At 44.6% G+C, this 71547-nt stretch overlaps 2 protein-coding genes and 1 pseudogene across 3 annotated transcripts; all 3 read right to left on the bottom strand.

The window, feature by feature from the left end:
- Positions 1-34573: 34573 nt before the first annotated feature.
- On the bottom strand, positions 34574-35503 carry LOC129490530 (large ribosomal subunit protein uL10-like; annotated as a pseudogene).
- Positions 35504-41276: 5773 nt separating this feature from the next.
- On the bottom strand, positions 41277-54865 carry PRR9 (proline rich 9). Of its 2 annotated transcripts, none has more exons than XM_063628106.1 (2): positions 42954-42989; positions 41277-42453 (listed from the first exon to the last, which is right to left on the bottom strand). In XM_063628106.1, the coding sequence occupies exon 2, from the start codon at positions 42431-42433 to the stop codon at positions 42083-42085; it is 351 nt and encodes a 116-aa protein (XP_063484176.1). In that variant the 5' UTR covers positions 42434-42453; positions 42954-42989; the 3' UTR covers positions 41277-42082. The 2 variants fall into 2 exon arrangements, with proteins under 2 accessions (XP_063484176.1, XP_063484174.1); XM_063628104.1 differs by lacking the exon at positions 42954-42989 and adding an exon at positions 54789-54865 and having other exon boundaries at positions 42083-42453.
- A 114-nt stretch (positions 54866-54979) lies between these two features.
- Positions 54980-56728, bottom strand: LELP1 (late cornified envelope like proline rich 1). The gene is made up of 2 exons (XM_063628107.1): positions 56581-56728; positions 54980-55425 (listed from the first exon to the last, which is right to left on the bottom strand). The coding sequence occupies exon 2, from the start codon at positions 55402-55404 to the stop codon at positions 55096-55098; it is 309 nt and encodes a 102-aa protein (XP_063484177.1). The 5' UTR covers positions 55405-55425; positions 56581-56728; the 3' UTR covers positions 54980-55095.
- Between the last annotated feature and the right edge of the window lie 14819 nt (positions 56729-71547).

The following is a 71547-nucleotide window of genomic DNA, read 5'->3' as shown; positions in this document are numbered from 1 at the left end:
TACTCTCTTGAGAGTGGGCTCAGCCTCTCCTCCTGACAGGTTCACAAGGTCTGCTCAGCCTGTGCACAGGCTGCCTTGGACAGCCTCTTCAGAGTCCTTCTGTGCCCGGCACCAGGCCTGCCCCTATGCGGGTGCCAGAGAGGCAGGAGATAGTCTTGGCTTTGTGGAGTTTACATTCTGGCCAGAAGACCGGAAACACTATCTGCATGGCAGCAGCTTATCCCCTGCTCCTTTCCTGACCACACTCTAAATGTGAGTGCTTTTGGGAAGGCAGAGGTCCTATAGCTCCCAAAGGGGAAAGAGGCCCTGGTCCATCTAATCTAGTCAGGCCTGGGCAAGACCAGCTGGGAAGATGAGAGAGTCAGTAGAACCCACACTTACCCAAAGCACCAGGAAGGATGAGTGAGGAGAGAAGATGCTGGCAATGTGAGAAGCACTGATCTCCTGAGGTTATATATAGAGCCTCCCTGACTCATTGATTGATCCAGGCCAGCTTCTTGTGTTTAGCCTCAGTTACGTGACCCGTGGCTGTCGGCCCCACCTCCCTGTGATTGCAGGCACAGGATGGCCCATTCATGAAGGTTTTGGCATTCTTGAGATGGGCAGCCTGGTGTGTGACTGGCCCCTTCTCTGATGCAACAGTGTGGCAGGCTCATCAGTGGGGTCACCCAGTCAGAGTGGATGGCAGACATTGTTTCCAAAACCTCTGGCACAGGACGCATATCAGGTGACCACAGGGCTGTGCTTGAGGAATAGATTCCAGAGTCTCTTAGGTGCCCTAAGAGAGTCAAACTGAAGATCTCAGTGCTTTGTCCAAGGATTAGGACCTTCCAAATCCTACTGTTTGGCTTCTGGTCCTGCTACTCTAAAAATCCTCAAAACTTTAGAACCTGTTACTCCTTTGCAAAAGTTTATCTCCCAGGATTTCATGTGTTTTGCTGGGGTGTTTCTGTCCTGCCCACTGGAGGCATGAGTCCTCAGCACCCAGCTCTGGACTGCATACCATAGACAGTGCTGTAACTAATGTGATTGGGAAGCTGCTTTGATTCGTCCCCAGAGACAGCAGGCATTTGAGAAAGTCTGAGAAGGATAATCAATACTGACTTTCCTTGCAGCAGAGCAAACTAAAGAGATGGACCATGTGATCCCACAATGGCTCTTTGGCTCTGTTGTCCTGTGGTGTTGTGTGTGGCAAAACACTGACCTTAGCCTGAGGGGCAGTCATCGAATGGGATAGACTTGAGATAGACTTGAGATTAGGTGACAGGTTGAGTGCTCCCTTTGCTACTTGCCAGCTGTGTCACCTTGGGCAGAGTCATAGCTCTTAGTGCAGTGCCTGCACATGGGAGACACTCAGTAAGTACTTATTGACTGTGGGATGATGAAGCTTTTTGACCCTCAGTTACCTTGTCTATCAAATAAAAATAGTAGTACCTATTTCACAGGCATGTGAAGAGAGAATAGTTATGTTAAGTGTAGAAGGTGATGCTGTCTTTTTTGTTGTTTTCTTATATAACAGCACACCCTTACTTCCAACCTGGCCTTCCCTTGGACACCAAGGCCAGAAAGGAGTCCATGGAGGGATTGGGCAAGTCCAATTCTTCTCCTAGGAGAATAACTCAAAACTTTCCTGTTGACTCTGGACCAGTAGCATCACCTCTGCGCATGCAGAACAGCATGCTTCTTCTTTCATAACTGGAAGTCAATTGGTATTGTTTAAGATACCACAGTCAAACTTTGTTCTGCCCAGTTATATTTTGAAATGACAGCTCCAATAATAAATTCTTAATCATAGGGCACTTTTAGTGATCCAGATGATCCTGATTAGACTGTGGCCATCAGAAACTTGTGGCACTAGTTTCAGTTTGGACAGCATAAACCCAGGTGAACCCGAGAGGAACTCAGGTGCTCTCCTCCTTAGAGGAGACCCAGTAGGGAGAATACAGGATCTATTGGAGAAGGCAAGTTTCTCTGCTTGAAGTTGAGGCAGTGTGGAGAATTTGGAGAGAAACAGACCCCGATTAGTGATTGCTGTGGGTATAAGAAAGAACAGTTTTATTTAGTTGGGCCATATTGGAAAGAGGAGCACATGTGGACCATGGTTCCCAGCACTGGTATGTGGTCCCTCATTGGCCCATTGCTATGTGTTCACCAGTCCTTAGCAAAAGTGTAAGTAAAAGGACATCAGCAGGGCATTCTTGGGAAAGAAAGTCTTCAATTCTGAAATCATGGCCTTCCTACCTCTTCCTTTAAAAGATATGGTGACATGAGGCTGTAGTTGTTTCTTTTATGTCCTGCCATGTCAAAATGAAAATTTGGCAATGGTGTAATGATTACCACTTTTTTTCTGAGGGAGATATTACTTCTCCATGGAATTCTAAAATTTGGGAACTGGGCCAGGTGCGGTGGCTCATGCCTGTAATTCTAGCACTTTGGGAGGCCAAGGTGAGAGGATTGCTTGAGCCCAGGAGTTTGAGACCAGCCTGCACAACATAGCAAGACCCTGTCTCTACAAAAAAATACAAAAATTAACCAGGTGTGGTGCCATGCACCTGTAGTGCCAGCTACTCTGGAGGCTGAGGTGGGAGAATGGCTTGGGCCCAAAAGTTTGAGACCAGCCTGGGTAACATAGTGAGACCTCAGCTCTACAAAAAAATAAAATTAACTGGGCGTGGTGGCATGTGCCCGTAGTCCAGCTACTCAGGAGGCTGTGATGGGAGGATCACTTGTGCCTGGGAGGTCAAGGTTGCAGTGGGCCAAGATTGCACCACTGTCCTCCAGCCTGGGTGACAGAGTGAGACCCTGTCTCAAAAAATAAACAAAACGGGAACCTAAAGTACAGTTGACCCAAAACGACTAATCTTCAAATTGTCCATGTTGGCTTTGGGGGGTTCATTTTCTTCTAAGAAATATAGGTTTTTTTTTCTATTAAATATAAGATGCTAATTCTTTATTTGTTAATCCAGCCAAAACAAATGTACTGGGCACGATGTTAAGCATCGAAGAGCCAGAAAGCTTTCCAAAGCTATGTGTGGATCTTTTTGTTAGAGTCGCGGGTGAGGATGGTGCCCCATGCGTGCCTCTGCCACCCTATATAGCATTTAATAAGAAAGGATATACATATTTAACTACATATATATAGTTTTATATACATATTTAACTATATATATATAGTTTTATATGTATATATAACTATGTCACATCAACCTCTTCTGCATGTTAACTAAATATGTGTACTAGTTACAAGTTTTATATATATATATATGTCTCTCTCTATATAACTCTATATATAACTCTATATATAGAGTTACATATATATATATATATATATATATATATATATATATATATATATAACTTGTAACTAGTACACATATTTAGTTAACATGCAGAAGAGGTTGATGTGACATGATACTGAGTACCAGATCTTGTGGCTTTCAGCCCTGAGTTAACCTTGCCTGATACATGAATATATGAACCTGGTTTCCCATTTTATCTTTCTGGACCAGAAGCAGTAGTCCTAATGGGATATCTGTGTGGACAGCAACTGATTATCACCTTTTATCATATCAGTGAGGAAATAATGGGACTTTGTAGAATTGTAGAATGATATCTAGGTATTTGGGGTTTTGTAAGACTTGGCAGGTCAGATTTTTAAGGTTTATAGCCTTTAGACACCTAACCCTGCAAGGTGTGCTTGATAGCATATTTGACTTCTGCAGTTTGACAGATTAGGACATGGTTCTTGCCTATACTTGTATCCTTAGAGGGGATGGTCCTTAAAGCAAATGCTACACAGTGCCTGGCATGGTGCTGGGCATTAATAGGTACTCAGTAAATCCCAGTGGAATTGAAGGAACTCTTGAGACCTATTGACTGACTGCGGTTGAGAGATGATCTTGTCAGATGATAAGGAGTGGAGGGTTTCAGCATGGAACTACAGATTAAACCTAGCCACTGTGCAGAATGAACAAGCCTTGTGCAGGGAATCCAAGGCCAGCTATAGAAGTGACACTGGGCTAACACTGGGCTAGTGGAATTTTAGCCTGCTTCCCCGACCACCCTCACAATATCTATCTGATGGGAAGGCCCCGTATAGGAAGTGTGTGTGTGTGTGTGTGTGTGCGCATGTGTGTGAAGGGTGGTGATTCTTCAGAAAGACGTGGCAGTCTAGGGTGTTAAGGACACATTGGAGCTTATCCACAATCACAGATGCATCCTTTGGAGAAAACTCAGCTTCTGATTCATAAATCAAGAAAAAGTTGGAGATTCGTTCTTTCTGCTCCTCAGCTTAGCTTATCTTTGTGGGAAGCTCACAACTTCCTGCTACAGGCATCTTCAGAGCAAGAGAGAAGCAGGTAGAGGTGACAGTCCCGCATTGTGACGCATAGCTTGGCCATCTTAACAAGCTATGTTGGGGAGATTTAGGAAAGAGCAGCTGCAAACTACTCTGAGAAGGCCGCTTCTCTGAGTAGAGGCACCTGGCTCCTGGGCCCCAGTCTGAGATTTCAGTTCTTGAGCTTGGTGAGCCCCATTTGGATGGAAGCGTGCTCATCACAACCTTGAAGTATCCAGAGCTACACACATGCATTCTCATGACTGAGTGCTGACTACTTATCTAACATGTTAAAGGGGCAGCAGGTGGCTGTAAAGAATAAAATGGACACAGGACAGGGGCTTGGGAGCTTTGGCAGGACAGGAGTAGTGCTTGGAAGCCCTTTGCACTGTTGAATTGGAATGGGAACAGTTTTCTCTCACAGTCCTGGCCCGGGAAGTGTCACAGAGCTCCAGGTACCTCCTGGGCTGCCGTTTTCCTCCTTTCTACGGCCCTTCTGGGCCAACAGTTTGAAGGGGTGGCTGACCCTCAGTGTTACATGGGGAGTACTGCTTAGAGGTGGGTAGGAGAAGGAGAGCTCTGCAGTGGTTCGTGGCTACTGGTATTCCCTATCCAGGAAGCTTCCCTGCATTCATCACATCCACTGGTTCCATCTCCCTCACCACTTTCCCTTTCCAAGGCCTTAAGGAACAATTGTACTGGTTACGGTCTGCTAATGACACATCAATTTGACTTATTTCTTTTTTCAAGTTATAATTGTCCTCGAAGGAAGGCTCCCTATTAGTTCTTAACTCTGCATCTTAGGATTTAAAGAGCATTTATAGCCCCCTGGGGTGTTAACAGGCAGTGTTGACTCTTACTTGGTCCTCTTTTGGGTGCTCCTGGAGCCCATCATTTTGCTGAGGGTGGGGACCACAGATGAGTAGTTCAGACCTTTTCGAACAGCTTATAGATGCACACAGGGTTAGCAGTGCATCCAGGGATCATGTTTGCCTGGGCTTGGACACTTCCCCTGTGGACAGACCTTTCAGTTTATGGACCACTGTCACATAGGTTCAATCCTCTTAACAGTTTTGTGTGCCCAGTAATGTTATCTTCAGTTCAGGATGAGGAAGCAGCTTAGAGTGGTTAATGGATTTGCCCAAATTCTCACAGCCTTTAAGTAGAAAAGCCAGGATTCACAGTTCTTTTGATTCTAAATTGTGTGTTCTTTTCAAGCACCACATACCTCTCCTCTTTGGATCAATAGGAACCAAACGAAGGAATGACTCCCCAGCCAGGCTGGTTTGTGCCCTCTGGGAGGCAGGGAGCAGAGGATGCTTTCATGAATGCTCCCAGCTACTCAGGGAAAAATTTATGCATTGATAGAGTATGAGAGCTGGAAGGACACACAGAGATCTTCCAATCACTTCTCTCCTTTGTAGAGATAGGTAAAGAACCCAAGGCCCTGAGAGGCTAAACCATGTTCCAAGGCTACACAGCAGGGCCAAGACTAGAAGCTGGGCTTTTGGATGCCCAGCTCAGTACCCCTGCCACAGTAGATTTGAGTTGTGGTTTTTTACTTTCTTCTAACAAGAATACCTCTAGGTGCTGGCAGTGAGAGGAGGGAGTAGTTAAAATGACAGTAAAAATGTTTTGTAGCTGTGCCTGCTAAGCTCCAGTAGGCTGTTGGGCCAGGGCACACTAGCCTCTGGGCCTGAAAGTAAATTGCTGATATCAGGAGGCACAGCTTTCACAGGTGGGCAGCTGCTAGGTAGCCTGAAGGCTTAGGGCCTGCGTCCTAGCTCCTATGTAAACTTTATGAGCAGGGAGGAGCAGTGAGCAGCTCCAGTCCTGCTCTGAGAAAGGGAATGTCACCTGAGGCCCCTCAGGACTGTGGTGCATAATGGTAGTTGGTGGTCTAAGAATGTTGGATCCACTGATATCTGTTGGTTGAATTATCCATGTTGTTTTAACTGATTCCAAGTCAGACAACCTGGAAATCAATATGGCAGAAAGAAAAAAGTATAAGCATTTCAAACCTGTAGCCTTTTAGGCTGCTTGGCCTAAAAGCTTTCACTCATGCTTTTCAGCGGTGTGCTATCTCAGATAACCTGCACCAATGCACTTCTTCACTGGGCACCATTGAAAAGCAAAGCAAGGCAAATGCTCCTTCGCTTTTGGTTTTAAATCCGATTTTGATTCTTAAGCACTACTTTCAGGAATTCCCTGCAGCTGCAGTGGGCTTTGAGTGTGACATCTGTCTTACCCAGACTGTTAATAGGATTTACAACTGAAGGCCACAATCTGGATTCAATCTCTGTCTTGACCAGTAATCCTGTTCCTCAGACTTGCTGGTTATCCTTAATTTTTGCTCATTCTTCAAATTATATTCCTTATTTCAATAGCTGAACCTGTTGAAATCAGGTGGATGACTTGGGGCAAACTTTCCTAATGCTTAAAAAAGTGAGATCATGGCTTGGTGGGTGGGTCTCCGGTGACCTCTTTGTCTGGTTCCATCCATGTGTTCAGAGAATCCCAAGAGGTGGGACTGTGGAACCATGATTTACATTTGGCGTAGATTCCTTGGGCCTTCTCTTCTGGGCTAGGAGTATCCCTGGCAACATGGATCTCCCTAACTCTCCGTATCCCCATCTAACTCAGGGCTGGACCTCAGAGTAAATATTTGTAAATATGTTGATCAGTCAAGGAGATGATGAGAATTTAATCTCATAGAGGAGGGAAAATATAATCTGATTTTGTTTTCTATGAAAGTATCTTAAATAAATTTGCTATGGCAAGCTGCCGGGAGCTAGGAAGTTTGTTAGCTTCTGGTCTGTTCTGAAGGGTAGGGATCAAGATCTTTCCTCTGCTGAGGTCTTGGGGTCTTGTCAGGGGGGCAATGCTCTAAACCTGCCTGGCCACCAATACCCTGTGAGCTTGGGCAAGGTCTTGTCCCTCAGATCTCAGTTTCTCCATCTATGAAGTTAATGTAATCCACTCCCATCTTAGTGGGTTTTTTTATTTTGTTTATTTATTTATTTTTATTATTATACTTTAGGTTTTAGGGTACATGTGCACAATGTGCAGGTTTGTTACATATGTATCCATGTGCCATGTTGTTTTGCTGCACCCATTAACTCGTCATTTAGCATTAGGTATATCTCCTAATGCTGTCCCTTCCCCCTCCCCACACCCCATAACAGTCCCAGGAGTGTGATGTTCCCCTTCCTGTGTCCATGAGTTCTCGTTGTTCAATTCCCACCTATGAGTGAGAACATGTGGTGTTTGGTTTTTTGTCCTTGCGATAGTTTACTGAGAATGATGTTTTCCAGTTTCATCCATGTCCCTACAAAGGACATGAACTCATCATTTTTTATGGCTGCATAGTATTCCATGGTATATATGTGCCACATTTTCTTAATCCAGTCTATCGTTGTTGGACATTTGGGTTGGTTCCAACTCTTTGCTATTGTGAATAGTGCCACAATAAACATACGTGTGCATGTGTCTTTATAGCAGCATGATTTATAGTCCTTCGGGTATATACCCAGTAATGGGATGGCTGGGTCAAATGGTATTTCTAGTTCTAGATCCCTGAGGAATTGCCACACTGACTTCCACAATGGTTGAACTAGCTTACAGTCCCACCAACAGTGTAAAAGTGTTCCTATTTCTCCACATCCTCTCCAGCACCTGTTGTTTCCTGACTTTTTAATGATGGCCATTCTAACTGGTGTAAGATAGTATCTCACTGTGGTTTTGATTTGCATTTCTCTGATGGCCAGTGATGATGAGCATTTTTTCATGTGTTTTTTGGCTGCATAAATGTCTTCTTTTGAGAAATGTCTGTTCATGTCCTTCGCCCCTTAGTGGGTTTTTTTATGCCTCCTTCCCATGGCTCTTCTCTGGATAGAGAGGAAGGAGAGATGAGGATGGTCAGAGACAGTGACAGGGAAGAAGCTAGGTGGGTTGACAAGGATCACAGGCCAATGGGAAAAGGGCATAAAAATGTCATACCTCCCTGTATGCCAGCCTTGGGCTCAAATCAATGGAATTTCAGGAATTTTTCTCCCAGAGAGCATTTCCCACCTGAGCTGAGTATGCAGGAAAAGGGAGGGTGCAGCAGGAGGGCAGGGTGAGGAAAGTAAGCTTGCCTTAAGAATAACCTCTGCGAGTGTCATCAGCCAGGGTGGGTATAATTGCACAGGATTAAGAAAGGCATGTGGGCAGGCTGCGTTGCTTTAGATTCTCCTGCAATTAGTGTATGCCACTTTAGATCCCAGAGGAAGGGTTAATTTGTGTGACGTGTGTTCATATGTCTACAGGTTTGCATGTGTGCCTGCAGCAGGGAATCCCCTGGGGGTGGAGCTGGCCCCTTATCCTTAATAAATCATTCTGCTACAAAAATTAAAACCAAAAAAAGAAAAAAAAAAGAAATTTGCTACTAATTTGAAAAGCAAAGCCAAAAAAATAGTCACCTATAATTCCATCATCCAAATACAACTGGTAAGTTGTAGTATTTCAAATGTTGTTGAGTATTTTAATCTTGTTCTTGTGTTTTTTCTCTTAATTTATACTTCCTCTTTCTACAAACTCTCAATTTTGGCTGCTGACTCTCCGTGTGGTGGTGTCATCATGCACAGACCTGGACCCCCATGTCACGTCATGGACTCCATGACTACTAGCTTTAATGGCTCGTCTCTGTGGCCCACTCCCATTCTTACCATGTACACCTTCCAGCTGTCCTGTATCCTCTGTACCCTTGAGAACACTCTCTTGAATTTCTCCAGATCTTGGTTGTCCCCCTGGTAGGCTGCTGGAAGGGACCTTATCTTTCTTTGTATACACAGTGTTGGCTGCATAGTAGGTGAGGAGAAAGGTTTGTGTGAGTGAAATACCCTCTTTTATCTCAAACCTTTACTTCTGGCCCCCCGACTTCCTTGTGTATAAGCCTTGGTTCCCCCAGACTCTCTCTAGATCCACAGAATCATTGATTTTTCCCAAAATGTGGTTTCCACCTTGTCTTTTTAAAGCTCTCTTCTCTTCACAGACTTCTGAACCGGGATTCCCCTGGGCATGTGTGGTCTGAAGTGGCCCCTTTTGGTATGTGTGAGAGAGGGCATGAGGAAGGGGAAGAGGGAAGCAGACAGCTTAGTGATGGCATTTGGAAAATAAGTCATTTTGTAATAGAATGCTTGAGAGAAGTGCTAGCCCATTGCCGGGGGGATGAGGGCATGCAGAGAAGAGAAGCAACTGGAAAAGTCTTCTGGAAAGAGTGAGTTTTGAGATAGGATTGGAAAACAGTAAAAATTGTAGACAGAGGTTTTTCCAGATTCGGACTTTGACTTTCATGTTGCTTTCGTGTGTAGAGTGTAAATGTGTGCATATGGTGCAGTGTGTGCACGTCTCCATGCATATATGTGTAATGTGTACATATATCTATGGGTATGGGTGTAGACGTTTCTGTGTGTGGTGTGCGTACATGTCTGTCATATGTATGATCTCTGTACATGTCAATATGTGTATATGTGATGTACATGTACATGCCTATGTGATAAGCATACACATGTCTGTCTGCATGTGTTATGTGTGTACACATGCATTTGTATGTGGTATGTACATATATCTGTTATGTGTGCACATATGTCTGTCATATGTGTGATCTGCATACATGTCAATGTGTGTATATGTGATGCACATACATGTGCCTGTGTGTGATGAGTGTACACATGTCTGTGTGTGCATGTGTTGTGTGTACACATGTCTCTTGGTGTGGCATGCACATATAGCTGTATGTTATGTGTGTACATATGTGTGGTATGTGTACAAATGTCTACATACACATGTGTAATATGTATGCACTCTATGTGTGTGATGTGCGTACATATTCCTACGTGTGTCTGTGTTGTCTCAGACCTCCACTGTCTTTAATCTCTGTCCTCACACCCTACTCTTCCTCAAGAACCAGTTTCCTTTCTCCTGGAAATGTGAACAGGATTGCTGGCCCTCTTTCCTGGCCTGAGGATTGCTCTCTGATTCTCACTTGTCAGCCAGCCTTGGTGTCTATGGTAACTGCATTGTTACTGTGTATTTGCAGCAACTGTTGCTGGATTTGTCCCAGTTACTTCATTTTTCTACTAAAAATCCTCATTATTTACATATCAGGAGCAAGTCCGGATTTCTTAGCCCAAAGGGTCTTTTGTGGTTCAGTTCCTGTTCATCTCTGACTACTCCCCGATAGGAGCATTGTCCTCGAAACCCAACAAAACCCTCTCCCCCATTGAGTCAGGTTGTTTCCAATGCCTTCATATTTTTCCTGTGCCTTTCCCTCCATCTGTGAATGCCCCTTCCTTAATTTGTCTAATTTCTCTTTCAATACTCTATCAGACATCACCCTTCCAGGAAAGCTTCCCCAGCATCCCAGTTCGATTGAGAGCACTTCACCTTGCAGAAAGCACACTTGGCTTTATGCAGCTCAGTAACCCCATTTCTCCCTAGACTGAGGTCTCCTTGGAGGGGGAGTTACTAGGTTTTGTTCATTGTCTTGCATTTCAAGCAGCTAGTGCAATGCCTAGCCCAGCCCACAATGAATGCTGGTAGAATGAATGGATGAATGAATACACTCTTCCACATCTTCCCCCATCTAGAATTGTTACTGACCTGGGTAGTAGATGTTTTGGCCTGGGTGGGGACGATATTAAGTCTTTGCCCTATTTTCACCTCCCCAACAAGATTGTTTGCTCCTGGGAGGCAGGGATGGCATTGCAGCTCTTAGTAAACCTGGAGTCTGTGGACACACCAGGCAGTGAGTCAGTGTTTGTTTAAAGAAAAAGAAGGAAAGAAAGAATGATGGAGAGAATAGAAAGAGGGAGAGAGAAAAGGGAGGTAGGGAGGACAGAGGAATTGTTTCAAGATTTGTAACAGTGCTGGTTTGAGTCTAGTCAGAATAATATATCTCCCTACCCCACTCTGGGCTCTCCGATCAAATTTTGGCAACTCCAAGAAATTATAAGGCCTGTTTGGCTCCAAAAGGGAGAGATAATAGAGATTATAGCATACTAGAAGTTTTAAAGTGGATGTCAGCAGAGGTTTTTGGATTATTGGTATTATTGCATTATCAACATGACTGTGATGTTGATGCATGATTAAATTATTCATGGTGTATAACTGCTCTCCATGATTAATTAGTACATTTTACTCCACATAATCCCTGCTGGATCCTATATGGATTGCAGAAGAGTTACGTAAAGTGAAGTGGGCTTTCTGCTAGTGAGTTACAAATCCTCCTTATTCTAATAGCTATACATTAAAATAGAAAATATATTTCTTTTCATGTGTACAGAGTAAGCACTTCAGATTTATTTTATGGGTATCATTGCTTAGGATGAGGTAAAAGAAGGTAACACTGTGGTAGTATATCTTCAAAAATAAATCTGGTTAAGTAAAAATTGTGAGTTCATCCAGAGAAAAGTGTTGAATAAATAATCATACAAGTGGTTCATGAATATGGGAAAAACTACCAAGGAGGTATGTGAATCACTGAGGTTTAGGAAACACTAGGTTAAAAGCAGGGGCCCTGCTTCTTTCCTTTGGAGTGTTCCACATGTCCTCCTGAAAATGAACACCTGTGGTGCAGGAGTTCTGCCCCCACATTCAGCTAAGGGTAGGGGGAGGGTTCGCAAGTGTGAGAGTGGGTCTGTCTCCCTGCCACTCAAGACTCAGGAGCTGGCCCAGAGCATTGTCTTTGGATGCAGCCGGAGGCACCCTATGAAGTAGGCAGTGTGTCCTTGGAGCCGCTCATCCTAGGGGTTAATGTCCTCCCCACCTAGGCCAAAGCATCTAATATCTAGGTCAGTAACAATTCCAGAAGTAGGCAGATGTGGAAGAGTTTATTTATTCATCCGTTCATTCTACCAGCATTTGCTGTGGGCTGGGCTAGGCATTGCACTGGCTGCTTGAGATGCAAGCAGCTGAGACATCTCAGCTATCCCAGGCTGAGATCTCGGAGGAACCCAGGAAATTAAAGACCCTAAGAAACTGAAATTCAAGCTGATTTATTTAGCTTTCATGATAGAAGGGGGAGGCTGTTGTGACTTCCTTCAGCAGGGGATGCCTGAGCCTCTGTCATTCTGCTACTAGCTCATTATTGAAATTGTTCCTGGGTCGTGGTGAGACTTTGGTGACTGAATTGATGTCAGAGGATCTGAGGCGGAATCTTGGTTATATCATTTGCCAGCTGTGACACTGCAAGTGTGCCGCTTAGCCTTTCTGATCCTATGTCTTTATGTGTAAAATATCTTTGATTTGGCTATGTTTGGAGGATGCTGTGCAGATTAAACAAGATCTATTATATGGGAAAGCCGTTGGAAAAGAGTCAGTATTTGATTAAACACTACTAGTTGAACTCAAAGAAAGATTGTACAATTCACTTAAATTAGAGTGTGGGCATCTGATTTAAAGTGGGTCTTCTCTATTAAGGGAGTGATAGGTTAAAAGAGTCAGAATTATGATGGAAAGGATGAAGCTCAGTGATGAAGTGTCAGGTGTCAATGAGGGAGAAGGGGTGGAGAGAGCATAAAGGAACTATTTCAGGGTCAGCTTTTCTCTGGTGGGTTTGTCTTCATGGTTGATGTTGGATTGGGGGTCTGGCTAGCTTTGCCCCTTTTGTCCATTTCTCTCCCAAGTTCTTCTCTGAGTCAGTCACTCGGTACTTAATACTATTACTAGCAGTGATAACTACAATTTATTGAGCACATCCTATGTTCCAGGTGCTATGTTGGGTGTTTCTCCATATTTAAACTTCACCACACGCTGTAGCACTGTTATCCACATATCATAGATAACAAAAGTGAGGTGTGAGGAGTACAAAGAACTTGCCAAGGTCACACGGTCAAAAGCAACTGAGCCAGGACTACAGTTGGATTTGTCTGACTCCAAAGCCCATGTTTTCCACAATCCTGCTCAGACCTCCACTGTCTTTAATCTCTGTCCTGGGCTAGGCATTGCACTAGCTGCTTGAAATGCAAGACAATGAACAAAACCATCCGGATTCCACACCACAATCCGGTGTGATACAATTCTATGTCAACATCAGCGTCAGCAAATATTTTCTGAGAGTTGTCTAGTTGTCACACATTGCTCTAGACAGAGACAAAACAGACAAAAAATTCCCTGCCTTTGTGGAACACACATTCTAGCTCAATGGGACAAGGACTGGGTTTTGTGCAATGTTGGGCAGCTCCGTTTCCTCAGCTTTACAGTGAGTGGACTGGGCTAGCTGATCTCCATGTTTCTTCTAGCTTTGATAGGACTGTAACCTTCATGAGGAAAGGACTGGATGTTTCTAAGTGCTCACAGTTCCTTGCACAAAAATACTGGCAGCCTGATTTGCTCCTTGAATGGTGATGTTCTCCCTTTTACGCTGCTGGCAGTGGGTTGAGGGGACATGTGGAGAGTTCAGCCCCAGAAGATTTTGGGTCAGAAGGTTGTTGGGTTTGGTCCCTTAGTCCTGGACCCCTTCCAGGAAGAGATTGCTGAGGAATCCAGAACCTTAAAGACCCTAAGAAACTGGGATTCAAGCTGATTTATTAAGCTTCCATGAGAGAATGGGGGTGGGGGCTACCGTGGTTCCCTTCAGCAGGGGAAACTCAGGTTTTGTCTTCAACTCAACCTTAATTTGGGCTGGATGAAAAGGAGGCTCTCGGCCAAGTGAGTGGAGAGCTTTCAAGAAGCCTTGTCCAACACTAGGTTATGTGCCCTCTTATTGTGCTCCTGTAAGATTCTGAGCTTACCTTAAAAGAAACCAAATAAAACCACTTTCCATATTGTGTTTACATTACATATTACATGTCCATCTCCCTTGCTGGACTAAGAACTCCTTGAGTTCTATGAATTAAAATTGTTGATAATTGAAGGTTGTTCATCACTGAGAATCCAGTACTTTGCCAAGTGTCTGCTACACAGTGGTGCCCTGTAAGCGTGGGTTAAACAAAACTAAAGGTGAACATCCTAACCAAGGCAATTGTGCCCAGTAGGGAGCAGGTAATGAGGCTTTTGAGAGAAGAAGATAGAACAGGAAAGAGTGTGATTTGAGAGGATGCTTGGCATTTGTGGCCTTAGGAGGATGTTATTTCATTGGAGGATGAGCTTGCTCTGGTAAATAGATAATGTAGCCCAATTTGGGAGTCCTTGTTGGTGCCACCACCATCACCATAATTATCATCATCACTTAAGAGCTGGCTATAAACAGGACATATGGACAGGACATATGGATGCCACACTTAACTGCCAGCCTTGCTCAGCATAGTTTCATATCTGGGAAACCTAGTACAATCTAGGGGAAGATTTCAGGAAGGGGCAAAAGTGTGACATTAATTGCTGCTCTCATTGTGCCTAATCCCTCAGAGAATCAAATATGAGGCAGTGGAGGTGCTTTAGCCAAACCCTTGGCAGACAGAGATGGAGTTAGCCTGGTTCAACTCCAAATTGCTTATTGTGTTTTCTGGAATGAGTTTCAGAAATGCTACTGGCTTCCAGGGATGCCATGGCTATTGTGATTACTGTGTTTGGACAGGCTGCTGTAGGCACAGTGATTTGTTTTTCTTTAAAGTAGATTGTTTTCTGATTCCTGAACCTAATTGCTCACCTTGCTGTCCATGGTAGAACAGGCCAAGTGTCCTTCAGCAGGCTCAGTGTCTGTGGGAGTGCTGGGCAGGTGTGGCTGGTGGGGCCTTCTACCACCACTGGAATGCAGCCTCACACTCCCACTTGGTGACCTCCGGACATGGGAAGTAGCAATTAGTAGGGCCAGCTCTGACGGGTCTGGCCACGGCTTATCCAGGGTGGGCTAAGAGAGACTCCAGGATGCTGCCTTGGTACACTTGTCTTACTCTCTTTCCACTTTTCTTGCTTTCCAATGCACACAGGAAATTGTCATCACGGCAAACCCCAAATGGAGTAGACATGGAGGGCTGAGATCCAGAAAAAGCTGCTGTGGCTGGAAAGGAGCACGTGAGGTCCTATAGGCCCCGTAGCTTGGGTAGTGACATTCTATTTACTGTCCTCATCTTAGTCTACTTTCGATGTAACTTTTCTCCACTTCTTCTGACAAATGGTGGCAACAAAAATGGGGAAGAAGCTTTGGTCTCAGTATGCAGGTATCAGACCTAGATCTAGAGCTGCTTTTGTCTTTTTACCTGCTTGAACTAAACACCTCTGTTTCCATCATCACCAACCTCTGTTTTCATCATCACCATGGTCACCGTGTCTATCTTGCCATTACTTTCAGTTCTATGCCAAATGCCTAACACTTTATTGTTATCATCTGCCCCATAATCATCACCACCATCCCCACCACTACCACTGTTGCCTCTGCTCATTCTTACCACCATCACCACCACCACCTCCACCAGCTGCACCAACTTCATCACCTTCACCAGTACCGCCATCACCATCACAATCACAAGGACTGCCACTTTGATCTTCACTTATTCCCACCATCACTGCCACTTTCACCACCTCCCCCATCTCCATTGCCACCACCACTATCACATCCACTACCTTTTGCACCATCACTACTATTGTCATCACTGCCATGTCAACATGCTGCACTGTGTTGTAGGTACAGTGATTTGTTTTTCTTTAAAATAGATTGTTTTCTTATTCCTTTGTGACCTCCACCACCATCACCACTACCAGTGTCATCGTCACCATCACCACAACTACTGTCATGGCACTGACACTCATTCTGATTGTCACTAATACCACCACCTTTACCACCATCACCCACCACCACCTTCACCAACACCGCTGTCACCCACCATCACCATCACCTCTACCACCTCCACCACCATCACCTTCACTACCACCACCATCACCCACCTCCACCACCACTAGCCTCACCTCTACCACCACCACCATCGTGTACCACCAGCACCACCACTGCCACCATCTCTACCACCACCACCATCACCGATCACCGTGATCATAACTTCCACTATCAACTATCACCCACATCTACCCCACCATCTCCACCACCACCACTACCACCACCTCTACCTTCATAACCTCCACCACCACGACCCCCATCTCCACCACCATCACCTCCACTACCACCACCGTCACCCACCATCACCACCATCACCCACCACCACCCACCACCACCACTACCACCACCACTATCCTCACCTCTCACCACCTTCACCATTATGTACTACCAGCACTACCACTGCCATCCATCACCTCCACCACCTCCGTCATCACCACTACCACCTCTATTACCTGCATCACCACTACCTCCACCACCTCCACTTCTACCACCATCACCACCACCACCAACATCTCTACCACCTCCACCACCATTATCACCACCACCACCATCATCCATCACCTTCACCACCACCACTTCTACCACCATCACCACCACCATCATCAGCACCAATATATCACATTGCTACCTTGATTCATTCTCATCATCACCACCACTACTACAGCCACTATCATCACCATTACCACTAATTCTTATCACCACCACCACAACTAGCATGATGGTGGTGGTGGTGATGGTGGTGGTGGAAATGATGGTAGTGGAGGTGGCAGAGGCAGTGGTGGTCGTGGTGATGGTGGTAGAAGTGGAACTAGGAGAAGAGAAGACAGGGATAAATAGCCATCTTCACATTATTAAAGGCTTTCAGAAGAATAGTGAAAGTTATTTTATGTGAGTGAAGAAGTTAGAGTTAGAATAACAGACAGAATTCATACAGAATTATAATTACATTGGGTAAATGTAAGCAATGTCTTATGGAACTAGGAGAGACCAGAGGACTAAGAAGTTTGAGGGTAAAAGATACTGAGTTTAATTGGGAGCATGTTGAGTTTCTCTGGTAACCAACCAGCTGGGGTGGTCTTCCTGTCCAATCCCTCACTAATGCTTGAATCCCTCCCTGGAGAGTTCCTTAACAGTAGAAATCTAAGCTAATCCTTTTTATATTAGGGAACTCACTTAATCCTGAAGTAGGTGATTCCTTCTGACTATTTTTATTTTATAAATTTTAAGTCGTTCTATAATATTGGAACACATTTTGTTTTAAAATTTAAGATGTTATATGTCAGGGTGAAATTATTCCTGGTCATCATTGCCAATCCTTGTTCCTTTAGCACCTTCACGTGGGCAACCAATGCTGTAAATTGGTTTGATTGTTAAAATAGATCGTTTTCTCACCTTTATGTACATATTTAGAAACAACAATGTACTGTGTTGTGTGTATATTTTACTTGAATAGTATTATATATTTTGTGTGTCCTTCTGCTGCTTGCTTTTTTCCCCACTCAGCAATAAATTAGCATGAAGGGTAAGAGGATGGAGTGTGGGGCCACACTGCCTGGACTCAGATCGTAGCTTTGTCACTTGCTAGTTGCATGATACTAATTATTTAAATCCTTCAGCCTCAATTTCTCTCCTTTATAAATTGGGATTGTGGTGTACCTATAGCCACAGGGTCTTGTGAGGATTAGATGAGTAAATTTAGGTAAGAACTTAGAACCCTGCCTTGCACACACTGTTGACAGGCATAAAGCAACATTATTCCTTATCACAATTCTTTAGTAATTTATAGGTTGGATCTGCCACAGTTTAGCCACTCCTAAATCGATGGGCATGTAGGTTGCTCTGATTTTCATTATTACAAACAAAGCTTCAAGCATATTTTTTTAATATATGCTTTGTTATACACATGAATGATAGTTTCTTAAGATAGATAGGCCAGGCACGGTGGCCCATGCCTGTAATCCCAGTACTTTGGGAGGCCGAGGTGGGTGGATCACGAGGTCAGGAGATCGAAACCGTCCTGGCTAACGTGGTGAAATCCCGTCTCTACTAAAAAAAATACAAAAATTAGCAGGGCGTGGTGGCAGGCACCTGTAGTCCCAGCTACTCAGGAGGCTGAGGCAGGAGAATGGTGTGAACCTGGGAGGCGGAGCTTGCAGTGAGCCGAGATCGCACCATTGCACTCCAGCCTGGGCGACAGAGCGAGACTCCGTTTCAAGAAAAAAAAAAGATAGATAAGGAGTAAAATTGCTGAATTCTGTCACATTAAAGGCTTTATTAGAAAGATACAATTATAATGAGTAGATAGCTGCCTTCTGTTTCTTCCACCCGTTGGTTTTAGTTCTACTGCCTTGGCAGCCTGAGCCACACAGCAAACTCTGAGGTAGAAGACCCTAGGACCAAATAATTCAGATTCAGATTAACTTTGGGGGTGGAGAGGGATCACATTTTTGGGAAGCTTGCTATGTGTTAGGCCCTCCTCTAAACATTTATATATAACAACTCATTTAATCATTATGAGGCTTAGGTACGGTAACTATACTTATTTTACTCATGAGGAAATGGAGGCAAAAAAAGCAAAGTAATTACTCAAGGTCACACAGCCATAAGCGATAGATCCTTTAGACAGTTGTGAGTGTTGTCAGTAAAGCTCTTAGTATTCTGTTCACCACACAGGAAACAATCAGTGAATGTTAGTATCAGTATTATTGTAGTGCTGATTGACAATTATTACAGCTATAGAATTATTATCACTTTACCCTTTTTACTGTCAGACTGTGATAGAGCTCATCTCTGGGACATCCATTTAGTTTGTTTTAACATAGCAACAACAAAACCGGTTTCAAGCCCCAGTTGACCAATCTGCTTTATTTACTCTACAGCCACGGAATACATTCTTAAACTTTGGGGGATCTGCTGATAAAGTTGGCATAAGTAGCACCCCTGGTGTTTGCAACACACATGAGATAAATGCAAATATAGTTAAATGCAAAATGTAGATACATATAAATACTTATTTGTGATGGAGCAGAAACTGGTGGATGGGGGAGTTGAATCATGCTGGATACTAGGGAAAGAGACTGGGAGGGGGCCGAAGATGGGGGAGACCTTGGACCTGAGACTTGAGAAGGAGAGATCAGCTGGTATGAGATGGTGAAGTGGAGAGGCAGACTGGAAAGCAATTTCCTTCTTATCCAGAAAATTGTGCTGGAGCAAGAAAGAAATGACATTCATTCATTCACTGAGTATTTACTTTGCGATAGAACTGGAGATACAAAGACAAACAAGACACAGTCCCTACCCCCAAGAAGTTCATACTGTAGTATGGAGGACAGAATGTGAATGAACGATTGCAAGACAGGGGACACATGTGGACACACTCTAGGGGTGCACACAGACTGTGGTGGGGGCACCAATAGGGTCTTCCTAGAGAAGAATATGCTTGAGCTAGAATCCATCAGGATATGTAGGGGACAAAAATGGGTGGGGAAGGAATGGAGCCAGATGGAAGAGCATGTCCAGTGGTGTGGAGTGGCCCAGTGGGCATGTGCAGGCCATTGCAAGGGTTAGGAAGGACAGAGGGGAGTCGGGAGACAGGCCGCATCACTCGGGAGCCTGAAAGCCACATCAAGGAGTTTTGACTTTTAGCTTAAAAGATATGGGCAGCTACCAAAGGTTATTTAGATTGGAAAGAAGCATGATTATGACTTGATTTTCCCAAGATAAGTTATTTCTTCAAACACTGGCATCCTGAGGAAAAGCTGGGCTGCCTGGGGTTTTTGCAAGCATGTTGGAGTAAGAGCATGGCAGGGATCAATCAATTGGAATTGGGCAGGTGTTGGCAGTAGTTTTGGAAAATATTAGAAGGTGGATCTTAGTCACAGTGATTGAGCTTGACTAGCTACATTGGTCTGTGTGACAATGTCATGTGCAACAAACAAATAAATCATTGCAAACAAATAAATGCCATTGCTCTGGCCAGGAGTCACAGAGTTGTTTCATTTAATTCCTAAAATAATTTGTGGATTTGGCATTGTTGTTACTCCCATCTTGCAGTTGAGTAGATGAAGGCTCAGAAGAGCTGAGGAAGTTGCCGCACACCACATAGCATGTAAGTGCTCAAGTGTCCGTGTGGGCTCCTGCACAGTCCAGGACTCTTTTGCTGCATGCAGCTGTCTTCAGAAGGCAGGGAGAAGTGAGGTGCAGAGTGCGTTATGCTGTGATGGAGCCTCACTCTGTGAAGCAACGGAAAGTAAGGACTCCTTTTGTGGCCCTGTAGGGTCCCATTGGGTGCCTGAGGTGATGATCGGATGTTCTTCTGAGCAGGAGGGATGTGGCTGCTTCTCTTTCCCCCAGGGTGGAGGCATGGGTGAGACTGCAGGGTTTGCAGAGGCATGAGGGCCCTTTGGCTTTCATCACAAGGGAAAGGCCAGACCAGCACAAATCCAACACTCCTTCTGGAAAAACTACTCCTAGGCCATGCCTGACTCAGCCTGCAAAGCTCAGCAGGGCAGTTTGGCAACCTGGCCCCTGAAGTGCTGCCTTTCTTCTGCACAGTTTCGGCGATAAGAAAAAGGGGATTTCTTCACTGCTCCTTGTAAGAATAAATGGGTGGAGGGGGCTATGGTGAAATGGGGTACAACCCCACCCCACCCTGCAAGGCTTCCCACCACATCAAGACCTTGAGTCTCAAGAACTCTTCAGCAGCCACAGCCTGCAAGTTCAGGAAGGTGGGATGCCCTCTAGGTTCCTGAGCGCCACACTTCAGTCCTTTGGTTCTTCAGATACTTTTGTTTATCCCTTACAATGAGTCAGTGGCTTTCCAAGAGTTTTACAACTAGGGCTTGATTTTATCTCCACAATGTCCCTCAGAAGTAGGTACTAATATCTCCATTTTACAGATAAAAATCTGTGATGTCCACTACCATTGGTGCCCATTTGATGCCATGGCCATTGCCACTCAGTGCACACAGACAGGCACTGTCCTGCATGCTGGGGAGACAGCAGGGAGTACGGCGACGGCCCGTTACAGCAGCAGTGAATCTTTCAAATGAGATAATGAGCATGAATGTGTTTGATAGACCATAAAGTGCCGAGTGCCTCTAGGAACAAACATTCCAGCAGGAATAAAGGCTCAGCATACTGCAAAAGTTGGGTAACACTGCCCCATGTGGACCAGAAAGCTTTGGACATCTGTCACATGTGACTGCTCTGCCACAACACTTCAACTCGGAGACTGGGTATCTTAGCCTTCAACGTCCTAGGGATCAGATAGACCACAACACTGATGCCCAATTTTAACCAACCACCACTCACCTATTCCAGCTCCCTCCACAGGGCCTGACCTAGGACTGGCAGGGTGCTCAGCAGAGAAAGGTCAGGTCCTTGGTAGTCCCCTCATCCTGGGGTGAGCAGAGGAGCCCCTCTCCAACCCCTGTCCTCTTGATCCTGAATGCTTGTTTGCCTGGACTTGTGCTCAAAAGTCTGAGAAGCACAAGAACATGAAGAAAGTTGGAGGGTCTTCATTAATTAGCTCTTAATTCATTAATTTTTATTTTCAATGAACTGTCATCTCCTGCTCCTTCAAATGCCTAAGTCAAGAATCTTTCATTGGATTATATTATTTGTTTATTAATATACTGTTTGTTTTATATATATTATTTGTTTATTAATATACCCATAGCAAAGGGTACATATGTTACAAGGCTTATGAGATAGAAAGAAAATCAGGACTAAGGAAAGGAGGACAAGTCAGGTATTGGAATCAAAAGGATGAGGGTTTTGCTTATGTTAATTAGCTTCATTTAGCCGTTCCACAATGTATGTATACATATGTTAAAATATCATGTTATATACTATAAATGTATAGATTTGTATTTGTTAATTAAAAAATAAAAAAGAAATAAATTAATACAGAAAAAAACCCCAAAACCCAAAGGACAAATTTTTTTTTTAAAAGTGAACAAAGTATCTAATTTGCTATTATAAAAGCTATACATGCTTACTGAGAATATTGGTAAAATATAGAAAACATAAATTTATTTAATTTCTTCTCTACTGGTGATAATTTAGATTGTTGCCTACCCCCTGCTTTTGTAAAATCATTACAATAAGTGTCTTCGTACACCTAAGTTTGTAAACATTGCCAACTGTTTTCTTTTGCTAAATTCCTAGCATGACAGTACACCTATCATGTTTTATGCACATGTAAGACACAGACTCAGACCACTTAGGATTGGATCCCAAGTCTGCCACCTGCTAGCTGAATGGCCTTGAGGGGTTTCTGAGGACAATGGTTTCATCTGGTGAATGTGGCTAACAGTACCTCTTTTATTGAATTGCTATGAGGTGCGTGTGCCTTAATACATGGTAAGTACTTGGATCATCACCTGGCCCACAGTGAACTCAAAACTCTTAGCTATTAATGTTATTATTATTTTTGTTATTGTTGCCAACTTGTTGTCCTGAAAGAGTGTCCCAATTTAAACTCCCACAAACATTGTATGTGTTGGTTTCCACACATCTTTGTCAACACTGGGGATTATCATTCCTTTTACTATTTCATTATTTGCCAACACGATAAGCAAAATTGTTGCTTTAATTGTACTTCCTTGATTACTAGTGATGATTTTTTTGATGTCTTTATTGGTATTTATTTACTCATTTGTGAATTTCCTGTTCTTGATCTTTCCATTTCTGGTAGATTGTTCATCTTTTTCTTATGGATTTCTTCGCTAGTATATTAAGAATATAAGTCTTGCTAGTTGTGTATGTTGAAATGTGTTTTTTTTCCAAGTTTTTCTTGTTCTGTGTAATTTTGTTTGTATTTGTAGACATAGAAATTGTATTAATATTTTTTCTTGTTGTTCTTGCCTGTGTTTGAATACTTAGAAGCCTAAAATGAGATCAAGTTATCTATGTATTTCCAATTTTTAATTTTTACAGGTTTTTTTTACATTTAACTTTTGAATTCAAATGACATCAGTTTAGAGTGTACATAGTTTATTCCTCCACTTTTTATTTAATTATTTATCAATTAATTGTTATATATGAAATAATATATTCTTGATTTGTTTCTCGGCTGTCTCCTTGTTCCATTAATCTCTCTATTTTTTCCTATGCTCATATTTTCCTTTTTAAAAATCTTTATAAAATAGTTTAATATCTGGTGATACAAGTCCACTTTTGCTATTTTTTTTAGAAATATTTTCTTGGCTTGGTACTTTATTATCTGATTATGCCTATAAATAAACTCAAGAATAATTTTGTCATTTCTAAGAATACTGATTTTGATTAGAATTGTATTCATTTTACAAATTAATTTAGGGCAAATTGATATTTTTACCACCTTTACACTTTCCTGTCTAGAAACGTAGAAACATTAATCAAGACATTTAGAAGAGCTGTAGATTTTTAAAAAGTTGAAAAGATGGTATAGTGTTCCTGTGTACCCCATATTTTTCCCTATTGTTAATATCTTACACTATTTTTTCCCTATTGTTTTCCCTATTGTTAATATCTTAACAGTTTTCCCTATTGCTAATATCTTACACTATTGTAGTACATTTGTCACAACCAATGAATCTATCAATATACAGTTGACCCTTGAACAACATCAGTTTGAACTGCATGGGTCCACTTTTACGTGGATATTTTTCAATAAATATATTGGAAAAATTTTGGAGATCTTTGAGAATTTGAAAAACTTCTCAGGCATACTGTGTAACATAGAAATAGCTAAACAATTAAGAAAATGTTAGGTATGACATGAATGCATAAAATATGGGTAGATACTAGTTTACGTATGTGTTAATCACCTATTTATGTTATGTGTAAGGCTTCTGAACAACAGTAGGCTATTAGTGGTTAAGTTTTTGGGCAGTCAAAGTTGTATGTGAATTTTCAACTGTGAGAAGGGGGGATGGGGGCTGGTGCCCCTACTCCCCTTGTTGTTGAAGGGCCAACTGTTATTAACTAATGCCCATAATTTATTCATATTCATTAATTTTCTCCTGATGTCCTTTATTGATCCCAGCATTCCACTGAGAATACCATGTTTGTTGTCACGTTTCCTGAGGCTCTTCTAGACTGTGGCAGTTTGTCAGACTTTCCTTATTTTCAATAACCTTGACTGTTTTGAAGAGTGCTGGTCAAGTATTTTAAATGTCCCTCAATTTGAGTTTGTCTTATTTTTTTCTTACGAGTGGATGAGACATTGATTTTAGGTCATGGTAGTGTGAACCCTGAATATCTGAGATGGTCCCAGTCAATTTAGAAAATTTGTTTGCCAGGGATATGTGCCCCTGAGACAGCCTCAGAAAGTCCCAACAACATGTGTCCAAGGTGGTTGGGGCACAGCTTGGTTTTATACATTTTAGGGAGACATGCGACATCAATCAACATATGTAAGAAGTACATTGGTTAGATCCAGAAAGGCAGGGACACCTCAAAGCAGGGAGGGGGCTTTCAGGTCACAGTTAGGCAAGCGACAAATGGCTGCATTCTTTTGAGTTTCTGATAAGCCTTTCAAAGGAGGTGATCAGATACACATCTGTCTCAGTGAGCAGAGGGATGACTTTGAATAGAATGGGAGACAGGTTTGCCCTGAGCAGTTCTCAGCTTTACTTTTTCCTTTAGCTTAGTAATTTTGAGGCCCCAGGATTTTCCTTTCACAGCAGCTAGGGAAAATGTTATTTTTTTCTCCCTAAGAAATATCTACCAGTAGGACCTTACAGAGGAGACACTGAGTGCCACGGAATACCAAGTATCCATCAAGAGTGTGGTAACATGTGGAAATAGTTTTTCATGGCCAATTTTCATTAATACTAGCATAAAATCTCAGGTCAACACATGAAGTTTCAGTCCAAGGAAGGCCATTTTCTGAGCAACTAGGCTAATGCAGTTGACTATTTAGTCTTACAGTTGTCTAACTTGTCTCACAGATAGAACTTAGAGGAAAGAATTAGTATATAGATAGTGACTTCCTTAGACTACTGTTCCCAGTGTTTAGGAGTAAAGGCTTGGAGTCAAACTGCTGGGTTCAAATCCTGTCTACACCTCTTCTCTAATTCTCTGACACTGACATCGCTTCAGGGCGGTGTCCTAATCGCATGATGGAGGAGATGATTGTACCTGCTGAAGAGAGCTGTTGTATGAATTAGATGAGATGGCACATCATAAATAATCAACACTGTTAGTTAAAGTAGTCATTATTCTTTCAGTTGAGCCTTCTAATGAGCTCTGGACCCATGAGGATTAGGAGTTACACTCTCAGATACATGCCTGAAGCTCTTGAAGATGCTGTTGAATGTATTTACATATGCTTTGGAAACCAAATGAATAGGTAGCACGGTTGATAATCTAGTATGAAAATTGAGAAGTCAAACCAATGCGCTCATCTAGACGGACAGCTACCTGCATCTGAATGGAGCCAGGCCTTTGCGCCACCCACAGGTAGGGTTGGGCTTTCTGTAGGAAGCAGCTTAGGGTCAGCTGTGTCCCCTACAGAGGTCCTTGGCTGAATCCCCAATCTCCTGCTTCACAGCACAAACAGATTATTTTGTCCTGAAAGCAAAACATTTGCTTGGTTTCAGAAAATTCTGTACAAGGCTCCCCTGATCATGAGCTGAGGGTTTCTCTCAGGACTCCTTTGTTTTGAATTAGCTGCAAATGGTTTCCCATTACAATCTCTATTGCCACCCTTTCCAGGACAATGTACAGGTTTGCTCCATGGAATCATTGAGTCAATTGAATTTTGGAGGAAATTACCCAAGGTAGCCAATTTCATGAATTATCAATTATTGTTGACCCATACTCTCTGACTAATTAAGTTCTAGGACCTAGTCCCTTGAGACCTTGAATCATGCTATAGAGCTACATCATCTATCTTTCAATTATGCATGGCGGGAAGGCACAAATCCATTTAATCTAACAGTGTTATTATGTTATTAGTATAATTATCAAGGAAATGCTAAGACATTTACTAACACTTAAATGCTTAAAATGTTGCAGTTGTATTGAGATTTGAATGTTGCCACTCATTAAGGATTGAGCTTACTTAGTGCTTGGGTCCATGGCTGATTTTGACCTGTAGAGACTGAATTATATTTTGTTTTTAGGTCCATGCTTAAGCTTGGAGCTACTATATTAATTTTTTTAGTATTCAGAACTCTGTGCTTTTTGGGTACATACTTCAGTACTTTCATTTTATAAGTCAGGAAACAGAGAGTACAAAGGTCATATATGTCATGAATTAGGGGCCAAGTTGATGGTGGGGGTTCCAAGTCCAGTTTCTTTTAAGTGTTAACAGCTCAACTATGTCTTCAATGAATTTGTTTCCTCACCTTGGCAATCCCTCTCCTGGCCCCCTTTAAGCTGGACATTTCTCCAACATTGTATTTCTTTCAGCATGTTGCTTTTTTTTTCCTTCCTGTTTCTGTCTCTGCCTCTCCTAGTTGACTTTGAGGCCCTTGAGGGGAGTGGCTTTGTCTATTATTTTCTGCATATCTAGTAGCTGGCTCCATAGCAGGCATAGAAGGCTCCCATTAAATGCTTATCGAATGAGTGAATAGATGAATGGACACAGCATGCCAGTTTGATGAACGATCCTCACATTTGTATTTGACTGCCAACATTCTTTGTGCCAGGGATTTGCCACTAGCCTGTAGTATGGAGCTGGAGACTGGGCCTTCCTTTCTTGGGACCTTGCACTTGGGTGCTCTGGGTGGGTTCCCCTCTTGTGTTACATATGTATGACATACTCCAGGGTCCCTGTTGAGACCTGCTTAGAACCACTGGATGTCATAGGTGGAAGAGGCCATAAAGAGCATCTAGTGCAATTCCATTCTTTCACAGATAAGGGGGCTGAAAAGACCTCATATCCCCAGCTCTTGTACCTAGCCAAGAGCTGCAATCCAGAGGGCAGTCAGATGGGACTGATGGTTTGATTTCATGTGAGCTGAAGCAGAGTGACTCTTTAATGCTCTTTGAGGCTGTGGGTGGAAGTGCTGCTTTGCTTTGCAACATCTAGGGCTATGGGCACTGAGGTAGATTTGTCACCTTGAGATTCTAGTAGAAGTAATGACAATTACCAACTGGTCCTTCTTGCTGCCTCATGTCCTGCCCCTCCTTATGGCCTGTCACAAACACCTTGCACAACTGTCCTTGTCCTCCAAATGCACATGGGGCAACTCTTTCCATGAGTCAGCTCCACTAAGCTGTGTCATTACTCAGGCTGTATGGCCTCAGGAATGTCACCTGGGGTCTGCAGGATTGGAGCGGGGCAGGGAGCTGGAGCATGGTTCCCTGGTGAGGCTTTGCCTGGGCCGTGTGAACAGGGACAGGCCACATTCTGAGGAACCTGGCTCTACGCCAGTTCTTGAGCCCTGCTCTGCCTCTGAATCTAAAATTCTTGTATTTGAAACTGGGTCAAGGTAAACGTGGGTGATGTGTTGGTGGTAGATATGATGATAAAACGACTGGAGTGTCAGAGTCGATGTTTTAACTCCAGCCTGGGTTAGACTTCAGGTGAGTACTCAACATATGACTGGAGAAACACACTTGTCATATTTTGACCAGGGCTCTTTAAAGGTGAATAAGTTGGATGTGATTTTCATTTTGTATTTTGTACTATATCTTTAAAAAATCCAAGTCTGGAGAGGGTGAGGACAGAGATGCGTAGGATGGAGACCCTCACACTTTGTGGGGACATTAGCATTGGGGATCTTCTGAGGCCAGGGACCTTTTCTTTCTCCTCAAACTGGTGATAACCTTAAGGCCAGGATTGTGTGTCTCCACTGCATTCCTGGGGCTGTCTTCTTCCTCATCCCGGGGTCTCCCTGAGGTTTGCTATGTCATGTCTTCACACTGGGGCTTCCCTGGCAGCAAGGGCTTCCTCCAACACCAGATGAAGTCTAGGAACACTCGGGACTCAAATTGAGGACCCTGTGATGGACAAAAATAGTAGCATGCATTACAAAAGGGCAGAATTGTCATTTTCCTTCTGCCTCTGTGGCCACCATGGCAGGCATTTGGCAAAGGGCAAGGGGAGGCATGGTTCCAGCATCTGGAATCATCACACTGGCTCTGTGTATGTATGTGTGTGTGTGCATGTGTGGTATATAGTGTGAGAGAGTGCAGTGTGTGAACCTCATGCAGGTGAGGCTCTGGGGGTGAAGGGAAAGAGGTGCTCCCTCTTCCAGGAGGACATGGTGGGGCAGAGAGGCAGGTGTGGGCTGAGTAACCCCATGCAAAGTCTGATTAGGGCTTAAAGTGTGTTTGCCATCTGGGCCTGACTCAGCCTCTGGTGTCAAAGGTTTGGGTGAGGTTGCTTTGTGAACAGGGTGGAGTAGTCCAGGTCTACTTGTGGAAACTCTATAAATGGAAGCCTGGGCTTCGGTGTTGGCTTCCCTCCTGGTTTGGGGAAGTGCTGCTCAGTCCTGCCTCCTCCCACTTGCCTTCCCACACCCGGACACCTGCAGCCAGGCATCTTTCAGGCAGGCCTCTTCTGTCCCAGAGTAGGTCTGAGCTGGGATTTTCTTTGAGCAGCAAACCAATCCAGCTGCATCCAGGAACCCCACAGGCTGCCCTGCTTGGTACTTCCCTTTGCTCCTCAGTCCACTCTGTTCTATTCTGGCCTCTGTTTTCACCCAGGGTGTCCTCATCAAGGTCACCAGCCACTCTGCATTTCTTGACCAGTTAGTATTGGTTGACTCCATTGATTCTCCTTCCTTTCTTGGACACCTGTCTTCTCTTGTCTTTCCACTCTCCACCCTCCTAGTTTCTCCTCCTTCACTGACCGCTGCTTGTCAGCTGGCTGTACAGGCTCCTTCTGCGCTGTCCAACCTTGAGATCTGGTGGTGTCCTCGGCTCGGTGGGGCCCTCTCTTCTTCTCCTTGGGTGATCTCAGCCACTCACATATCTTCAAATACCTTCTGTGTGATGACAGCTCTCAAATATGTACATTTTTGGCCCAGATATCTCTGAGCTTCAACCATGTACCCACATATCTCTTAGTCCTCACCTCTCTGCATCCACCTAATGGCTTAAGCCATAAACTTGGGAGTATTTCTGCCTTCTTTCTCCTCCTTTACCCCACACAATGAGTCCCCCTGCTAATCCTGTTAGTTATTCCTCCAGAACACTTAGTGTCACCCTCTTGTCTTTGTCTCCACTGCTGCCATCTACCACCTTTAGCCATAACTCCAGTAGCAGGTCCTTCCTCTCCCTCTTTCATGCTTCCTCCAACATCCAGCCTTTATCCATTTTGCAGATGGAATAATCTTTTGAAGCTTTGAATCAAATAAAAAGCCTCTGCTGAGACCCCTTCGGGGTCTTCCCGATGCATTTTGAATAACATCTGAACAGTATATACATGTTGTCTGAGGTTTGATGGGATACATGCTCAGGCAGGTGTGTGTTTATGCCTGTGAACAAACCTAAACAGATGCAGGTGCATATTCACCTTGGCCACGATGTGCCCACCCCAAGATAGCCCTATTGTTTAGGGTCTGGGACCCATCAGTGTCTGGCATCACACTTGGCATTAGGTGCTCAGCAGGAGCTCAGTGAATGAATAAATGAGCTTTTGGTGTCCTCTAAGTGTAAACTCCACAAAAGCAGCACTTTTGGTCTGTTTACTGCTACATCTCCAGCACCTACAGGAAAGCTTGGCATACAGTAGCTACTCAACAAAGATTTGTTGAATGAAAAAATAAATAAATGAATGAGAACACAATGAGTAATCTATAGATAGGCTTTGTCATTCTGGCTATTTAGAAATCAAAGGTAATGTGTTCAGTGACACTTTTGTCAGTCAATTCACATTCAAGAAAATTTTCCCTCAAAAAACCAAACACCGCATGTTCTCACTCATAGGTGGGAATTGAACAATGAGAACTCATGGACACAGGAAGGGGAACATCACACTCCGGGGACTGTTGTGGGGTGGGGGGAGGGGGGAGGGACAGCATTAGGAGATTACCTAATGCTAAATGACGAGTTAATGGGTGCAGCAAAACAACATGGCACATGGATACGTATGTAACAAACCTGCACATTGTGCACATGTACTCTAAAACCTAAAGTATAATAATAATAATAAAAAAGAAAATGTTCCCTCAGATTTCCTCTCATCTCCAGCACCCTGCCATCGCCACCATCATGTAACCCATCATCTCTGTTGCTCTCACCTCAGATTGGCCTTTCCACATTACCCGAGCTAAAAGCACCCCTCTTCCCTGGTCACTCTTCATCACTTTGTTTCGTTTTCTTCACTTTCTTATTTGTGCATTTGCTGAGTTGCTTTTTGTCTGTCTTCCTCCTCATGTGAGCTCTGGGAGGCAGGGATTCTGTGTATCTGGTTCGCTGCTGTAACTCCAGTGCTTGGCACATAGGAGATTCTGTGTCATACTCTCACATAGGAGAAATCTGTTTTAAGGGAACAATAGAAGTGGTGGAGTCTAGATTTGAATTCCAGAAGTCTGATTCCTGAGCCTATGTCCTGAACCAGTATTCGTGTTGCCCCCACCCTATAAGTAGTGTAACTCTGTCTTGCACATATAGACTTCCTCTGACTCTGTTAGATGCTGCATCTCTGTACTCTTGTCTTCTCCACACGGAGCATTGACGGCCCGAGTGTGTGCGGCCATCTCCAACTCAGGCCAGACTGGGTGTGATTAGCAGAAGGCCAAGTGCCTCTATGGCCAGCAGGTGGTGCTGTTGGGAAGAGAAAAGGGGTCCCCAGCGGCTTCTAAAGGAGGGAGGACTGGTTATGAGGGTGGCTTGGGAACCGGGTGATGAGGGAGGTTGAATTGAGAAGGCCCTGCCAGCTGACCACCTCTTTTCTTTCAATCATGAATGGCGGTGGTGGCCCCTGCGATACTACCGTCACCACCATCACCCCTGACCCACAACTCCAGAACACCAAGCTCCCCTCTGAGCTGGCCCTACAGGGCGAGTGGCCAGACTCTCACATGCTCGTCAGTTGAAACAGGGTCTCAAGGATGTAACCCAAACTATACATTCATTTGGTGTAAAGGTTATTTCCTCATGCATTATCCCCTGTATAGGCGACCTTAGGGGATGCCTCTCACTCCCTACCCCAGTTTTTGATGAACTCCTAAGCCATAGATTCAGTTTTAGAGATAAGTATAATAGTACTTAAAGTATGATATTAAACATGACAGAGAGTGTGTCATCAGAGGTATTTCTCCTGGGTTAAAGCTTGTATTTTTAAACCAAGAATATGGGCATTGGAATCAGAAGAGCTGGGTTTCAGCTCTGGCATTGATACTTACTGGCCGGATAATCTTGGTCAAACTGTTAAACCTTTTGGGTCCTCAGATCATTTATCATTAATTCACTCACTTATTCCCATGTACCAGGATCTGATGGCAAACCGCTGTGCCTTAGAAGAAGAGAAGTGGGTGGGAAGAGGTTCCTGTATTTGAGCAATCCCTGGGTGACTAGCCTGGCTGGACCCTCCCACCCCCATGCCTGCTCTCCATGTTGTCACTCAGTGTGGGCACTTCCTGATCCTCAGTGGCATTCAGCATTTTGCACACTCTCTCCTTCCTGACTCTTCTCTTAAATCATTGACTGCTTCTTAATCTTTTGTCAAGGGCTCTCTCTCTTCTCAACCTTTAGCTGTTGAAGTTTCTCAGGGCATGCTCTTAAGTTCCCTTCTTTTCTTAATCTATATTCTGTCACTGGATGATCTATCCACCCCAAAGCTAGCATGCTGCCCCTAGGATGACGGCTCCCAAGTGTAGATCTCCATTCCTGACTTTTTCCTGAGCTCCTGACTCATAGATGTAAGTGCTTACTTTGTATCTCTGCTGGGTTATTCTATATGCATCTCAAAATTAACAGGTTCAAAACTGAGCCCCTGGCCTTCTTACCTGGCTGCACCCAAACCTGTTCCTCCTTCAGTCTTTCCCAGCTGCTTCTAGAAATGGTGGCTGCTGCTGCACAGAGGTCATTCTAGAGACTTGGCTATAGCCATGGTGTCCCCAGTGGCTCCCGCTTCACTTCTTGCTTGCTTCCTCTAATCCATTCTCCACACTTTAACTAGAGCAGTATTTACAATCTGCAAATTGAATCTTGTCACTCTCTGCTTAAAAATCTTTAATGCTTCACTCTTAGGGCAAAAGTCAAAACTTGTCATGTGGTTTCAGAGGCTTGTGGGGTCTGCTCCTGCCCACACACCTCCTGTCCCTGTCTGGGGACACAGTCCCTCTCACTCCCTATCTTTTTTTTTTTTTTTTTTTTTGAGACGGAGTCTCGCTCTGTCGCCCAGGCTAGAGTGCAGTGGCGCGATCTCGGCTCACTGCAAGCTCCGCCTCCCGGGTTCACGCCATTCTCCTGCCTCAGCCTCTCCGAGTAGCTGGGACTACAGGCGCCCGCCACCGCGCCCGGCTAATTTTTTGTATTTTTAGTAGAGACGGGGTTTCACCGTGGTCTCGATCTCCTGACCTCGTGATCCGCCCGCCTCGGCCTCCCAAAGTGCTGGGATTACAAGCGTGAGCCACCGCGCCCGGCCCTCACTCCCTATCTTTGTGTCTGAGACAACAATCAGGCTTTTCCTATATCAGAACCATCTTTTGTTTTCACTATAATTTTTTTCGTCTTGTCACTTGGACAACTCCTGCTATCTCTCTAGTTTCAGATTAAATTTTATTTTCTCATGGAAGATTTTCCTGATCTCTAGTCTAAATTAGGTTCTCCAATTCATTATTTTATATAACCTAGAACTTTCTTTTGTTGAATGTAACAAAATTTAGAATTATGTATTTATTTTTGTGTATTTCTTATATTGATTGCTTCTTTTACTAGATCATATGCTCTGAGTGCAGGGACTGTGTTTGCTTGTTTACCATTGCATACCCAATACCCCAGCATAGAGCTTGGCATGTAATAGGGGCTCAAAAATACTTGCTGAATAATAGATTAATGAAAGGAAGTTTGCCTTGATATTAGACTGAGCTTTGCTGAATGGGAATAGATTTTGAATGCTCGCATCAGCTTTGGAGGGTAATGTGAAGAGCATCTAAACTAGGCTATCTCCATTTTTATCTCTGAGATCTTGTGTAGGTTAATTTCTTTGAGCCTTAGTTTCTTGTCTATAAAATAGTCATGTTAATATGACCTCCTTCTTTTGCTTGTTATAAGGGTTATAATAGCAGCTAATATACATAAAGTGCTTAGAAAATATCTGCCACATAGTATTCACCATTATTATCATTTTTAATATTATTATTTCCACTCTCTTCCTGGTGCAGGAATCACTCTATCCTAGTGATGGGGAACACTCTTCTTGAAATCTCTAGCTACTTTTAATGAAATCCAAACTATTTACTATAGAATTGGCTTCACTATAATGTAAATCTATGTTAATAGTAACTATCTGCTAATAGTAATAATCATACTAACCCTTCACATTTTATGAATTACTAAATACTTCCACAAATACCTCATTTGACCCTGAGGACAGCCATCTAGGATGGGTGGGTGATCATCAGTGCAATTTTACAGATGCAGAAACAGGCTGGGAGATTTGCCAAAGATCATGCAGCATTTAAGTAATCCAGGACTTCGTTACAAAAAATCTCCAGGGGGAGCTGAATGTTCACTGAGGGTGCATAAAACTATTCACTGGGAGCAGAAAGAAAAAATTTGAACTTTCTTCTTTATGTATTTTTATCTTTTCTTTTAAAATTGTCTGTATTTTGTGTTTGTTTTTTAACTTACATGATGTTAGAATGACAGTATGTATCCATTGCTTCTAAATAATATATATGTATTATATGATGAACCCAATAAAACTTCCAACTCTTTATTAAAATATGCATTCAGAATGCATATATCATAAATGTCCAGCTCAATGAATTTTCACAAGCTGAACACAACCATATAAGCAGCCCCCAGATTAAAAAAATAGAATGTTACCAGCAACACAGAAGCCTTCCTTCTCCTCCCATCCAATGACCATGCTACTACAACCAACACACACACAACCACATTGTTACTGTCTACAACAGAGATTTATTTGGCCAGCTTTTGTACTGTAATAAATGATATAAATGGAGCTATACAGCGTATTTTATGTTGAACCCTATGAACAGTTTTTGACCTCCATAAATGGCAATTTCATATGTTTCATCCTAATGCTTTTTTATGTGTCTTTTTGTTTGGCCACTTACTTTATGTTTGTGAGATTCATCCGTATTGCTGTGTGTAGCTGTAGATCATTTGTATACACTGCTGTATGGAATTCCATTGTGTGAATATACCACTGTTTATTTATTCATTGATGGGTATTTGTATTCTTTCTGATACTTGGATATTATGAATAACACTAGAATAAAATTTTTTTTTGAAAGAAGTAAGCTTTCATTTCTTTGTTTTGCAAATAAAGCTGGCTGAGTTGGTGATTAGTCAAATAGGCCAAATCCCATATTCTCATCCAACTCCTCCAACTCTTCTTGGCTTCAGCCTTGGCAGGAGCTGCAGCAGGAGCAGCAGTGGTGGCAGTGGCCCCAGGGGCAACAGCCACAAAGGCAGATGGATCAGCCAAGAAGGCCTCGACCTTTTCAGCAAGTAGGAAGGTGCAATCAGTTTCCACAGACAAAGCCAGGACTTGCTTGTACCCATTGATGGTAGAATGAGGTACTGATGCAACAGTTGGGTAAACAATCTGCAGGCAAACACTGGCAACATTGTGGACACCCTCCAGGAGGTGAGAATGCAGTTTCCTATGTGATGTCAAGCACTTCAGGGTTGTAAATACTGCTACTGTCTAACAGCTGCTGGATAATCAGCCCAAAGGAGAAGGGAGAGATGTTCATTCAGCATGTTCAGCAGTGTGGCTTCGCTGGCTCCCACTTTGTCACCAGTCTTGATCAGCTGCACATCACTCAGGATTTCAGTGGTGATGCTTAAAGCCTGGAAAAAGGAGGTCTTCTCAGGCTCCAGACCAGTGTTCTGGCCTGGGACAGTGACTTCACATGGGGCAATGGCACCAGCATGGGCGGCAGCTGGCACCTTACTAGCCAGCAGCATGTCCCTGATCTCAGTGAGGTCCGCCTTGGTGAACGCAAAGCCCACATTTCCCTGGATATGAGGCAACAATTTTTCCAGAGCTGGGTTGTTTTCTAGGTGCCCTTGGATGGCCTTGTGCATCATGGTGTTCTTGCCCATTGGCACCACGGCCTTCCCTCAGAGGGACATGTGGATCTGCTGCATCTACTTGGAGCCCACATTGCTGCTCCTACAATGAAACATTTCAGATAATCATTGAAAAATTGGATGATCTGAAGGAAGTAGTTGGTCTTCCAGGCTGCCCTGTCTTCCCTGGGCAGCATGGCAGTGTGTCAGGGGTTACCGCCCAGGGTTTAAAGGTGATGCCACTTTCACAAGGATGCCTGATGAGAGCTAGAATGAACATTCTAATATTTGACTTTTGGTGACCGTATGCAAGGCAGATGCCTAGGAGAGGAATTGTTCAGTCATTGGCTGTGTATACATTCTACTTTAGTAATGACCGTCAAAGAGTTTTCCAAAGTGGTTGCACCAATTTGCACTCCCACAACCTCACCCACACTGTGATTCTGTCTTCTTACTTTTATCCCCTCCAGTCGGTGTGTTGTAATATCTCTTTGAGGTTTTCATTTGCATTTCTCTGATGAATAATGACAGGTTGAACACTGTTTTTATATGTTTATTGGTGAGGCTGAAATATTTTTATTACCAGCGTGTGCAACATAAAAACTTTTAGGATTTGGGAAGAGTAGGATATGTTCTCTAATTGCTTAGACTAGTTTTTCTTAGACTATTGTAAGGAAAAGGAAGTTTCATCTTCTGGTGCTGGGGCAGAAAAGGGGAGCATATGAAAGGGAGGTGAGGACCTCCACTTTTCATCTTTGCCAGAGTCTGCTCTGGGTTTGACAAGAAGTGTGTTCTGTACCCAACAGCCAGTTTTCTCCTGCCCTGCTGTGATGTTCCCTAACCCTGGGGCAAACATCCCTTCAGTGACTGGCTGACAAAGGCTATTTTACTGTATTCAGAGAGAAGCAAAATCTTGTGGTAACCTATAAGCAATTCAAGTGCAAGAGTAGGTGATAATTAAAGATTAAAAACATTGCATCCACACTTCCTATAATCTCAGCTACTTATTTGCCTCTGCTTGCATATTTCGTGGATGGTGGGATCATTACTTCATGGGCAGCTCATTTCATTTGCTGGGCTATTTTATTCCTGATATGAGCAGAATCCGCTTTTCTGTGCCCAGAACTCACTGATCCATGCTATTCTCCTTGGGATCACAAAGAATATAACCACTGCCTCTCTCTTTGACATTTGACAGGCCTGAAGACAGCCACTCTGTGTCCCTAAGTCTCCTCATCTCTGAATGAAACGCCCCCTTCCTTCAGCCACAGCTCATGTGACAAGGTGCCCAGAGACCTCGCCCTTTTTCTCGCATTAATTTGGATGAACTAAAAGTTGGCCAGTGTCTACCTTCAAATGCAGCATGCGAGTTAAGGCTCCAGGGGCAGTCTGACCTGCAGTACTCCCTGTACCTGCTGTTCTCTCTGTGCTGATACTTACCCCTGATCCCACATGGATGGCTCCTCCTATTGTTCATGTCGCTACTCGGACATCCCCATCTCAGATCGGCCTTTCCATGCTACCCAAGCTAAAGAGCACCCCTCTTCCCTGGTCACTCTTCATCACTTTGTTTCGTTTTCTTCACTTTCTTATTTGTGCATTTGCTGAGTTGCTTTTTGTCTGTCTTCCTCCTCTTGTGAGCTCTGGGAGGCAGGGATTCTGTGTATCTGGTTCGCTGCTGTAACTCCAGTGCTTGGCACATAGGAGATTCTGTGTCATACTCTCACATAGGAGAAATCTGTTTTAAGGGAACAATAGAAGTGGTGGAGTCTAGATTTGAACTCCAGAAGTCTGATTCCTGAGCCTATGTCCTGAACCAGTATTCGTGTTGCCCCCACCCTATAAGTAGTGTAACTCTGTCTTGCACATGTAGCCTTCCTCTGACTCTGTTAGATGCTGCATCTCTGTACTCTTGTCTTCTCCACACGGAGCACTGACTGGGCCCGAGTGTGTGCCGCCATCTCCTACTCAGGCCAGACTGGGTGTGATTAGCAGAAGGCCAAGTGCCTCTATGGCCAGTAGGTGGTGCTGTTGGGAAGAGAAAAGGGGTCCCCAGCGACTTCTAAAGGAGGGGGGACTGGTTATGAGGCTGGCTTGAGAACTGGGTGGTGAGGGAGGTTGAATTGAGAAGGCCCTGCCAGCTGACCACCTCTTTTCTTTCAACCGTTTTCAGATGTGAGGCAGGTGTCCGTAGGAGAGAAGGAGAGCAGGAGTGGACAAGTCCAGATCTGCTGTCCATGGTGTTATTGACAGGAGCAGGAATGGGGTTGGTGGCCCCCACGATACCACTTCTCCTGGTCAAGACCTGCCAGTTCATGCTGAAACAGGCCTAGGCTGGGAACCTGCTCATTGATCTAGTATTTGATCACCCCTCACCAGCCCCTGCTGCCCCCACCCTTGCTCATGGAGAATGTGGCTATGGAGGGGGCAGGCAGTGGGAACTAGGCCTCCTGGGTTTACAGTTTTCCAGAAAAATCCCTTGAGCTATAAGTTCCTCCAGCATAGAGGGCCTCGTCTGCTTTCCCTCTGTGCTCCCCCACCCGGAACAAAGCATCATGTCTAATACACACAGGTGCTTAGGGCAACCAGCCATCCCAGTTTGTCGGGGACTGAGGGAGTTCCCAGGATTCAGAACTTTCAGTGCTAAAATTGGGACAGTTCCAGGCAAATCAAGATGAGCTGGCTACCCTATCAATAAAAGAGATTGTCCAGGTGGTCTGGAAGCCAGCACCCTCCTTTGTCTCTGCTCAGGGGGCATGCGGGTGGCTGGCTGTGCGGGTGTCTCAGACCTCAGTGTGATGGGCCCTGTGAAGTCAGGCAAGAACACAGCCAGCCCCAGGAGCTGTCATCTGGGCTCTCATGCCAACAGGAGACATGTGTCATTCACATACGGGCAGCTGGTAGAGGGCTGCAGAACCCCGGGGCCACTGCAGCACAGAGGCCAAGCTGCAGTACTTAGGAGCTAGGCTGAAACCATGGAGGGCTTCCTGGAGGTCAGGTTGAGACCCCTGGTTTGGCTGAGACAAACGGGAGAGCCCTGGGTGGGAGAGAGGAAGGTGCAGGTGGAAAGGAATCTGCGATGGGTTGTCAGGTGGAAGAACAGGCGGATCACTATGGTACAGAAGAGAAAGTGTATCTGGATGGTAAAGAAATGAGATGTAAAAGGGAGTGAGCACACTAAACCCAGCTGGGAAGAACGAGATTAGAAAGCAGTGAGGAATTACTGTAGGGTGCTTCTCAGGGCTGAAGCATTTGTGGGTCCAAAAACATTAAGAAAACCCCAAATCTGGAGGAGCCTCTTCCCATGACTTACCTGTCTTCCTCCTTTCCTTTAGTTTCAAGCCATGGTCACATATTCTGCTGGTCCCCAGAAGTTAGGGCCCCCTCGAAGAGCCTCCCAGCAGTGTTCTGGAAGCCAAGGAAACTTCCTGTCTCCTGAGCTTGCGGTCAGGTCTTCTGAATTCCCTTCGCGGGAAGCTCCCTGCCCCTGGGTTGCATTTCCACGTACAAGTTACAGTTAGAGGAGTCACAGTATTTGATGGATTGGGAGGAGCTGGTTGTCATCCACTGGCTTGCAAACCTCCAGTTCATGGGACACAACACATCCAAAGGCAGCTCCTGCCACAGTCCAATAGATCTCATTATAAGAAAGTTCTTAAACTGAGCCCAATTTCATGATTTCTACCCATGGGTCCTAATTTTGTTCTTTGGCACTTCACAAAAATCTCACTCCTCCCTCATAAAAGCACTTAAAATATTTGAGTTCAGCTGTCCCACTCCCTCGGGTATTTTCTTTTGTAAGCTAAAGATTTTTCAACACTTCCTGATGTGAAAGTCGTTCAGGCCACTGCTCTGCTTGCCCGCCTCCTGGCACCATCACAGGTTTCCAGAGTCTGGCTTGGAATAGTAGTTTCTCTATAAACATCTTGAATGACTGAGTGAATCCACAGCTCCTCCTGTGAGTTCCTGTCAGTTTGTATTTTTTCCTCTTGGCATGTGGGGCCCACAGATCCACTAATGTTGACTTAACTGTAGCTAAAACCCCTAACATCTGGGGCTGTCCTTGGTAAGGCCCCTCCCTACTTCCTGAAAGGCTCAGCACAGAAGTGGCAGCTGGGGAAGTCTGAATGTTGTGTCCTAGCTGTCCCTGTGGCCTCTGTGGCTGTGGACCTGGTCGGTGTCTTTAGAGACCACGCTGCAGCAGCAGTGGCCCAGGCAGTGGCTGGGGCAGACCTCTGTGAGCACGATGAGATATGGAGGTTCCTATGACAGAGCTAGATGAAGGCCTGCTGGCTACTTGGTGTTTGCTCACCTATCTGCAATCTGCAGACTTGTCCGCTTCCTAACCATAGAGGCCTCCCCTTAATCAGCAGATTTCTCCTCTCTCTGATAAGTTTGGACTCTCCCTGTTCATTAGCCCCGTGCTTCCTTTAATGCCTGGGTGTCTGATCTTGGACTCCAATCTGTGCATGCCTTTGATGCTGGAGAACAAAAATATTTCTTGGACTTGAGCCAAGCCGGAGAAGTATCTGTGTACAGAAGCTTCACTGATAGGAAGGCCTCTCTGGCCCATCTCCGCAGGATGGAGCTCCGGGAGCTGCTGGCCCTGGGGAGCAGCTGGTTTATTCCAAGGTTGGAAAATGGATGAGAAAACCTATTTCAACTAGGCAAGGAAGCAAGAGAACTGTGATTCAGACATCTGGAGATGTTCGGGGACTTGAGATATCCAGGAGATTTTCAGAAAGGTACCCTTGGTGCATGTGGCCTGCAGAAGAGACAGCTCGTAGCTCTGCACAGGGATACTGACTGCCTGGTTCACCACTGTCTCTCCAGTACCTGGCACGGTGCCTGACACCTGGTAGGTGTCAGGGAGCATGTTTTAGGTGGATAAATGAATGAATGAGAAGATGGTTTCTGGAAATCTTTTCTGTATGCCATAGCACTTTCATTACAAAAGTGAGAGCTCCATTTTGGAGTCAGAGGGACTTGGGTTAGCATCTGACTTCACCACTTACTGGCTTTAGGACAAGTTCCTAAGCAAATGGGCAGCACAGGAACTCCCCAAGGCTGCTGTTAGAATCCCCGTAGAGAATGTTCATGGAGTTCAGGGCCTGGTCCATGTCACCCACAGACTCAGTGACCCTCAGGTTAGCCAAACGACTTAGACATAGAGCTCTACACGCCCTATAAGGAGGGGCTGTCCTGGCCCTCCACCTCCTCCTCATGAGGATTGAGGAAGGAGGGGGACCTGTAGAATGGGTAAGAAGCTACATCCCTCCTAGGAAGCTGGTCCTTGGCGTAGCTTCCTTTGGGCTCAGGTCGGAACTTGGGGCACTGCTGAGGGAGCAGCCTGTGGCTATTTCATGTCAGTACAGTGCCCTCTCCACCCGTTCACAAAGCCCAGTGGCCACTGCCTGTGTTTCCTCCATGGGTGGGGGGCAGCAGGCCAGTTACCCAGGCCCCAGGCCTACCTGAAACCTAGCCAGATGGCAGGGCAGACAGTTTTGGTCCTCGAATCTGCATTCATCTCAGAGGCATGCTTCGCTCTCTCGTTTGACACAGATGCTATGTTTCTAGGTGTCATGAATTGATTTGGGATCCCTCTTCCACACATCTCCCCTCCTTTCCATTTCAGCCCTTCCCTTTGGAAAGCAAGGATCAGAGAGGAAAGATGCTGTAGTAGAAAGAACTTGGACCTGAGGTTTTGAGTGTGGGCAGGTCCTAGCCCCTTGCTGGATTTTCTCATGTGTGAAGTGCACAAGTGGGTGAACCTAGGATATGTTGTGGATGGGGTGGTCTCGGTGACCTTCAGGAGGCCTCTTCCAGAATTGCTGTTTTATGCACCGGTGAGGTCTGTATTTTATTCCTGTTTCAGATTACTCCCCTCCCCCACAAAAGGAGGAGACAGTTGTCACAAGGACAATGAGGGGTTTGATGGTGGAGAAAAGAGAGCACACGTCAAGTCAGATATCAGCCTTAGGATCAGCTTTATTATGTATTTTACCTTCACCAGGGAGAAGAAGGCAAGGAAGCTGGACAACAGACCAGCCCAGCCTGCATCAGACAGACACAAATCACATCTCTAAACAGTGTACATGGTGAGAACTAAGGGCCCACGTTAGACCAGCTATGAAGCACAGAGATTGACAGGGGCACCAAACATCCATCTCATCTTTCCCTTCTGGTTGTTTGGATTCAATCATTTACATACTTTCTGTTCATTTTAAAAAAGCACAACCAACATTTCAATGTTCAATAATTTGCTGTTCTTTTTAATGTACAGAGACAAAAATCACCCAATTTTTGATTTTTGAAACACCGCAAGCCGCTTTGTCTCAACACCTGTGGTGGTGGTGGTGGTGGTGATAAGTGGGAAGTCCATCAGAATTCAGTTTGTTTTGAGGCTCATTTGAGAGCCTGAAACTCTGAAAGATGAAGGAAGGCATCCTTGGCTGTTACACACCTAGAGCTGGGTGAATTTTTGCACCAAGGAAGCTGTGCTAGGCTTCTGTGGTCTCCTCTGACAACCACACCATTCCTACATTTGAGACCTTCCATCAGACTGCTAAGAACAACGCTTATTCACAGAGGATGATGAAATACAGAAAGAACCATCTTCAGAGACACAGACCAAGTCCTGGAATGCTAAGGAAGCCAGGAGGCAAGAAGGTACATTGCACACAGATATACCCACAGAAGAAGGTCACCAGAGCATGGGCTGGGGTCAGGGTTTCATCTGCTGGCCATCTTCTTGACCCCAGATGACACATGAGCAGCTACTTTCCCTTGCCAGGGGCTGAGCACTTCTCCTGGACTTTCTGTGGGAAAACCTCCACACATTTTGTCTGGAATAGCTCCTGGCATGGCTCTGCACACTGAGGTGGACATTGGTCTTGGCATGGAGGCAGGCATGGATCTTGGCCTTGCTGTGGGCATTTTTCTTGACTTAATTCCTGGCACTGAGAAAGACATACCTCCTGGGCCTGCACTAGACACTTATCTTGGCAGGGGTGCTGGCATGTGGGGAGGCACACCTCCTCAGCCTTTGCCTGGCACTGCTCCTGGGTCTTTGGGAGGCATGGAGGGGGCACACATGGCTCCTTGCACTGCTGCTCACTGAAGGACATCCTAGGGTGATTTGCAGAGCCTGAAAAAGACACAAGATTCGAAATTATCTGCATTAAAAATATCAGCATGGGAACTGGGGAATGAAGGGTTGAGAAAGAGGAATGAGGAGTGGATGGAAGAACTAATGGAGTGGAATGAGGAGTGGAAGTAAGAACTAATTTCTTGGCTGCTTTTTATCTCTTTCTCTTTTCTATCCTGGCCGCAGCTCCCTGTGGCACCTGTCTCCAAAGTGGGAGTATTCTCATGGCCTCTGTCTAGATATCCATAGCTCCAAACCCCAGTCCTACCACAGGTTTTTTTCCCTTCTCTTCTAGTCTATGAATCCTTTTGAAAATCAGGTGCAAGAGACTAGATAGACAAATTCTAGTCTGGATAGAATATACAGGATAGTTTGTGAGGCCCAAGAAGTGGCAAACCACTTAAAAAATCAGTAGAAAGTACAGTTCAGAGGAGGAAAAGAACAGTGGCCGCCTAAAGACAGAGTAACAGGAAGAGAGAGGGCACAGATGCCCCACTTACCTGATCTTCAACAAGACTCAACAAAGGCTGTGGACTGTGAAGCCCAGCAAGGCGGGACTTTTATATGGTGCTTAGTCCAGCCTCCCGCGGGATTGACTGGACACATGGGCTGTGGTACTAATTGTGGAGTCACCATAACAAGCTTCCTCTGAAATTGCCGATGGTTTGAGTCACTGCTTGGGATGCCTGTTAATCAGACTGCATTTTGGCCTGTGGGTCCTCACCAGACCTCAGCAGGGAGGGGCTTCCCTCAGATCCCTCTCATCAGAGGCAGTAGGAAAAGAATGTTCATAAAGTGTTATCTCAGTCTGTTCAACCAGGATTCCTTGTCTGCCCAAACTGCTGCAGGATGTGGTGAGAGATAAGATCCACCTTGCTCATCTCATCTTCACCAATGGGAAGACTTTATGCCTAAGGCCTGGGGCCTCTCTGGGTCAAGGGCTTGTATGGCCTGTTGCAGACAGTTCTTCATCAAGCCTTGAAAGTCACCCTTCAGATGCAAGAACGAAGACTTGTCCTGTGGTTCCAAGGGAACAAAAGGCTTTCAGCCTGCTGAAGAGAGTGATTTTCCTGCATGGTGGGCTTGAGGGAAATTGGGGTTCCTTTGTTACTCTTGGGTTGTGAAGTGGGGTGAAGGGGAAGAGAGAGGAAGGAGAAGGCAGACAATCTTTATTTTCTCAACCTTTATTTATGACACCCTTCTGAAAGTGGAGTTACTCACAGAGTTTTCATAGTGACCAGGAGAACAGGCTGGAACAAAGTTAACTTGTCTCTTTGCCTTCTGGAAAACGTTTTCTTAGAATTCAGGTCAATAAAAGTCAGGGGATGAAAGGAAAAGTTTCAAAGCAAACACACCCAGTTTCCTCTACCTCTACTTTCTAGTTTGGGCTGTTCTCCCTGGTGTGTTCTCCCTGTGCCTGTGGAAATCCTAAGCATTCTGCAAAGCTTTAGTCATGTCTACCACCCTCTGAGAGCCTTTCCTGATTACTCTAAATCAGAAATGAATCCACGTCTTTATGCATTCCCATGGTATCTATTGTCTATACTATTCATGAGACATTTACTATTGAAATTAGGACTTTCCAGATATTTATATATAGGTCTTATTTTTTCCTGGGTTATAAGTTCCTAGAGGATAGGTACTATGCCATTGGTATAGTAAGTGGAAGATGATGGAAGACAAATGATTATTGATGGGGTAAATGTATTAATGAAGGAATGAAGAAGGTGGATGTGGGAGAGCTGGGAGTAGAGGAAACTCTCATTTAATTGAAAATGGGAAAAGATTTACTTTGAAAGAAGCCCCCAATTCCTTAAAGTGGTGGTTCTGTGTTTGTTTGCTGAAGTTGACCAAATTCAAGCATCTTTAAATATGATGATGTTCCCTTCCTTTCTCCTTAATTTAAAGTTATGTTCAACCTCTTAACTTGAAGGGGTAGGTTTAAGTCATTTCCTAAGAAGAATATTTGGCTAAAATCAGAAATGTCTCAAATGTTTATATAGGTTTTGGATGCTTGATACCTGAAAAGTTTTTAAAAGGTAAGCTGGGGAGACCAGGAAGCATTTTTGACCTCTGAGACTGGTTCTCAGAGGTTAATGTGACATCACCATGAGCCCCATTGGTGTCCTGGCAGGAGACAGAGGCCTGAGTGTGGAAGGACTTGGAATACCCAGCTATATATCTGAAGAGACAAAGTCATTTGGGGCATCTGGGAAAATAAGTGTAGGGTGGGGAGACTCATCCTTCTGTTTCTCCATTTTTCATCTCCTCCTTTCAATTCTCTTTCTCTTTGTATTTTTTATCTTTTCTTAGAATGCTGTTGAAGAGACAAAGCAACACTCCTGTGTCCTCAAAAACAAGGAATTCTCCATCACTGAGTTTAATAATATGTTCTTTCAGTCACTCATGGCCCCTATGTGATGTCAATGCCTTTCCCTTCCAAAATGACTCACTGTTTCATGGAGAATATGGCCAGAGGTAAGCCCCTGTGCTCCAGAAGAAGGCCCCTTCCTTGGTTTTGGGTGGAAGGTCATGGAAGGCTCCTTGGGGGAGGGGATGCTGTGCTTTGTCTTACTGGACAGTAGGAATTATCCAGGCAAGCAGGGTGGACAAGGGCATTCCAGGTTGCCTCTAGGAAGGAATCCTTTTTGGGAGGCTGTTGAAGTACAGAGATAATGAAAGGAGAGACGGAGGCCAACTTAGGAAGGGAATGAGCAAGAGACTCTGGAAAGAGACCTTCTTAGCTGGGATTTCTGGAAGTTTCCTGTGACAGGATGCATGAGATGACCTTTCTCATGTCATGTATGTCTATGACTTTGGTTAAGCCCCAGGACAAGGAGACTAAACAGAAATGTGCAGAACAAGAGACTAGATCATGTTCTCATGGAGGGGAGGTGAGCCCAGTTAGGTAGAGCCCAGAGTTTGACTCCTCTCACTGGATGCCCTGCCTGCTGCCATCGAGTTGATTCATTACAGTGGAACAATCTTGAAATTGACCTGAAAGTCCTTCTGTGGTAGGCAGAATAATGGCCTCCTAAATATGTTCTCCACCTAATCGCTAGAATTTGTAAACACGTTAAGTTACTTGCCAAGAGAGACTGAAAGTAGTGAATAAAATCAAAGTTGCTAATCAGACGACTTTAAAATAGGGAGATTATCCTTGCTTATCCAGGTGGGGCCAACATAAGCGTAAGGCTCTTAAAAGCAAGAAGAGTCTGTCAGAGTGATGTGATCTGAGAAAGACTTAACCGGCCATTGCTGATTTTGAATATGGAAGGAGTCCAGGAGCCAGAAATGAGGGCGGCCTCTACAGTCTGGAAACAGATTCTCCAGTAGGACCTCCGGAAAGAGGTGCAGCTTCGCGGGCACTCTAATTTCAGTCCGGTGAGACTTCTGTCAGCCTCTGAGCTCCAGAACTGTCATAGGATTCACTTTTGTTGTTTTAAGCCACTAAATTTGTGGTAACTTGTCACAGAAGCAGTAGAAACGTAATAACCTTCCCAGTGCTAGAGGCTCTTGGGAGCTCTTGAGGAGGGAAGCCTCAGATGAAGAATAAAATCTCATTTACCATTCCCTCATTTAAATGTATTCCTACTTGTCATGTCAGCATCCTCAATCAAAGGCTAGCTTTTGATAAAGAGGCACTGAGCTGGGCACGGTGGCTCACGCATATAATCCCAGCACTTTGGGAGACTGAGGCAGGTGGATCACTTGAGGTCAGGAGTTTGAGACCAGCCTGACCAACATGGTGAAACCCCGTCTCTACTAAAAATACAAAATTAGCTGGGCGTGGTGGCGGGCGCCTGTAATCCCAGCTAATGGGGAGGCGGAGGCAGGAGAATCGCTTGAACCCAAGAGGTGGAGGTTGCAGGGAACTGAGATTTTGCCATTGCACTCCAGCCTGGGCAAAAAGAGTGAGACTCCATCTCAAAAAACAAAACAAAACAAAACAAAACAACAACAAAAAAGAGCCACTGAGATACATGGAGAAAGAACTCAGGATCCCATTCATCTGGGGTTGACTATCACATGGAGTATATGCAATATTGGATAAGTGATTTAACCTCTCATAATCTCAATTTCCTCTTGTTGAGAAAGGAAAATACTATTTCACAGATTTCTTGTGAGGAATAAATTAGAGAACGTATGCTCCAAAACTTAGGGCCATCAAGCTACTTATGAATATTAGTGCAATCTGAATCAGTTCAGGACTCACCTCCTCCATGAAGCCTTCCTTGATTCCCCTGGTTCTTCTTGTTCTATGTCCTTTGCTCTGTCCCTCCAATACTTGGTCTTTGACTTGATTTTTTTTTTTGAGATGGAGTCTTGCACTGTCGGCCAGGCTGGTGTGTAGTGGCAAGTGATCGCAGGGGACTGCAACCTCTGCCTTCCAGGTTCAAGCGATTCTCCTGCTTTAGCCTCCCAGGTAGCTGGGACTACAGGCACATGCCACCACACCCAGGCAATTTTTGTGTTTTTAGTAGAGACGGTGTTTCACCATGTTGTTCAGGCTGGTCTCGATCTCTTGATCTCGTGATCCACCCTCCTCGGCCTCCCAAAGTGCTGGGATTACAAGCGTGAGACACTGCACATTTTTCTTTAAAACAGGTTCAAATTGTGCCATATATTTATGTCTCCACGCATGTGTGTCATAGAACATATAATACATGCCCAAAGCCAAACTCCTGATCTTGCCTCAAAAACTCTTCCTACCACAGTCTTCCTCAGCTCAGTAAGTGGCCTGGCCTCATCGTCTTTAAAATACAAAAGTTAGACTTTCAGTCAGGTCCGTCCCATCTCTGACATTCTGTGATACTGTAAGTGTGATCATGAATGATTAGCCTGGGTAACTATGTAACTTTGTAGTGTGTGGACACATGTGTGTGGGCACTTTTTCCTTGGTCAGGTTGTAATATACCCACAGGAAGACCCAGTCTTCTGTCTTCGGCATGTGGCAGTGGCTCACCCAGTGGCTGATTGACCTTAGATGACCTGTCTTTTCCTAGGTGTGGAGTGGGAGTATTTGGGGTCTGAGTCCTCAGAAATCAATCTTGGTGGCCCAGTATCTGGTGTTGTGGATTAGAAAGCTTTGGAAAAATTGTCTCACCCCAAATCTTTTTTTTTTTTTTTTTTTTGAGATGGAGTCTTGCTCTGTCACCCAGGCTGGAGTGCAGTGGCGCGATCTCGGCTCACTGCAAGCTCCGCCTCCAGGGTTCACGCCATTCTCCTGCCTCAGCCTCTCCGAGTAGCTGGGACTACAGGTGCCCGCCACCACGCCTGGCTAATTTTTTGCATTTTTGGTAGAGACGGGGTTTCACCATAGTCTCGATCTCTTGACCTCATTATCCGCCCGCCTCGGCCTCCCAAAGTGCTGGGATTACAAGCGTGAGCCACCGCGCCCGGCCAAATCTTAAGATAAGGTGACTAAGTTGTTTCTGTGATCATCTCCAGCCCTCCAGCAAGATTGGAGTTAATCTGATTTAATGACATCTAAGATTTAAGATTTTAGACTTCTGGAGCTGTCATTATTGGGAGCTAGGGCATAATTAGACAGGATCAGCAGAAGAGTCTCAGGTGTGTGCAAGACAGTTTTTTTTTCTCCCATTCCCATCAAATAACTATCTCCTTTGTTCAGATCTTAAAAGTCCTCAGACTCCTCTGATCCATTCATCTGCATATTACAGGGCAATGTCTCTGATAGAGCTGAATGGTGCAGAATGTGGTTTCCTGCAGAGCGGGTACCCCTGGGCGGCTTGCGAATTCCTGGGGGGATGTCCACCACCCCTCTCCCTTCCTTTCCTCCTGTGTCACCCACACAGGGGGTCTGAAACAGAGGTGTGAATTCAGGAAAGAGCTGTAAATCACAAGCCCTCAGGGCCAGAAGGGACTTGAGAGGCCACCTGATTCTGTCTCCTAGTTTTAGCCCCAGCACGTGCTTTAAACAGGAGACACAGAACTATTTATTGACTGCGTTTTTTAGATGAGGAAATTGAGGCACAGAAGTGTCAAAGACCTTGTTCAAGATTACGTGGTCAGCTCAAGTCTGGTCTGGGCAATGGCCCACATAAAAAACCCTTAGCAGACCAGTGTATTGGGGATTCCTTATAAGCTTTGGGAAGACAACAAAGATGCAGACCAGCCAGTGGCTGTTCACAGTTTGGGATCACAGGAAATACTCGTATGTACATGCCGTCATCTGTAGGGTGTTCAGGGACTCCAGGTCAAAGACCACCAACACTGATGGTGGGGAGGAAGGATGTTCCCCAGTTACTTAAATTTCTTGTAGATCTTCAACTTTTTCCCTTTTGAGTTTGATTTCTGGAACACCTTGGCCTAAATCAGGATTAGAAATCCTGGATGCTTTCTACAACCGACACCCTGTGACTTTGGTTGTTCCCCTCTCTGGACCTTGCTTCCTCATGTAGACACTGAGGATATTTTAAATGCCACGTTCAGCTCTGATATTCAGCAATACAAGCATCTCCTTCCGGCTCCTACTGTGGGCCCAACCTGGGAATGGGGTGGCGAGGTGCCCCTAACTCTACTTGCCTTCAGAGATATTTGTCATCCATTTGTGGAACTCCCTGTTTCTCCCTCAAATGCACTGCTTCGCACAGCAGATAGCAGGAAGCTTTTGCTGCAGTAGGTGATGGGTTGTGACTCCAAGTGTGTACACAGAAACTAGAGTACTGTTGGCATCTTGGCTTCCAAAGTTCAGTTGCCCACACTAGGGGCTTGACATAAGTTATGTCACTTCATCGCCCCACCTTGCCCCTTGGTGAGACTTTTCTTCTCATTCTTCAGGTGAAGACCTCCCTTCTCCCACTGAGGCGAAGCATCTCGTCCGGCTCCACAGCTGGCTGGTGCAGTGCTTGCTTGGAGCCCATGTCTGTGGGATGCCAAGCCCTTTCTCTTTCCTTGCTGCTGCTCGAGGTGAGAGACCACATGGAGGTAGCCTGCATCTTCCTGGCAAGGCAGGAGGAGGGCTGGCAGGATCTGCATCTTGTGGCTGAAGGGGAAAGTGGCCAAGGACAGGACTGCAACAAGGGCCAGGGCTGCCTTTCAGCCCCAGGCCACTCATGCTGAGCCCCCTTCCCTTCTCCCCACTGTCGCATTCTGGGGATGACTCCATGCCACGAGGTTAAGGAGCACAGTGGACAGGGGCTCAGTCCAGAGCAATCCCCTCTTGTTTGGGAAAGTGTCTCTGCAGCCTCTGAGCATCCAATCATTGGTTATTACTGCATGTCTGCGATGTGTGCCTGGCTGCCCCTTCTCAAAGGGCAGGCTGGTGGGAGAGTCAGGTTATGAACACGTGGCCAGAATGTGGAGTGATAAGGAGAGGAAGGCATGGAAGCTCTCAGACCACAGAATGGGGCATCTAACCAGCTTGGGGGTGGGATGTGGGGAAGATTTTTGGAGCAAGTGACCCCTGAGTTGACTTAAAGGGTGAGGATTTGCCCAGGTAGATCATTCAGAGGAAGATTCAGTGGAGGCAGAGCAAAACGATAGAGAAGGGGGTGTAAAGTCACAAAGGCCAGAGACTCTGTGTTGTGTGCCAGGAAATGCCAGCAGTTACCGATTACTGGGCTGTAAAGTTCTAGAAGGAGATGGAGAAATGGCCCTATGGCTAGAGAAGGAGGCAGGGGCTTGATCCTGAAGGCTTTTGCATGGCAGAATGTTATTTGAGCTGCCCTCTAGGCAAAGGGGAGACTCAAGGATTTTAAGCAAGGACATCATGTATAAATGTGAATTTTAGCAAGACTGCCTTGGCTGGCTTCCACTGGAGTAAGAACTGGAGGAAGGTGAACTTCAAAAGCCAGTTAGGAGGGTTGAATGGTGTAGGTAAGAGATGATGAGCACATTTCTGGGAAAAAGCCATGACTCCTTAGTCTGAGAAGACTTTCCTTTGAGCCTGGGAGGGAGCATATAGCTCTGGAGATGAGACATATGAGATTTCCTGCACTTGGAAGACAGGTACAGCTGAAAATATCCTGGTATGCATTTTACGATCAGTTTGTACCTTAAAATCTTTACGTGTTTGGCAAATGGCTTAGTGTTTTTACTGATCTCTTTGCTGAGCATCAACCCCGTGACATGGAAGCAGTCATGACTTATCACTAATAAAGCTTCTAGAATTTGCCTGTGCTCGTGTGCTGAGCTGCAATCTTGGTCCTGTGGGAACAGGACAGGAAAAATAGGATGTTTGGTAACTGGTTACTTCCTCCCCTCTCCCCAGTTGCCATTCATGCGTGGAAGTGGAGGATGCAGGAAAATGGTCTCTAAGATTCCTTTCGGCTTCAAAGCCAGACATCCCTGAGGTTCTGTGCCCAGCCCTCACAGCACCAGCCCACCTCACAGCCAGTTGCCTGATTTGGGAGGGCTTAGAAGCCCTTTTAGAAGGCTAGCTGTACTCTGCCTGATTCTCAAGAAAGCACAAGGCAAAGGGGTCTGTGGTGCAGGCTCCTTTTGTGACCATCTTAATGGATCCTCAGCACTGCTTTGTCATGAAGGGAGAGGTCTTGGTCCTGCCTGTCTTGTTATCTGGGAGCCATCGAGCCTGGTGCTACACAGATTCTTGTGATGCCACTCTTCAGGCGTTGCTTATTTATACAGCCCTCTACTGTTTGGGGCAGAACCCTGGTGACTGCCGCTGGGGCTGGGAGTAATTATGGCATTCTGCAGGGAGGTGGCACCCTCATCATGTCCCAGCCATCTCCCCAGAATTGCCTTTGATCCAGCTTTTTGTTGGGAAAGTAGCCATTAAGAGATGTCTATCTTGGCCGGGCGCAGTGGCTCTTCTGTCCCTCCTCCTTTTTGACTTCCTGTGAAGTAGAAGGGTTTTCCACCTGTTACCCACAGTCCCCAATGCACTAAATGAGACTTTCCCAGCACTTTGGGAGGGCGGATCATGAGGTCAGGAGATTGAGACCATCCTGGCAAACATGGTGAAACCCCGTCTCTACTAAAAATACAAAAAATTAGCCAGGCGTGGTGGTGGGCACCTGTAGTCCCAGCTACTCCAGAGATTGAGGCAGGAGAATGGCGTGCACCCGGGAGGCGGAGCTTGCAGTGAGCCGAGGTCGCCCACTGCACTCCAGCCTGGGCGACAGAGCAAGACTCCATCTCAAAAAAAAAAAAAAAAAAAAAAAAAAAGAGATGTCTATCTTTGGTTCCATTTACATGGGAGAAACGAGACCTAAATTGGCAACGAATGGTTTCATGTTCCCAGAGCTGCCTCCTTTCAGGCTGTGAGTTCACAGAACCACCTGGGAGGGCACAGCCCCCTGACACATACTCCCTGGCCTGGGACTGAGATCCTGCCCCTGGAGGGAAGGCATCCACGGCGAGGTGCCTTCAATGTGATGCCTTCAATGTGGTGCATACTCCTTAAAACATTCTTCCTTCCCTGTTTTTGTACACTGAGTAAAATAAAGGACTTTGGGGGTCTCTGAAGTAGTCATGATTATTTCATAAATTGTTGATTATTTCATGATTATTTCTTTTTAAACTCATCACAAAAGCATGTGAAAATCCAGATGAAAATAGAAATAAACTACTAGTTACCCATAACCTCATTGTTTTAAAATAATGAAAATATCCACAAATTTCCTTTTGTTATTATTATTACCATTATTATCAAGGAAGGTTTTGGTTAAAGATAATGGCTTTACATTATATTTTCAATTGAGGCCTTACTTTATTTAATTCATTTTAATGTATTAAATTAATTTAATACATTGAATAGATTATTACATTAAAATTAAATAAATTAAAATTTATTTTAATGTTTTAAAATTATTAAATTTAATGTGATGAATTTATTAATGTATTATTAAATTTAATGTCTTAAAACAATGTTTCATCATATAATAGGTTCAAGTTTACTTAATCAAACCTTGTTAGATATTTAAATTGTTTCTAAGTTATGCTGTGACAATCACCTTTATTTATATAGCTCCGCTACCCACCATTTTGCAATTTTTTTTTTTTTGAATAGGTTCTATGAAGTGGACCCATTGGGCCAAAGAGTTGAATCATCTAATGCTTTTGATGATACATATTCCCACATTCCTTGAATTGTTTTCTAAAAGGATTTTTGTCTATTTATATTCCCACCAACTGTAGCACACTCTTTAGCACTGGGTTTGGGATTTATTATTTAAAAGTGACCATTTAATAGAGGATGGTCTGTTGAACATGGATGAAGATGCCACGTTATTGTTCTATTACCTCTCTCTCTCCCCCTTTCTTCTGTCCCTCCTCCTTTTTGACTTTCTGTGAGGTAGAAGGGTTTTCCACCTATCACCCACAGCTGAAGGGGTTTCCATCTGTTACCACAGTCCCCAGTGCTCTAAACTAGACTTTCAGAGACTTCTGGCATCCAGTGAGTGCCTCTCTGCAGAGATCTAGAGTATGGGAACCTCAGTGCCTCAGAAGACCCTGAGACCCCAAGGTCTTCTCATGTCACACCTGGAAAACTAGGGGGTGGTGCCTTAAATGCTCCGCCTACTTCACGTATTCTAAAAGCCTGCTCCGTCACCAGCTGACTGTACAGCCTCAGTCTGGTGGGGTCCCAGTCATTTTTTCTTTGACACATTTTGGACTCTCTATACTTGCCACACCCTTCGCTGTCTGAACCATCCTTCAGGCTCAGAAGGATGAGAGCTAGTTTTGTGTAATGGTTCCATAGGGAGCCATCCCAGATTTGGCTCTTTGGCTATCTATTACGATGATAGCAGGGAATCCTTAAATGCTGTTCACTGTGTCGCTGCTTATGTGCAGTGCACCGAAACAATTCACAACTGGTTTGTCTGTGCGTCAAAGCTCTCTCATCTGCTTGGCCACGGGGGCATGCTCGTGGCCTTCTAGGCAATCAGGTTCCTCTCTTGGTGAAAATGGGAATATCCTTGTGCGCAACCTGTCAACAAGCTGGGTATGCAACTGGCCCAGGACCTTACTGAATGGCGGGGTGGGGGGCACTAGGAGAGGATGGGTCATATTCTGTGGCATTGTAGAGGCTGGAGAGATGAGAGTGGCTGAGATGGTGGAGTGGGTCCCTTATCCTAGGCCTGAAAGTCTTGATTCCTACAGTTCTCCCTTTAATCCTATGCCCTGTTCCCAAACCCTTCTTAGCATGAGCTGATACATTCTGTTTTGTGAATTAAGCTAGTTTGACATGGACTTTCTCTAGCTACTTGTAAATAATCTCCACTAACACGTCAGCTATGAATGCTTTCGCTATTCATTCCTAATTGAGGTGCCAGATATGTACAATATCTAGTTTTTTGTACTTAAGTTTTTATTTTGAAATTTTATAGATTCACAGAGTGTTGCAAAAATAGAGGTTTCATGTACCCTTCACTGGGATTCTTCCACTAGTGGCATGTTATGTAACTATAGTTCAGTATTAGAGCCAGGTAACAGATAGTGGTATGATCCATAACTCCTTTTTGAATATTTTTAAAAGAATGTCTAACTGTATGATTACAGATGTCAAAGCCTAACTCCTGTGGTCAGGAGATTTACAGGCTAAGAAGAATTACACAAAGCAATGAGGTTCAGGTGTGTGAGTGTTACACTGCGGTGGGTGTGGGGTGCTCCTTCACCAACTCACTATGTCCCTGTAAACCAGGAACTTGGCATTTGTTAACTCTTTTTTTTTTTTTTTTGAGATGGAGTCTCACTCCTCTCATGCAGACTGGAGTGCAGTGGTGCGATCTCGGCTCACTGCAGCCTCCATCTCCTGGGTTCAAGTGATTCTCCTTCTTCAGCCTCCCGAGTAGCTGGGATTACAGGCGTGCGCCATGCCCAGCTAATTTTTGTATTTTTAGTAGAGACGGGGTTTTGCCATTTTGGCCAGGCTGGTCTCGAACTCCTGACCTCAGGCGATCCATCTGCCTCAGCCTCCCAAAGTGCCAGGATTACAGGCATGAGCCAGCACGCCTGGCCTGGCATTTGTTAATTCTTTAGCCTCACAACAACTCCATAACAGCAGTAGTGTTAGCATCATCATTCCTTTTGCAAAGAGAGGAAAACTGAGACACAAAGAAGTTAAGCAACTTGCTTAGGTTACAAGGTGTTAGGGAGCAGAGACAGAGTTTCATTAAACCCATGCAGCCTGTACTGAGAGCCCTTCTGCATAAGCATTATGCAATAGGACTAACAGAAAGGTAGTACAATGCCTTTTCCTGAGCCTTCCTGGACCTTTCACCAATGTTCTACTCCTCTTTCTCCCTCATACCATCTCTTTCCTGCTTCCTGGGGTTAGACACTTTCACAGCTGCAACCATATTTATGGATCTCTCAGGCTTTGCTCTAACACGGCCTGGCATTACCTGGGTACACCCTTTAGAGGTGGGCACCTGCCTCTAAGCAGCAGGTGGGGTCAGAGGGAAAGTCAGTTCTCAAAGGTTGTTGAGAGTGTAGGGTTCTAGCCTCACTTCTTAGGGATTGCTTGTTGGTAGTTTAGTGCTGTAAAACAACAAACAAAACAAATCAAAACCCACCAGAAACACCAGGAGAAGTCTTGCACAGCAGAGGAACACGTTTACTTGTCAGTTCATGGTTTCAGTCCCCAGCCCCACAGCATTGTACATGGCGGAGGTGGCAGTGGTGGTGGGGTTGGGTAGTGCCCACAGTGCCTCACTCTGGGGGAGGGCAGGGAGGTGGGCAGGGAGGTGGGCAAGCAGGTGGACAGGACGAAGGGCATTTAGGAGGACAGGGCTTGGTGCAGGGCTTGGGAGGGCAGGATGAAGGAGACTGCGAGGGGCAGGGTGGGCACTTGGGTGGTGCTGGACACTTTTCCTGTGGGTACTTTTCGGAGCAGCGTTGCAGCAGCTTCTTTAAACAGCTGGGCTGGCATTTGGACTCACACTTTTGTTCACACTTGGGATCACAGTTCTTGGGCTCAGTCTTGGGGTCACTTGATTTACTTTTATCATCACTCGACATTGTTCCTTGATTATCTGAGCCCTGCAAAGAAATATGAGATGGGTTGTAGGTGGGAGAGGCTACCTACAGGCTTCTTACAGCTTATCCTTGTACTTAAGAAAGTTTACCCTGAGATGCATTCAGGCTCTAGATCATCTTCTCATTTAGGGCTGCCCTCATCCTTGTATGAGTTTGAGATAGCATTTCTTAATCTCTCCACCCTTAACTCTGCTTTCTTTTCACTTATTCTTGCTTCTATGCCATAGACTCTAGTAGGAGTTCTTAACCTAGGGTTTTGGACCCCCCACCTCCCCCACCCCACTGAAACTGTATTTCAGTAGAGTTGGTGTCTCTGTAACCCCATATGTTGTATTTAATTCATTTAGAAACATGATTCCAAGGAGTCCCTAAGTTTGACTAGATTGCTCAAGGCATTCATGGCACAATAGAAGTTTCGCTCCTCTAAGGCCAATTCTCGTTCCTCTGAAGATAGATAGGAGGTATATTAGCTGACTTGGGGGCCTAGGACACTGCTTTTAATCTTGTGTCCCACCTAAGTCCCGCAAACCTTGAGAATTGCTTTCTTTACTTGAGGCCATGGGAGGGAAAGTAATTTAATCCCTGCCATGAGTGCGTTCCCACGGGCTACTCTAGAACTGCCCACTCCTTTGCCTCCATCCAGGTTCTGATAAATAATAGGGTAAGGGAAGAAATCAGGAGATGAACCATGAAATTCCAATTTTTCTGAAAATCTGAATGATAGAGCCACAAAATGTGATTTTCAGAAGGGAATTCCTTTTCTCCCCTGTTGAGTTTTGCCCTGAGCTAGGCATTTCTATACAGACAGTTTAAGTCCTAGATATGGACAAGGATTTTCAGTCCCTCACAATACTTCAAGTTGGATCTAATCAGTTATATTTCTTTGATTTCTTTTAATAATATAAGAATAACATTTTAAATTTTGTTTTAAAATCAGTATAGCTCTCTGGGGAGGCATATTATTAAGTTGAACTCTAAAATTGTTGAGACTGTATTCCAAGGTGAAGCACACGCCGGTTCTTACCACTGAAAATAACAGGAAACTTTCATTCAAACATGACTTTCCCAACCCTGCTCAGTGCGTGGGGTACTTCAAGTCACTCCCAGGACAGAAGAGGCCAAAGAGTGGCCACTTCCACCTGTCCAAATGCAACTTACCCCTCTGTGTTGGTGGTGAACTTGACAAGCAGTTGAGTGAGGTGGATGTTATGGCTGTGCCTGGGAAGGTGGATTTTCCCTCTGGTTCCTCTGCCCAGATCTGAGGAAGCTGGGGGTGGGGGCAGGGGAAATGACCTCCACTTATGAGGTCATTGCAGCATCATCAAGGGGCCATTGTTGTGTGACTCCATAGCTCCCAGCACAACAAGCCCTGGACACCAGAATAGAGCCATGATGAATCGCCCCCTTTGGCTGTCCCACCCCTCCCTAGACCCCTCAACATTCAGGCCGGTAAAATGAGGCTGCAGTGAAGAGTCCTGGGCTCTGAGGATGGGAGGCTCATTGTTGCTAGGAGCAGAAAAGCTGGCCCACTGTTGACACATGGTCTCCAGCTCCTCTTCCACCCCTAAAGTTTAATTCCTCTGAACCTGCCCCTTCCCCACCTTTCTAGGAGAGCAACCCTGAATTGATTATAGCCATTTTGACATTCTTCTTTTCTTTATTTTTCTAATGTGAGATTCTGAAACCTCTTCTTACCACCCCACACAATTGGGTTAGCCCCAGATCCTGTCTTAGGGCACAAAAATTTGCCTCTCAGAATTCCTTCCTTGCCTTTTTTAAAGGCCTGACCAGGGTCTTTGTGGTTGGAATTGGGGTGTGTCAGGAGTGGCGATGGGAGGCTGGAGTGAGAAAGGTGGGTAGGCTTAGACACAGGGTGCCTGAACTCAGATTTAGGAGGTTCATCCTGGCAGTCATCACGAATGAATCTCTACTGACTTTTGATTAAAATTGTGACAAGATTGTGCCTAAGGTATTTAAATATTAGGATGGATTGGGAGATGGGGTGGTGAAGTAAAAGTCGAATGAGACTGTTTTAAAGAAATTATGAAAATATCCACATCTGAAGGAAGGCAGCCATGCGTCTGGGTGCCCATGAGAAAGGCCTCATTAGACAGGCAGATTCATGGGACTTATTTACTGACTGTGCAGAAAATCGAGAATTGAAGATGACTCTGGAGCAAGAGGGCTGCTTCCTAATCTACTAGAAGCCAATACGATGATACCAGGTTTTTGAGAAAAGAAAAGCTTTTTACTGCAACTTGACCATCAAGGAGATAAGAGTCCAGCTGGAATCTGTCTCCCTGTGCTGGCTTTAAGGCAGTAATTTCATTGGAAAAGTTTAGGGATTAGATTCTGGGATTAGTAGGTGATTGGTGGAAGGAAAAGGGAGGGCCGGAAAAAGTCCTTGGGCATGGGAAGTTATCTCTTCATGCTACCTCATGGGTCATGTGTGCAGTTTCGGGGAGGGTCAGTATGAAATGTGCAGTGGAAATTTGGCTGTGACATCAGCACACATTTTCTGTGCAGACTCCAGTCTGCCATATTGGCTCCAATGACTTCAGCCAATTTTGTTATCTTACAAGTGGAGAGAGTTTCAGCATTTCAGCAAGTTGTTCTTTTTTTAAAATCTGCCATCATGTAAACTCAAGAATTTGTATTAGTCACTAGTTTGTTTAACTCTTTGGTACAATGTTTCACCAGGTTTTGGGGTGTTAGTGTTACTTTTAATGAGAGCTGAGGAAACGGGAACAGATTTGTGCTAAAAGAATATGGGTTTAAGTCTGAGAAGAGTTTAGTTAGAGTGAACCCTCTTGGGTGGTTATTGGAAATATGGCTTTGGCCCTTGCGTCACTGGGGAGACCTGAGGCCTTTAGTTCATTTCAGTTTAACAAGTGTTTATCAAATAGAAGATCATGAGATGAAGATGGAGAAACCTCATATAGGGTTTATTCACAAGGATAAATAATGCCATATTCAATTAAACCTCAAATGAACCTAAATAAAAGAGGAGAATGGGTTGGGATTTAACCCCCATCACTGGAATAATCGACGATGGAGTCATGGTCTTGGGGCAGCCCACTCCTCTCATAAGAATTTCCTCTTTCTTTCATAATTTTTTTCATCAGCTCTCTCTCCTCAAAGCTGTTGAGAAGCAGCTCTCACCCCCAATTTAGGAGACCCAGCCTCAACTGATGTTCAGCTCCGGACCAAAGCTACCAATCTAGATATGGAGATGGCAGTCATTTGTGACAGCAATATAAAAAATGTAGTGATTTCTATTAGCCATTGTTATCTTTCTCATTCTCCTTTCTTCCCTCTCCTATTTCTGGCTCAAGAAGTTCTCAGTGAATGAAAGTATATCAGTCACTGGACTTTCAGTAGGACACCGTTTGCCCATTATCTTTCCAGTCTTTAAAACCCTCCTCTGTAAAGGTCAGCACTCCTGGCAGTGTTACATTTGGTATCCCAGCTACCAGCCTTACCTTTCACTTAGGGTTTGGTGGCTAAGTGACTTCCTTCGCTGGCTGGAAGGAACCACTACTGAGATGAAACACAGAACAGGCTTCTTAGGTTGCTGGGCCTCCATGAGAGAGGCTGGAAGAAGAGATAAATGTCAAAGCTCGGCTTGCCTAGATTAGGGTTAGAAGAGGACCCTGAAGTCAGATTTCTGGCTTTAAATCCTGCTTTTGCTAGGCGTGGTGGCTCATGCCTGTAATCTCAGCACTTTGGGAGGCTGAGGCGGGCGGATCACGAGGTCAGGAGTTTGAGACCAGGCTGGCCAACATGGTGAAACCCCATCTCTACTAAAAATACAAAAATTACCTGGGCGTGGTGGCGCATTCCTGAAATCCCAGCTACTTGGGAGGCTGAGGCAGAGAATCGCTTGAACCCGGGAGGCTGCAGTTGCAGTGAGCCGAGATCGCGCCATTGCACTCCAGCCTGGGCAATAGAGTGAGACTCCGTCTCAAAAAAAAAAAAAAAAAAAAGTCCTGCTTTCATCCTTTACTTGCTGAACAACTCCTAGTAATCCAGGTCTCAATTCCCTCATCTATAAAATGATATAATGTCACCGTCATCTTAAGATAATATATAACTTATGTCGATTGCTCATAACATGCCAGGCATATTTGCAAGTGCAAAACCTACACCCTTATCCATTACAGTGCCTCACTAGACTCATAGAATTGTAAAGACTGGAGATGGCATGTATGAAGTACCCCCCAAAAATGTTTGTTATTCATATTAGTTATTGTTTTTGTCAATGCTGGCCAGGTGTCTTCATTGGTTTGCTGAACCTCTCTCTCTGTGTCTCCATTTCTGTCTCATTCTCTCGTTTTCTGGTGTTGGCCCTATAATCCCACTTTTCCAACTCAATATTTTCCTCAGAACTCTTCTCCATAGAGTTTTTTTTTTTTTTCCTGCCTTCCAGCCAAAGCTCTTGGTGGTGTTCACAGTAAGATTAGATATTTTAATATTAACTATTAATGGATGATTTCACTTTTGAGTAGGAAGAGTTGATATCAATGTTATTGATAAAAGATAGTAACTTAATTTAGGCCAAAAAAGTCACTGGGCCATTCAGTGGTTCCTCTCTGTGTGTGTCTGAAGGCCCTGTATATCTGCATATTGTATCAGCCCAGGGACATGCTATGTATCAGCAATTTTAACTCCATTAGGATCCCCCTCCCTGCTTTTTTGGCAAAGTATTTCTATTTTTTTCCATGCCTTTTTCTATCTCTCTGTATAATTCTTGTTGAACAAGCAGAACCTGCATGATAGTCAGAAAGCAACTCTATTTCTTCTCTTGATGCCTCTTAAAACCCTCTCTGTGGGGCTGGCTCTTCCCTTTCTCTTGGAATGAAATCTTTAGCAAATGCCCTTGACTTTTAGAATCATGCTAAGAAATCGCATGATTTCTTACTTCTATTTACATAAAAAAACTTCTATTTACATAAAAATAACTTCTATTTACATAAAAAAATCTTATTTCAGTAATCAGAAGGTCTTTCCTTGAATGTTGAATTTCCTTCTCTTTCCTACTTGGTACTACTGCAGGAAGGAAGGCTGCACAGAAAAGAGTAACTTCTTTATTAGCTACTAGAAGTTTTTAATTTTATTCCCTTGCTCACCCAGCTGCCTCTTGTCCATTTGGGTAGGGGCTGCAAAGGAACGAGAAAAAAAGACCTGAAAACTTTGTGAACTGGCATAGGAGCTTTCTGGGCTTGGCAGGTGCTTAGGGCTGACCTTTCTCCCGTGGAGAACTTGAATGTGTTCTTCACAGACTCTCCCCTCCCTGCTGGCTGGGTGTTGGCCACAGTTCTTTAGTATGACAGGCATGTCTGCTTTGTCTAGCTGTGCATGGCTCCTGTAGCACCTAGGCATTGGCAAGCTCTCCTACAGCCTCTCTTGGCTGGTATTCCTCATCTTCACCTCCTGGACAGGATTTTAGACCACCTGGACAGCCAGTTTTCCCTCCCTTATGGCTCATATCTGGCCCATGGGAACCAGATATACATCCTCCCCTTTCACTGTTTATCAATCACCATTGGGTAAGTTTCTCTTGATATTTGTGTATTTTTGCTCATTGACTATATAAAGGGGGAAGAATGTTCTATGAAATCCTCATGGACATGGTTCAGAGTTTATCCTATTTGACTTTTTTTTTTTTTTTTGAGACGGAGTCTCGCTCTGTCGTCCAGGCTGGAGTGCAGTGGCGAGATCTCGGCTCACTGCAAGCTCCGCCTCCTGGGTTCACGCCATTCTCCTGCCTCAGCCTCCGGAGTAGCTGGGACTAGGGCACCCACCACCACGCCCGGCTAATTTTTTCTATTTTTAGTAGAGACGGGGTTTCACCATGTTAGTCAAGATGGTCTGGATCTCCTGACCTCGTGATCTGCCCGCCTCGGCCTCCCAAAGTGCTGGGATTACAGGCATAAGCCACCGCGCCTGGCCCCATTTGACTTTACTGCAGTAATTGTTACAGTTGTGTCCTATATTTTAACCCTCTTCCCTTTTGGTCGTCTGTGACATGGGTAGCCTCCCACTTACAGCCTCATCTACTCTCCTTCCCGAGCCCTTTCTCCTCTGCTGAATCCTTTCAACATCACCTGCACCTTCATTTTTCACCCTTGCTGCTGATATTATTATCCACCATTGCTGGAAGTACCAGCTCTGCATAGAGAATCCCAAAGCCCACCCTCTTCCCTGAGCTCTAGGTCCCAATATTAACATTCATTGGATGTACTTTGGTACCTCAAGCTGATTTTACAAAATCAGAGTTCAACACCTTCCACATTTTTCCTAACATGCCCCTCTTGCTCCTCTTATGTGCTCCAACTCTGTGAATAGCATCCTGTCCACCAAGACTTAACCAGAAACCTGGGATCATCCCAGACTCTTGCTTCCTATTCAACCTCACACCAAATGTGCTATCAGGACCTGCAGATTCTACCTCTTGAGCCACAGGCTTCTAAGCCAGAGTATGTTTGAGAGCCGCAGGGCACATTGCTCTCAAGTTGGTCCCCCATCCTCTCACAGCCATGGTTGCTGCCTTTATTGTGGCATCATCATCACAGGTCTCCCTGTCTCCAAAGAGTCCCACCACTAATTCAACCCCCACAGCATTGCCAAAGTGAATTTTATAAAACAAAAGCTTAATTTTACTATTGAATTTAAGATGAGGCCCAAGGCTTTTGGTTGGGTCAACAAAACTCTTACTAATCTGGTGTCTACTTTCAGCTCAGTCTTCTACTTTTACCGTAGATTCTGGGGTAAAGCTACTTGCAGTTTCCAAAATATGCTAGACTTTTTTTATTTTTCTAAACTCTTGAGTTTTTGCTCTGCCAGCCGAGTCCTCCCTCTCTCCTCCTCAGCCTTGAACTCATAGGAAATTCTCCTTGGGCATGATTTCTCTCACTTTCCCAGGCAGTTAGTTGCCTTAGCCAAGCTCATTCTGAAATTTTTATCCCCGTATTTTGTAGTTATTTATTTCCTGATCTACTCTCTCACATGATGTAGTGTAGAGATCAGGAACCAATTACTTTTTAAAATCTCTGTTTCTGCAGTGTCCAGTGTGTGGCTTGGCACATGTTGGCCAGGCAATAGTTAATGCTTATTGTCAATAAGGAGATGGAATAATATTATTTCAATAGTTTTGCAATTGCTTTTCTCTCTAACTGGAGTATCCCCCTCCTTTTTGTCTTATTGATATTTATTTATTTTTTATCTTCTAGATACAATCTGAAAATTCCACCTTCCACGTGGACTGCTCTGGTCCCCCACCCTGCTGCAGTTAAGAGATACCATCTCTGAACATGCCTGACATGCTCCCCATGGATTGACTCCCCATCTGTTCTGCCAGGGGGCAATGCTGTCTTCTGTCTCATACAGTGCCCTAATCCAGGAAAGGGCTTTCTTATTATTCTTTGCATCTTTAGTGCTGGGCAAGGGCCTGACATATAATAGATGCGCAGTGAATATTTGGGGAATAAATGAATGGATATACAAGACAAAGTTCAGCAGGGGAGATAAGAATCAAATAAACTGTCAGAGGAAGGAGATCCAGCTTTATGGAGATGGAGATCTGTTTCTCAGGGTCAGCTTCCAACATGAATATATCTGTATGAGGCCCAGAGATTCTAGGAGGCAGGTACCGCTGGGCTGTGTAGGCTGAAAATCCCAGATCATGTTGGATTTGTCCAGGATACAGCCGCCATCTGATCCAGGCTCCCAAGCAGAGATGGACTCAAGCTTCAGCGAGTGTTCATTTCCCCTTCCCTGCAGCTGGGGTTTCTCTTGCCCTGCATCTCCTCTTCACCCTCCAACATGCACACGCACACACACACACACACACACACACACACACACACACACACACACACACATTCTCTGCGTGGTGAGACCTGCTTCAGGAGCACTGAGGAGGACACAAGATGGAGTGGACTTGGCAGGGAGGTAGCTGGGCAAGGCACAGTAGGGGAGGATCCTGTGGGTAGATGGGAGTCATTCTCTTGAGTGAAGCTCTACTGGGCTCTGCTGTGGAGTCCACATTCTACCTGAGGGCTCCTCCTAAGGTGCCCACCAGGCTTCTGTTTCCTTGTTCGTCCTGTGACACCATCACCTTCCCAGCTACCAGCAAGGGCAATAAACTGGGGGCCCACTGGGGCATATGTCTTAATAGAGAGAGCAGAGATGAAGAGAAAATCCCTCAGCAGGTTGACAGTTCCTTCTGCAGGCTCAGGGCACAAAGCGAGAACTCTTTGCACAGGTAAGGAAGGCAGTGAAAAGCAAAGACCCATTTCCTTCACTGAGTGTGGGATCACAAAGTCAGGAAATTTGGGGGACATTTTCAGATGATTTGAAGTAGTTCTTGTCAATTTCTTAACCAGCTTTACAAGGTCTTCGTATTTTTTAATAAAGTGGGAGGCAGCACTGTGTTTCCCTAATGATCTTCTTTTGCCACAGGAGGCAGCATGGGCTGGAACAGTAGCAGCTAGAATAAGCAGCTTTATCTAATCAAACTTTAGCTAAGATGTGAAAATAACCCAAATGTCCATCAACAGATGAATGAAGAAAATGTGGTATATACACATGATAGAACACTATCCAGCCTTAAAAAGGAAGAAAATTCTGCCTTATTCAACAACATAAATGGCCCTTGAGGACATTATGCAGTGAAATAAGTCAAATACAGAAAGACAAATACTGCATCACTCCACTTACATCAAGTATCTAAAAACAGTCAAATTCATTAAATCAAAGGCTGTAACAGTGGTTACCAGGGACAAGGGGAGGATGAAATGAGTTATTAATCAAAAGGCATAAAATAATTAAGTAGGATGAATAAGCTCTAGAGATCTGCTGAACAACTTTGCACCCATAGTCAACAATATTGCATTGTATTAATACACTTACAATTTGTTAAGAGGATAGAGCTCATGTTAAGTGTTCCTACCACAAAAATATAAATAAATTTAAAAAGAGGATAAGGAAGGGGAAAGATGGCACACCTGGTCCCCAGGATGGTCCTGAGTATACTTTTGTCTAATTCCTGCTGTTTTCTGGGAAGGATCTGGGAGGAGTCACTCACCACCTATGGAGGCCCAGTGGCCTGGGAAGGTCTTCTCCTTGTTGCTCATGAGAGTTGGGGTCTTGTGGGCTGTGGGGTGCTCAGGGTGGGAGCACGAGGGAAGGAGGTGTGTGTGATGAGTGAGATAGAGTCCCCATGCCTCTAGAGGAAAGGAAGAGTCATCTCAGCATGTTCAAAACAGGCTTAGGAGCAGACTGAGGGGTCAGCTCTCTTAGGAGAGGAGGTGATAAATAAATATTGTAATTGTCTTGATTGAAGCTGAAGGATTGGAGAGAGAAAATTCTTAAGACTTTACCATTGTCTAAAGCAGTTTTTCTTTCTTAGAATTTCGATCATCCTTGCTACTTAAGACCCCCAAAATGGTGGAACCCAGGGGTACAGAGAGCTAAAGAAGGAAAACTCCATACTTGAGATGCCTTCTTGAGCCAGCAGGTGGCAGTAGTGGTGGTGGAGGCAACAGTTAGATGAACTGACTGGTCCTGACCACACAGTGTCAAAATAGAGAATGGAGAGCAGGTCTGCTGTTCAGGAAAGATGCCTGAAACATGGCCCACGTGTGCAATCCTTGCTGTTGTCTGGAGGAGGAGCAGGGAGGAGACCGTTGATGAACTGCTCTCAGATTGTTGGTCTATGAAGGTATCTTTCTCTTTCAGTAGATGAAAGGTAATTTCTGGGCTTTGTGATTCTGGAAGGAAGAGATTGGAGAGGGTGCAGGGAGCAACTTACTGCCTAGATGCTGGGGGGAAGGGAGGCTTCAGAAGAGCCTCTTTGGCTTTGGCGGTATTCCTGTTAGCATGGGGAGGAAGTCCACTTCTGCCAGCTGTGGGGTACAGAGCAGGGATTGGGGGCCCAGGAGGGGACTGGCAGGGGATCTGGCACTGCTGCAGCTGCTGCTAGGTCATCTTTCCTGTGTTGATGATACACTGCAAGAAACAGGAGCTAAACTTTTATGCTTCAGTGACAGCAGTGGAGGAGCTTCCTCCTGAATGTTCACATGTGAGACATTCCCTCTCCTCTCCCTAATTCTCCATCCTCTGGGACTAAGACCTTCACTCCCACTCACTCACTGCCATGATCAAAGCCACGGTTGCCTCCATTGGAGCACAGCACTCAGCCAAGGGGAGTGTCTCTGGGGCTGCACCAAGGAGCCGATGCCTGCCCATGTCTACTCCAAACTCAGAGGGCTGGGGCCAGTTATGGATGCTGCTGTCTAAGACAATCATTCTCACATTGCAATGATTCAGAAAAAAAGCAAAAACTTTGGGAAGCACCAAGATAGAGTGCCTGTTAAAAAATGGAAAATCGAGTAGGGGAGTTTTAGTCTGAGGAAGGAAAAGTTTGGAGGAGGGAGCACAAGCCTGCACATAATTCAAGGCTGTCCCTCATGAAGACATGCTCCCAAATGTTCCAGAGAGTGGGAGCAGCACGTGTGGGTGGAAGTGGCAGGAGGTAAGGAAGAAGTTGCTAACACACTCTTCTCAGGCCAGTAGCAGCACTTCCTAAGTTTACCAACTGTCTGGCCCAGCAAATGTTTAATTAAGTGCCAACTAATCTTTTGAAGGCCTTTTGGTGGAGAATAATTTGATGGGAGGCAGGACTAGATGACTTTTAGAATGTCATGCAAATTTTCCTGTGTTTTGATATGTTCTATTAATAGTTATGCAGACATTTTGTCTTTTCTCCTATTATTGACTGTTTCTCTACTTCATCTATGCTATTCCTAGTTACTTTAAAATCTGATCTCTCTTTTTTTTTCAGGAGGTTAATACATGTCAGTTTGAGTTGGCCAACTGAAGAATCAGAATTGAACATCAGAAAGAGTAAAATTCCCAGGCCTTTGTTACCCTAGCCTGGGTACAAGCTCAAGATGATGCAGAAGGAGGAGCAAAGCATGGGATCCAAGAAAGTTAAGTTCCAGCTCAGGTCTAAGAGAATCATGTCTGTGATCTGTGTCTTTGGTTTCTTCATCTACAGCTGTCATCTTGTGGGCTGGAGCATGTTGGCCAGGCAGTGTGCAAGGGGCTCTGGTGACCATGCAGCCCTCATAGACCTGTGGAGGTATTATTGCTCTAAGCCCCCAGTGGGGTTCCAGTTTGATAGCTGCCCTGGATGGAGATGTGGGAGTGAGAGAAAGGGATATGGAGGCAGGTCTAATTTACTCAGCAGCACCCAGACCCAGGTCTTTGGGACTTCCTGGTGTCTGAGAGGAGACAAGCAGAATGGACTTGCTGAACTCATCTCCAGGAAACAGTTCTTCTACAAGGATTCCTGGGCTGGGTGTTTAGCATCTTTTATATGCCCCCATCCCAATCCCACCATCTCTTTCGGAGACTTGAAATGAAATCACTTAACATTAACTCACACCACCTCTAGCTCTGCTCTTTAGGATTAAATGAAGTTTAAAGTCATTGAGCCTCTCCCAGAGGCTAGACCCTGTGTGTGCGTATGCATGCCTGTGTCCTCATGTGTGCATGTGTGTGCGTGTGTATATGCATGCACATGTTTGAGGGCAGCATAGGGGATAAAGATACAGAGCAACCTGGACAAATACCCTGTAGTCTAGGCAAGAGTGAGCGTGGTCACTGATGTTGAGGCACAGAGCTAAGTGTGGGGAAATATGGCTGAAGTTTGATCAGTGTGCGTGGAAATCCATTTGGATGATAGGTGGGGGTGAGTGGGTCGCAGAAAACCTACTGGGGAGCTGTCACCTCCAGGGATGATGTAGAGGGGATTCTGTCTCTTTCTAGGTCAATGCATACCGACCCTCCTGTGGCAGTTTACCGAGTCTTTTTTTCTCTAGCTGCATTTGTTTATGGATACTACATCCTTTTCTTCTCTTCAACAGCAAGACTTCCTGGGCTGGTCAGCAGGCGAGGAGAAGGTTTACCTAATCTCTCAAAATAAAGAAATGGAAACCTAGTCCTAGTGTGTGCCTCACAAAGGACGCACCTTGTGCTCCTTGCCAAGGCATAGCCCAGGTAGCTCTGATCTTTTGATACCACCAGTTCCCAGGTGGTGGTGCTAGAAACACGTCAGTGGTTTGGGGCCGGACAGTAGATGATGGATGGAGGTTCTTACCTACACAGGCAATAGTGTCAGCTTAAAGTTTATTTAAGAAATTCTACCTGCTAAACTTAAACAAAAAGACTTTAAGCTGTGGAAATTGTAGAGAAAAATATATTCTACATACCTACAATGCAAAGAGCTTGAGAAAAATTTAGGCCCAGGAGAAGAGTTTAATAACAAGATTTAGAACAAGAACCAGAAGCTCTACTCTTTGTTTCAGTCTGAAATCAACCAGCAGGTACATTCCTGTGCACAGTGAAGGGACCCAGGAACCTATAATCTTGATTAAGCAAAAGGGAAGTGGGTGCAATTTGGGGGGACCTTCCCAATCCTTCTATAAAATTCGTTCTTATCCTTTCTCTTCCACCTCCACTCTTGATTGTTCTTGAAATTTTTTATCCTTCAGGTATATTTTTCAATTGACTATGATGTGGTTTTACCTCCATGGAAATAAGGGAGAGGCTATCGTGTGGCGGGTGGGAGGAGAACTGGGAAATAATATGATTAAATTCAAACTTCCATAATCGCTCAATATGATTAGCTCCCAAGGAAACTCCTGCCGGTTGCACTTAGGAACCCAAGGAAGAAACCCAGATAGGAGCCCAGGAGACATCCTCTGCCCTGCCTTCTTCCTCCCCTTCCACGTTCAATACATCATCCCACATGCCCTCTGTGCCTAATAGAAGCCCTCGTCAGATCGGCCTAATGGTTCATGCAGCACATGTGTGTCCCCACTGCTGCAGGAGACAACCGAGGAGGCTTCTCTAGAGAGCCTCGGTGTCTTATTCTCTTTGTCTTCAGGTTTTATAAACTAGATGCTTTCTAGGCATTGTTGTCAATGGTTGTTGAATAATGGTACAGAACTCAACTAGCAGTGCTAAACTGGTTCCGATTAATGATTATTGAATTAAAGGTCAGTACTTAATTTAGCTGGATAGTTAAACAACAGGCATAAATAAAACCCACAAGTAAGCTGAGACCAAGGAGAACGTCCTCAACCTTTTGAAACTTGTGCTACTGTGGTGTGTTGTGCTCTGAGACCCTGGAGACCTGGCCCACAATCATGCCCTAGACCAGTGGTTGTCAAAGTGTGGTGTGGGAACCTTGGGGTCCCTGATATGCATTCAGTAGGGTCAGCGAGGTCAAAACGATTTTAATCATACTGCTGACATTATTTGACTTTTTTACTCATATTTTTTCATAAGTCTATGGTAGAATTTTCCAGAGAGTAGATGATATGCAATGACATCATCACTCTGCCAGCTAGTGCAATATCTACTTATGTGAAATGTGTTTAAAATTTTCTAGTTTTAATTTTTAATACAAGAAATGTCAATAGATGTAAATCACATGAATAAAATCTATTTAGGGTCCTTAATAATCTTAAGTGTGTAAATTATTTTCAAGACCAAGTAGTGTGAGAACTGCTGCAGTAATAACTCTCTCTGGGGTCCATCCCCAGCAGACTGGGCTCTGTGCAGAGCCAGGCTCACAATTCTGGTCCCAGATGCTGAGCACTCACACATCTATGAACATTGCAGGGCCGGTCACGTGCTCATCCCTCCTGCAGCCCTGACACTGATGGCTCCTTTGTGTACTCTCCTCACCTCCCCTGCATGGCGAGTCCCTAATCAGAAATGGATAGGTGCCTCATGTAGCGGTGGGTCTGGAGGCAGCTGAAATCAGAGACTGAGATTGGGCAACCAGAGAGAAAAAGAAGAGCCCCTGGCTTGAACCAGGTCCCCTTGTCACTCTTGGGTGGCCCCTGATTGCCTCTCCGGTCCTTCCAAGGATTTCCCATTCAGTCCCCACTTTCCTCCACAGGCTCCTTTGTCTCTCTGTGACTTTTTCTGCATCTCCAGCGAAGAGCAGAGACATGACCAGTCAGGGATACATATGTTTGATTGGGAAGCAGAGAGAGAAAAAAAAAAAAAAACATCATAGGTCTTGGAATAGGTTCAAAGTCCAGAGGAAGGGGTGAGCTTTGTTAGGATTTATGGAGATTATTAGGGAGAAAATACAAACAGACAATGTCGTTGTCTTCATCAAAGAGTGTGGAGTTGTGCTGTAGAGAATTCTGGCAAATTTTTCATTGATTTAAGCAGTTTTCATGTGTTAATTTTTTAACAATGTTTGCTCCTAGAAACCTTAATGAAGTTGTTGAATCCCATTGAAGCAGAGAGCTGAATGTTCTGCGTTCTTCCAGGAATCTCATATAGCCAGCAGAAGGCAGTGTGGTAGAGAAGGTAGCTGGTGGAAATACGGCATATTTGGATCACAGGTGGAAGGTTTGAAAAGGTGGCACTCTGTCTAAACCATGTTGTCTCCTGAGTGAAAAGCTGGGAGGGGTTGTCAATTCACAGAGGAAACCCCAGTAGACTATGACAATATCTTTCATCTTGAATCTGAAGACAGGTAGCATCTTCTAGGTTGTGTGATGGTCCCTATTATTGCTGGAAGTAAGGGGATGGAGGTGGGCAGGGGGATGCAGTATCCTCTTGTCCAGGTCAGAGAAGGTGGCTTCTGAGGGTCATTTCTGCTTTGGTGTGCAGTCTTGCTGGCATAAGGGGTACTTAATAGTGGGACTTCGACTGTATGAAGGGTGGGAGACAGGGCTCAGGCAGCGGGGGAGGACAGGGCTGTGGGACCTGAGTTGGGAGTGGTGCTGGCAGGGGACTTTGCCTTATTTCTGCTGCTGCTAGGACATTTTCCCTAGTTGAAAGTAAACTGAGAGAAAGAAGAAAGTACTTTAGTATGAGACAACATCAGTGAAGAAAATTATTCCCCAAAATACCACAAGAGAGAAACACCCTGTCTCATCACCCCTTTCTTTAATGTCATTGACAAGACATCCCCATTGCACTCACTCCTGAGACTGCCCACCCCACAGGAGCCTTTTATGGGGCTGCTCCACAGATGGCTGTGACCTGCAGTGTCTGTCCCTCCCAGGATTTGGTGTCTGGACTGCACCCTGTCCTTTGCCTGGAATATTTTCACACCACAGCAAGTCAGGGGAAAGAAAAGATGTGAAGGTATCTGGGAGGCAAGCCTTGAAGTGAAAGGTAAAGCAGAGCGCCAGCTAAGTTAATCAGATCTGTTGTTGCAGATAATCTAATTTGGAGGGAGATCGGATTATATTTTTTCTGCTATGAAACACGTCCTTTCTTTGACTCTGTGTTCCCTGTTCTTAAGGCATTTTTTCTCCTTACTCGTCCCTCCTTGGCAACTTCCCTGGATATTCTGTACTGCCCCTACGACTTACAACTTGGTCACTACTTCTTCAGGAACACCAGTGGCCCTTGTCATGACCCATCTTATGTGTTAGAATCTGGGAGCATACTAAATTGTGTGTCCTGGCAACCTCCCTCATCTCTGCCAGGAAACCCAACTTGAGTAGCCAAGTAAACAAGTTTCCTTAGTTACTTACATATAAAAAGATGAAAACTATCAACAGATAATATTTTTCTATGGTTCTGTGAAGTAATTGAAAACAAAAAAGAGACAGCTCTTATAAGTTCATTAAATGTTTCTAATAAAACTTTAAGTATAATTATGTATAAAATATAAGCATATTTTATTTGGTAAAATGAACAATAATTATTATTAATGCTAATAAGTATAATGATATCTGACTTAGAAGAATTTATAAACACAGAGCCTTATAACAATAGGGAATAATAGACAAATATTTCAATTTCAATGTACTTACACATTCTTTCAAAGAGAGTAGTCAATAAATATATTTAAGCATATGTTACACTAAAAATGTCATAAAGAAGTAAAATGGAAATTCAAGTTGAAGTAGAAGAAAACAATATAAAAATTTCAAATGTAAATGAAAAACTTTGGTCAACCTCTTTCATGAACATAGATAAAAAATTTCTTAAAGAGAGCTGGCAAGATGACCAAATAGGAACAGCTTTGGTCTGGAGCTCCCAGCAAGACCAATGCGGAAGGCAGGTGATTTTTGC

This window comes from Symphalangus syndactylus, chromosome 12 (genome assembly GCF_028878055.3).
Source record: "Symphalangus syndactylus isolate Jambi chromosome 12, NHGRI_mSymSyn1-v2.1_pri, whole genome shotgun sequence".
Taxonomy (NCBI): Eukaryota; Metazoa; Chordata; class Mammalia; order Primates; family Hylobatidae; genus Symphalangus; species Symphalangus syndactylus.
The sequence above is the reverse complement of the archived record's forward strand: the minus strand, read 5'-3'. Positions and strand labels throughout refer to the sequence as shown.

Excerpts from the sequence above, each read along its gene's own strand:
- LELP1 (XM_063628107.1), bottom strand. The coding sequence starts at position 55,404 with ATGTCGAGTGATGATAAAAGTAAATCAAGTGACCCCAAGACTGAGCCC.
- PRR9 (XM_063628104.1), bottom strand. The coding sequence starts at position 42,433 with ATGTCCTTCAGTGAGCAGCAGTGCAAGGAGCCATGTGTGCCCCCTCCA.